This window comes from Sebastes fasciatus, chromosome 7 (genome assembly GCF_043250625.1).
Source record: "Sebastes fasciatus isolate fSebFas1 chromosome 7, fSebFas1.pri, whole genome shotgun sequence".
Classification (NCBI taxonomy): Eukaryota; Metazoa; Chordata; class Actinopteri; order Perciformes; family Sebastidae; genus Sebastes; species Sebastes fasciatus.
Genome location: NC_133801.1, coordinates 22,984,551 through 23,054,248, shown reverse-complemented (window position 1 = coordinate 23,054,248; position 69,698 = coordinate 22,984,551). Strand labels below are relative to the sequence as shown.

At 39.1% G+C, this 69,698-nt stretch overlaps 8 protein-coding genes and 1 long non-coding RNA gene across 9 annotated transcripts in view; 4 read left to right on the top strand and 5 right to left on the bottom strand.

The window, feature by feature from the left end:
- LOC141770961 (extracellular calcium-sensing receptor-like) overlaps nucleotides 1-988 on the top strand; it is a 3,626-nt gene extending 2,638 nt beyond the window's left edge. The window contains exons 10-11 of the mRNA XM_074640813.1: nucleotides 1-143; nucleotides 233-988. The exon at nucleotides 1-143 is cut by the window's left edge and continues 139 nt beyond it. Coding sequence (XP_074496914.1) covers nucleotides 1-143; nucleotides 233-655 — 566 coding nt within the window. The 3' untranslated portion in view covers nucleotides 656-988. The remainder of the gene's footprint in view (nucleotides 144-232) is intronic.
- A 2,531-nt stretch (nucleotides 989-3,519) lies between these two features.
- Nucleotides 3,520-8,252, top strand: LOC141770960 (extracellular calcium-sensing receptor-like). The gene is made up of 11 exons (XM_074640811.1): nucleotides 3,520-3,770; nucleotides 4,162-4,400; nucleotides 4,515-4,597; nucleotides 5,282-5,461; nucleotides 5,546-5,734; nucleotides 5,848-6,360; nucleotides 6,449-6,658; nucleotides 6,772-6,895; nucleotides 6,975-7,168; nucleotides 7,245-7,526; nucleotides 7,616-8,252. Exons 1-11 carry the CDS (start codon nucleotides 3,520-3,522, stop codon nucleotides 8,036-8,038), a joined length of 2,688 nt encoding a protein of 895 aa, XP_074496912.1. The 3' UTR covers nucleotides 8,039-8,252.
- A 6,873-nt stretch (nucleotides 8,253-15,125) lies between these two features.
- LOC141770873 (extracellular calcium-sensing receptor-like) lies at nucleotides 15,126-19,805 on the top strand. Its single transcript, XM_074640719.1, has 11 exons — nucleotides 15,126-15,391; nucleotides 15,645-15,886; nucleotides 16,044-16,126; nucleotides 16,674-16,853; nucleotides 16,960-17,148; nucleotides 17,259-17,690; nucleotides 17,817-18,026; nucleotides 18,129-18,252; nucleotides 18,329-18,522; nucleotides 18,708-18,995; nucleotides 19,085-19,805. Exons 1-11 carry the CDS (start codon nucleotides 15,126-15,128, stop codon nucleotides 19,505-19,507), a joined length of 2,631 nt encoding a protein of 876 aa, XP_074496820.1. The 3' UTR covers nucleotides 19,508-19,805.
- A 1,855-nt stretch (nucleotides 19,806-21,660) lies between these two features.
- Nucleotides 21,661-26,873, top strand: LOC141770872 (extracellular calcium-sensing receptor-like). The gene is made up of 12 exons (XM_074640718.1): nucleotides 21,661-21,926; nucleotides 22,063-22,304; nucleotides 22,425-22,507; nucleotides 23,539-23,718; nucleotides 23,839-24,027; nucleotides 24,129-24,395; nucleotides 24,468-24,680; nucleotides 24,850-25,059; nucleotides 25,155-25,278; nucleotides 25,403-25,596; nucleotides 25,815-26,096; nucleotides 26,180-26,873. The coding sequence occupies exons 1-12, from the start codon at nucleotides 21,661-21,663 to the stop codon at nucleotides 26,600-26,602; spliced, it is 2,673 nt and encodes an 890-aa protein (XP_074496819.1). The 3' UTR covers nucleotides 26,603-26,873.
- A 1,887-nt stretch (nucleotides 26,874-28,760) lies between these two features.
- Nucleotides 28,761-33,455, bottom strand: LOC141771726 (extracellular calcium-sensing receptor-like). The gene is made up of 9 exons (XM_074642282.1): nucleotides 33,265-33,455; nucleotides 32,678-32,972; nucleotides 32,465-32,551; nucleotides 31,927-32,196; nucleotides 31,561-31,767; nucleotides 30,589-30,864; nucleotides 29,969-30,193; nucleotides 29,750-29,873; nucleotides 28,761-29,671 (listed from the first exon to the last, which is right to left on the bottom strand). Exons 1-9 carry the CDS (start codon nucleotides 33,372-33,374, stop codon nucleotides 28,761-28,763), a joined length of 2,505 nt encoding a protein of 834 aa, XP_074498383.1. The 5' UTR covers nucleotides 33,375-33,455.
- Nucleotides 33,456-36,822: 3,367 nt separating this feature from the next.
- On the bottom strand, nucleotides 36,823-38,027 carry LOC141771727 (uncharacterized). Its single transcript, XR_012594759.1, has 3 exons — nucleotides 37,502-38,027; nucleotides 37,225-37,395; nucleotides 36,823-37,109 (listed from the first exon to the last, which is right to left on the bottom strand). It is a non-coding gene; the product is annotated as an uncharacterized LOC141771727 (long non-coding RNA).
- A 4,055-nt stretch (nucleotides 38,028-42,082) lies between these two features.
- Nucleotides 42,083-46,635, bottom strand: LOC141770810 (extracellular calcium-sensing receptor-like). Its single transcript, XM_074640656.1, has 9 exons — nucleotides 46,445-46,635; nucleotides 45,862-46,156; nucleotides 45,647-45,733; nucleotides 45,101-45,370; nucleotides 44,736-44,939; nucleotides 43,914-44,189; nucleotides 43,292-43,516; nucleotides 43,071-43,194; nucleotides 42,083-42,993 (listed from the first exon to the last, which is right to left on the bottom strand). Exons 1-9 carry the CDS (start codon nucleotides 46,552-46,554, stop codon nucleotides 42,083-42,085), a joined length of 2,502 nt encoding a protein of 833 aa, XP_074496757.1. The 5' UTR covers nucleotides 46,555-46,635.
- Nucleotides 46,636-49,154: 2,519 nt separating this feature from the next.
- LOC141770809 (extracellular calcium-sensing receptor-like) lies at nucleotides 49,155-57,410 on the bottom strand. Its single transcript, XM_074640654.1, has 9 exons — nucleotides 57,286-57,410; nucleotides 56,699-56,993; nucleotides 56,484-56,570; nucleotides 55,952-56,221; nucleotides 55,586-55,792; nucleotides 53,008-53,283; nucleotides 50,821-51,045; nucleotides 50,601-50,724; nucleotides 49,155-50,522 (listed from the first exon to the last, which is right to left on the bottom strand). The coding sequence occupies exons 1-9, from the start codon at nucleotides 57,393-57,395 to the stop codon at nucleotides 49,612-49,614; spliced, it is 2,505 nt and encodes an 834-aa protein (XP_074496755.1). The 5' UTR covers nucleotides 57,396-57,410; the 3' UTR covers nucleotides 49,155-49,611.
- A 3,964-nt stretch (nucleotides 57,411-61,374) lies between these two features.
- On the bottom strand, nucleotides 61,375-65,925 carry LOC141770808 (extracellular calcium-sensing receptor-like). Its single transcript, XM_074640653.1, has 9 exons — nucleotides 65,735-65,925; nucleotides 65,153-65,447; nucleotides 64,938-65,024; nucleotides 64,392-64,661; nucleotides 64,027-64,230; nucleotides 63,205-63,480; nucleotides 62,583-62,807; nucleotides 62,363-62,486; nucleotides 61,375-62,285 (listed from the first exon to the last, which is right to left on the bottom strand). Exons 1-9 carry the CDS (start codon nucleotides 65,842-65,844, stop codon nucleotides 61,375-61,377), a joined length of 2,502 nt encoding a protein of 833 aa, XP_074496754.1. The 5' UTR covers nucleotides 65,845-65,925.
- Nucleotides 65,926-69,698: the final 3,773 nt, after the last annotated feature.

The window sequence follows — 69,698 nt, the reverse complement described above, 5'->3', positions numbered from 1 at the left end:
TACTTTGTGTTTCCTGCCTCCTGGTCAAAACCCTGGTAGTTCTTGTTGTTTTCAGCTCAGCTCGGCCAGGTGCTAAAGCCCTGATGAAGTGGTTTGGTCCAGGCCAGCAGAGAGGAAGTGTCTGCCTCTTTACATCTATACAGGTGTTAATATTTTTTTTATTGTTTAAAAGTTAACAGCATTTCTTGATATAAAACAAAATAACACCTAAATGTTTTTACATTTCATACAGATTATCATCTGTGCCACATGGCTGTCCCTCAGCCCCCCTGTGCCTCAACGTGATCTTGGTTTTCAAGGTTCAAAGGTCACCCTGGAGTGTGCCATGGCCTCTGTTGTGGGCTTCTCTCTGGTTCTGGGTTACATTGGTCTGCTGGCCTGCACCTGCCTCCTCTTGGCCTTTCTTGCCCGGAAACTCCCCGACAATTTCAACGAGGCCAAACTGATCACCTTCAGCATGCTGATATTCTGTGCTGTCTGGGTGGCCTTTGTTCCTGCTTACGTTAGCTCTCCTGGGAAATATGTTGTCGCTGTGGAGATTTTTGCAATCCTGGCCTCTAGCTATGGTTTACTGCTCTGCATTTTTGCCCCCAAATGTTTCATCATTCTCTTGAGGCCTGAGAAAAACACTAAGAAACACCTGATGGCCAGGTAGTCTTTCTGGCTTGAACGTGAGCAGACTCTCTTCGTCTGCTTGAGACAATCTTGCCACGGCCCGATATCATGCAATGTGTATGTGTATATGTTATGTCAATTCCTTTCATATTAATAATGTTAATTGTTAACGTGCTTGTATAAAATCAACAAACGTCTTGCAGCCACACATAATCATGGCTTTCATTGGTAAATGGATATCTAAGATATTTTCTGCTGTTCTTAGACATCATTAAATGGTAATATAACACTATTAATCAACCGTTAAATACAAACACACATTTCAATGAAATACTTTTTGATGTATTTTGCATTAATGTGGTTGGTTGCTTGCTCTCTTTTCTGTGTTTTGAATAAATACTGAACCTCAGATGAATGAAACACTCCACCAGTTTCTTAGAAAACAACATTTTTGATGAACTATTACATTACAAAAGATGATGTAGCTTGTCTACCATATTGTGTTTTTTTGTTATACTCTTGCATTAATTCAAAGTAAATAATAGAAGTAAATACATTTATTACTTTCACAGGCCAATGCCATTATGTTCTTGGTTAGAGTTAAAATAAGTATAACTGCCATTTAAAAAATTGGGACTTCTGTATGCCTCATCACAATAGTTGATGCAGCTATCAAAATCATATTAGCAAGATAAATATTAAAATCTGCTACCCATTAATCTAACTGCAACACTAATCACTTTGAATGTGGAATGATATGTTGATGACAACATGGACATAATTGTTTTGGTACATGTACTGAACAACAACCACTAGATGGAAGTACTATACCACTAAATGATAATCTGATGTTTCTTTCCTCATCTCTCAACAAGGTTTTTTCCCTGTTGAAGTTTTCATGTACATCTGCAATTAGCTTGTGCAGCTGTGCAATATCTCGCTTTCACTTTTAATTGAAGCAGTTTTTTCTAAAAGTAATATACAGTAGGTCTAACTGCCCTAAAGTTCATATACAGTAACCTTGCAAATTCTTGATGATCTTTTTAGAATGAGGCAAAGTGCGTCCATGTGTTCAGATTAAACAATGTATACATAGGCATTATATACATTAATTATCCACCATGTAGTCATAGAAAAGAAAATGTTGAGAAAGTAATTATTTAGGACTTTGAGGGACAGGGGAATCACAGCATTATACAATAAAACAATTTGAATTTTATGTTCAAGGAAGCAAGAAAAACATACACATTCATCGTAAGTCACAAACAGCCTCATCTTTCCCCATATGCCACCTTAAACAGAATGGGGTGTAATTGCTCATGAAATTACAGTGTAATAGAGCTGACAAACAGCACACCTGTTGCTCTGGGCATACAATTCCCCATACTGGTTCCAACAGACTGCCAACTTTGTTAGGATCAGTGTGTAACAATTAGGGGGATCTATGTGCAGAAATGGAATATAATATTAAAAAGTATTTTACCTAGAAATAAAAATCATTGTGTTTTTGTTACCTTAGAATGAGATGTTTATATATGAAGCAGGTCCTCTCTTCACGGAGCCGGCCACCATGTTTCCACAGTAGCCCTGAACGTACAAACTACTGTTAACTTTTCCTGCTTGGGCCGGAGTGGATAACATCACTCGCTCAGGAGTTAACCAGTGTCACTCCACTCAGCTGCCGGGAAACAAGACACGGGACATCTCTGTTGGTCGGTTGGTCTTGAGCTCTAGATAGGGCCATTTGCATTTTCACGTCAGCCACCGTAGTTTTCCTACACGCTTGGCACATGGGAAAGGTTGCAATCTGCAACCTCACAGCGAGATGGCGAGATGTTACACACTGTACCTTAAAGTTGCATGGATCAATCACAGTACAATATTCCTTATAAATCAAAGAGGAAATGTCACATAAAGTTGGATGATTTCTTTCATGTTTGATCACTTTCAGCTCATTATGAAAAACGATGAACAGCTTCCCGAAAGTTTTCACTTGCTTATCCTGAGTATCTCAGTTATCTGGGGTCATTTGAATGACTTCATACAGTATTGTATCCACACACACGCACGCACGCACGCACGCACGCACACACACACACACACACACATACTTCTTTCTTTGTGAGTACACTCATTGACGTAATGCATTCCCTAGCCCCTTACCCTAACCTTAACCATCACAACTAAATGCCTGAGCCCAACCCTTAACCTAACCTTAACCTAACCTAAACCTAATTCTAACCTGGACCTTAAAACCAAGTTTGAACCCTCAAACAGGCCTTTGAAGGTCTGTGTGAAGGTGAGGACTGGCCAAAATGTCCTCACTTTCCAAATATGTCCTCACTCTGAAGGTGTAAAACTCAAATTGGTCCTCGCAAAGATAGCTGTACAAGAACACACACACACAAACACACACACAATTTACACTAATCCCTTGCAAGCATTCACTTGTTTTTCCACCATCACTCGAGAGAGAGGAATCATTTTGGCTCGTGTGTCATCAGTTTTACTTCCTTTCAAAAGGCTTTACACCTATTATAAATACTCACATCAACACTTCACTTGTGAAGAGTGGGGGGGGTCGTTATGTTTTAGTTAAGATACCATTTTCAAAGTTAACAATTTACCTTGTGATGAGAGCTTTTTAATCAAGTGAACCATGTTTCTGTTTATCGTGTCCTCTGTTTTTGCAGGCAACAGACACGAGGCTATGATGTTACATTTAGACATGTGGAATTTAATGTGATTTGTATTTGGTAACAGGAACTGTTGAACTCTATTGTCAGGTTCGGTGAAGGAGGTTTGATGTGACTTGTGTTTTACACAGATTGCATATATTGATGCATATTCTGTCATTCAGATAACAGCTATTATATGTGTTAAATGTTCAGAACAGCTGCATCTATGTCTTGGCTCTCCTGGTTCCACACTCGGTGGCCCTCCTCGGCCCTCTCCTTGCTGCTTCTCATTGTAGTGGGCAGACAGACGGAGCCGGAGGTGGCTCAGGCGATAGTGTGCTCCCGGTGGGGAGAACCGAGTGACAAGAGCCTCTCCCAGGATGGAGATGTGATTATCGGTGGACTTTTTAATCTGTATTACTCACCGGCTCTAGAGCAGGGGTTCACCAAGCTTCCTCACCATGAACCATGCACTGGGTAAAACTTCATCAGAAAATATAGTGTTGTTTAATGTCTGGTGGTTATCATGTTGTTCAGCACATTATATTTTATACACAAATATTCATATATTTTTGTCATGCTCATATGTTTCTGTTAAATATAGATGCAAATATTCTACAAAATGTTGAGCTAGAAAGTTATGTAATGTTTATAGTACACATACTGTTTTATGATAAGTCAAGTTAAAGTTGTATACATCTGAGATTATCATATTTTAATTATAGTATAATTATTTAAATAGATTTTGCTGTATTACATTTATGTTGGTATATATATGACATTTCTTACTATCTTTCACTGATATTCTACTTTATTTTATTCACTGTTCCTTCCTTCTTCTTTATTCACTGTTCTTCTTTGATCTCAGTTTAGATCTAGAGTCATTACAAAATTTATATACTATGACGTTTGCGGTGGATGAAATCAACCTTAACAGCACCCTGCTACCGGGAGTGAAGCTGGGCTACCGTACACTTGATAGCTGTTCCAGTTCCCGCTGGGCTCTGCAAGTTGCACTGTCGCTGGTTGGAGGAGACGCACACAGCTGCAACTTAACATCCTCTACGCCTCGTTCTACAACTGATGAACGACCTAGAGAGACAGCAGGTATGACTTGATGATTTAGTATGCAGTTAATATTTGATATATCCATGAAAACAGCAGCTGATATGATTATAACACAAAAAGTTTGTCCTCATGTAATTATATGTCTATCAGCAGGTGGTCAGCCTGTTCCTTTACTCATTGGTCCTGCCTCATCAACAATAACCATAATTCTGTCAAGGATCCTTGGGCCTCTCTCTGTGCCACTTGTGAGTTTCACTATCTCATAGGAAATAAACCTGATCTGTCGTGTGGTGAGTCTTTAGAGTGAACCCAAACGCAGAGTGACAGGCAGGACAGGTAGTTAGAAAATAAAGCGAGCTTTAATCGAGCTGAACACATCCAAAACACAAAAGGCAGGGAGGGGAACCAAGGACCAAACAACAATTAGAAACAAACAACAAAAACCAAACAGAAGATCAAAACCAAAAAATCACAAACCCGGGAAACACGAGGAACACCAGGATAGAGCAGGAGGAAACAAGGAAACATGGAGGACAAGGTAGACGGGGCTGGAGAGACAAACGAACCGACAAGGGCAGAGGGGAAACACACAGGCTTAAGTAATAGACAAGATTACACACAGGTGACACAAATCAGGGCGGGGCAAACAATCAACAAAAGGCGGGAAAACAAACAAAGGAGGGAAGTAAACCCAGACAAGACACAGGAGGAGTGAACTACCAAAATAAAACAGGAAACACCGGAAATATATACAAATAAACCAAATCACAAATCACAAAAGTAAATAATAATAAGCTGGCACAGCCAGAACATGACATGATCAACCTTATTTTATACAGCAAGAGGCTGATACTAAAAATAAAATGGTGTTATTGCTGTAAAGGCAGTGTCAAAATAATATTTTTGCATCTTTCTCTCAGATCAGCTACTTTGCAAGCTGCCCCTGTCTTAGTGACAGGCTTAAGTTTCCAAACGTCTTCAGAACAATCCCCAGTGATATTTACCAAGCCCGGGCCATGGCACGACTGGCCATACACTTCCGCTGGACATGGATGGGAGCTGTGATTAAAAACAATGATTATGGTCATTTTGCGATACAGGTGTATGTTTTTGTTATTTTACTGTAAATTGCCTGAAAAAACTCTCAAAACATGTTCGAACATATTTGTTGTTTTGACCTCCAGGCATTTCAGGAAGAGACTCAGGGGAAAGGGGTGTGTTTGGAATTCATAGAGACCGTCGACAGAGAAACTATTGTGAGTGATGCCAGACGTGCTGCCCTCACAATTCAAGCTTCGACTGCCAGGGTGATTTTGATCTTTTCTTGGCATACAGATGTAAGGAAATTATTTCTGGAACTGGCCAAAAGAAATGTGAGCAACTGGCATGGACATTTGTATAGACTAAGGTTTTCATCACTAAACAAAAACATATAGTTTGTCTGTTTTTCTTGTTGTAATTTATTTCAGTGTCGTCTAATCTGTAGGTGACTGACAGACAGTTTCTGGCCAGTGAGGTTTGGAGCACCAGTGGTGATATTCTCCAAGATCTCGCCATCTCTAAAGTGGCAAGTGGCGTTCTTGGTGTGGCCATTCGAAGTGCAACAATACCCGGATTTCAGAATTATCTCAGAAGTTTGCACCCAATTCGTCGTCCCGATGATGAATTCTTAGGAGAATTCTGGGAAAAGGAGTTTGGATGCAGTCCACATGCAGCACCTCTATCTTTATATTCATCTCCACTCAAAACAAGGTCTAACCATCAGTCAAATGTTTCTTCTTCATCTTCTGCTAAGGAGTCCTTTCAGAAAGCCTCTCTAGCACCCTGCAGCGGCACAGAGTCCCTGGAGGGAGTGCAGAATCCCTTCACTGACACTTCCCAGCTAAGAATGGCTTATAATGTCTACCTAGCTGTTTATGCTGCAGCCCACGCCCTTCACAGTCTTCTCTCCTGCAACAGATCCACCTGCTCCTCTCCAAAACACATCAAACCCATAGAGGTAAACACAATTATCCCTGAGTCATCTTATCCACAAGCGCCATATAGTTCTTAAAGTTTTGATGTCAACAGTCCCTTCAACATTTCAGCTGTTGCAGCACTTGAACAAAGTGAACGTCACCACACCACAGGGTGAAATGTTTTACTTCCAAGGTGCCGACATTCCAGCAAAGTACGACCTTGTCAACTGGCAGAACACCCCTGAGGGGTCACTCAAACTGGTTTTGATCGGCCGTGTGGACGGGTTTGACCTCCATCTTAATGAGTCAGCTATTCAGTGGAGCACAGGATCCACTCAGGTATATTCAGATCAACAAGTTGTCTCAAGGCTACCAACACATTTGCTGTTAAAATGAAGGCCTGTGTCTATTCACTTGATTATGTCATTGAGAATATTATTTTACTTGTTTAGGTGCCTGTTTCAGTGTGCAGTGAGAGCTGCCCCCCAGGCACCCGGAAGGCCAATAGGAAAGGAGAACCTCTCTGCTGCTTTGACTGTATCCCATGTGCTGAAGGGGAGATTAGCAATCAAACTGGTGAGGACATTACTCCTGAAATTTCCACCTTGTCTGTGTTTTATTATCCTTCCCTTTCTCCTCTTTTTTCCTCTCCCAGGTTCCCTTCACTGTGAGCTTTGTGCATCAGAGTTTTGGTCCAATGCTAAACGAACTGCCTGCATCCCTCGCCAGCTGGACTTCCTTTCCTTCAATGAAAACTTGGGCATCACCCTGACTGCAGTAGCTGTGTCTGGTGCCGCGGTGACAACAGCTGTGTTTGTGGTGTTTCTCTGCTACCGTCAAACACCTATGGTAAGAACTCAGAGTAGTATAACAGAGAGTTTGTTGTATGCATTTGAATGTCTTCCCCTTGTCTTTCTTGCTCAAGGTGCGAGCCAACAATTCAGAACTGAGCTTCCTGCTTCTCCTGTCACTGAAGCTCTGCTTCCTGTGCTCGCTGGTGTTCATCGGTCGTCCATCAGTCTGGGCTTGTCGGTTCCAGCAGGCAGCTTTTGGGATCAGCTTTGTACTTTGTGTTTCCTGCCTCCTGGTCAAAACCCTGGTAGTTCTTGTTGTTTTCCGCTCAGCTCGGCCAGGTGCTAAAGCCCTGATGAAGTGGTTTGGTCCAGGCCAGCAGAGAGGAAGTGTCTGCCTCTTTACATCTATACAGGTGTGAATATTTTTTTTATTGATTTAAAGTTAACAGCATTTCTTGATATAAAACAAAATAACACCTAAATGTGTTTACTTTTCATACAGATTATCATCTGTGCCACATGGCTGTCCCTCAGCCCCCCTGTGCCTCAACGTGATCTTGGTTTTCAAGGTTCAAAGGTCACCCTGGAGTGTGCCATGGCCTCTGTGGTGGGCTTCTCTCTGGTTCTGGGTTACATTGGTCTGCTGGCCTGCACCTGCCTCCTCTTGGCCTTTCTTGCCCGGAAACTCCCCGACAATTTCAACGAGGCCAAACTGATCACCTTCAGCATGCTGATATTCTGTGCTGTCTGGGTGGCCTTTGTCCCTGCTTACGTTAGCTCTCCTGGGAAATATGTTGTCGCTGTGGAGATTTTTGCAATCCTGGCCTCTAGCTATGGTTTACTGCTCTGCATTTTTGCCCCCAAATGTTTCATCATTCTCTTGAGGCCTGAGAAAAACACTAAGAAACACCTGATGGCCAGGTAGTCTTTCTGGCTTGAACGTGAGCAGACTCTCTTCGTCTGCTTGAGACAATCTTGCCACGGCCTGATATCATGCAATGTGTATGTGTATATGTTATGTCAATTCTTTTCATCTAAATAATGTTAATTGTTAACGTGCTTGTATAAAATCAACAAACGTCTTGTAGCCACACATAATCATGGCTTTCATTGGTAAATGGATATCTAAGATATTTTCTGCTGTTCTTAGACATCATTAAATGGTAATATAACACTATTAATCAACCATTAAACACAAACACACATTTCAATGAAATACTTTTTGATGTATTTTGCATTAATGTGGTTGGTTGCTTGCTCTCTTTTCTGTGTTTTGAATAAATACTGAACCTCAGATGAATGAAATACTCCACCAGTTTCTTAGAAAACAACATTTTTGATGAACTATTACATTACAAAAGACGATGTAGCCTGTCTACCATATTGTGTTTTTTTGTTATACTCTTGCATTAATTCAAAGTAAATAATAGAAGTAAATACATTTATTACTTTCACAGTGGGCCAATGCCATATGTTCTTGGTTATAGTTAAAATAAGTATAACTGCCATTTAAAAAATTGGGGCTTAAGTATGCCTCATCACAATAGTTGATGCAGCTATCAAAATCATATTAGCGAGAGAAATAATAAAATCTGCTACTCATTATTCTACCTGCAACACTAATCACTTTGAATGAGGAGTGATATGTTGATGAAAACATGGACATCATTTTTTAAATATACTCTTGCATTCATTCAAAGTAAATAATATTAGTAAATTGATTTATTACTTTCCCATTGGGCAAATGACAGATGTTCTGCCTTATAGTTAATATAAGCATAACTGCTGTTAAAAAACTGGGGATTCAGAATAACACGATGGTTGATGTAGCTATCAGCTAGACAAATATCAAAAATTGCTAACCATTATTCTAACTGCAGTTGATACACTAATCACTTTAAATGATGAATGATAAGGTGTTGAAAACATGGACGTCATTATTTTGCTGCATGTTCCAATAATGACAACTAGATGGAAGTATTATACCACTTAATGATTCTCTGATGCTTCTCTCCTCATCTCTCAATAAGGTTTCTTCCCTGTTGAAGTTTTCATGTACATCTGCAATTAGCCTTTGCTGCTCTGCAACATATTGTTCTATCTCCACTGTTAACTGAAGTATTTGCTCTAAAAGTAATATACAGTAGGCCTAACTGCTCTAAAGTTCATATACAGTAACCTTGCAAATTCTTGATGAACTTTTAGGAATGAGGCAAAGTGAGCCCATGTGTTAAGATTAAGCTATTTATATGCATAGGTCTATACAATAATTGTCCACCATGTAGTCACAGTAAAGAAAATGTGGAGAAAGTGAGTAGTTGGGACTTTGATGAACAGGGGAATTGCAACATTATACAATAAAACAATTTGAATTTCATGTTCAATGAAGCAACAAATACATTGTAAAAATATCTTTTCCTCATGACTATATATATATATAGTATTCAGCCCATGAATATAGCTACAGATAACACTTATAGGTCCAGTGTGTAGGATGTAGGGGGCTTTATTAGCAGAAATGGAATATACTATTAATTATTAATTATTAATTATTATGTTTTCATTAGTGTATAATCACCTGAATCTAAGAATAATTTTTTTTTCGTTAGCTTAGAATGAACCATTCATGTATACATAGAGATCGGGTCCTCTTCAAGGAGTCCGCCATATTGCACCGTCATGTTTCACACATGGTTTAGGAAAAGATCATGGTTTGGGTTAAAATAAACTGCTTTCTGGCAAAAAGCCCTGAAGGCAAATTTCTCCCATGTGCTCATATTTCAAACGTAGCCTGGAACGGACTAACCAAACACTGGCTCTAGAGAGAGCCTTTTGCCTTTTTACATTACCTGAAGGCCAGCATAGGTTATTCTATATGCTTGGAAAGGGAGGGGTGAGTTGGTTATTCAGTTGGCTGCAATTTGCAACCTCACTACAGGATGCCTCTAAATCCTACACACTGGTCCTTTAAGTGGTCTTGTCATTTTGCCCCTCAAATCCACTGCTGAGAACATAAATTGTACATGTTTCATCTTCTTAGCTAGGATATCAGTCCCAGAGTCACCGGGACTTTGTTCAGACAGAGTTCTACAGCTGTTTCCGTGGCCTACCCTAATGTATATTTTTCATGCTGTAGGGATTCTACTTAGTAGGTTTTGGTTATTAGCAAATTAATTAATAAATAATAATAGAATTATTAATATTAATAAAGATTATCAATAAACATCAATAATAAACGGGGCACCACCCTGGAATCAGGGACCAATGACCAAAACATTAATATAGTCTCATTATATATGCTAAACTATCAATTTGGAACGTTGATTAATAATTAAATTAATAACTATAACCAAAATAGATAGTAAAGGTTGAAGGATATCGGAATTCTTGACATAGCAGAGGTTGGCATTATTCACTCTTGTGCAACATTAAAGAGACCAGCATGTATATTCCACAAACATTTATTTACAAGATAATAAAGGTTCAAAACACAATATTAATCTAACTAAATAACTAAACTAAACAAACCAAACGCAGTGTGTGTGTGTGTGTGTGAGAGAGAGAGAGGGGGGGGAAACAAGATGGGTTCTTGTCTCAAAATGTCTGTATGGCCTACAAACAAAATGGCGAGCACTGTAAAACTACAAACATGGCGGAATCAAAGATGGCCGCCAACATGTCATCACGTGACCTCTTTGTTCTTCTGAGCACATGTGCTCAAGAAGGACAGAGAGGGGGGGGGGGGGGTGATGTGGGGTTAAGATTATCTGAAGCTGTATGTTTATGTTTAACTAATTCACAGTTTCTGTATGTGATCTTAATGTGTGTTAGATAATGCAGTGGGTTAGAAAAGATGGTTAGTTTGCATGCAAGACCTTGTCTATGTGAAGCATAAACTAAACACATCAGATGTGGCGAAGCCACCTACCCAAATATCAAATACAGATAAATCAACACAATCAAACTCAATGAATAACATTAAACCAAATCAATACAAGTACATTCTAGAAATCAAAGTTGAACAGTCTTGCTCAGCCGTGTGCGATTGCTAATGCTAAGGTAAGCCCAGTACGTTACCATGGAAGAACAGGGTTTGTGATTCCATGTGTTGAAGTTATGGTTCCAAATCAAAGATGTCGTCTTTGCTGTGCAGATTGGTTAGCTTGGTGCTAACTGTGAGAAGACAGGCGCTCGCGTCTTCTGCCTTTTGGTTCCTTGTGGCTAGGTCTGTTTCCTAACAGACCATAGATCAGAAGCAGAACTGCTTTGCAAGTTCTGGACTTGAGAGCCGCTCACCTCAAGCCGGTCAGGAGGTGAGGAGATGAAGAGCAGGAAGAGCGCAGCAGCTCACCTCTCGCATGTCAGGAGAGATGAGCAGATGAGTAAAAAGAAGAGTAACAAAGAAATTCCTCTGGTTTTGTTCTGTGTTAATTTCACACCTAGGTGTGAATGCTAGAGTGGCCAATGGAGAGTGAGCTTGGTCCACGGCCAATGGTAGCATACCAAAAGGATCCTGAGACAGTTCACTGTGCCTGCCACCCGAAATGGCAGGTCCCTACATTGCATATGTCACTACTGACTGAAGATGTGTCACTGTTGCTCAGGCATATGGCGTATATGTTATGTATTCGTGTCACTGTCTGATACCACCACCTAAGAGCCATTTAGAACTGATATCTGATGCCACTGTTCTATGTAAAGTGTGATACATGTCAAAAGATGTGCAGCAGAGGCCGAGGTATTCCTAATTTTAATCCTAACAGAGTAAGTTTAAAAAACATTGGGTTCTGTAATGCAATTTAATAGCGTCTCTAGTGACAGGCCCTGCCTGGTAAAGTCCAAGTCTTCCTATATATATTTATTGTCCCCAAACCCAACCAATGATACCCCTTATCACCTGTTTTTTTTTGGTAGACTTGACAAATTTCCCTCAGAGCTGCAGAAAAATTTTTTACAACAGTCTTCAATTAGTATAGGTACAGTTCTCCTCCATGTGTATTTAATAGGACTAGCGTGGGTACAATGCATCCATGCTAATCACATGCTAAACACCCATCCCACACCTATTCCCATCAGGGAGGCAGATGGTTGTTGGGAAGAGTTGTTTGCCTACTTCACCTGTGAATAATGCCAAACAGGGAGTGTTGAGTGTGGCCTTTACCTTATTACCATTACCAGTGTAGAGGGAGCCTAAAATGGCTGCTTGCTTTGTCATGAATTGTTCATGTGTCAGTTTTGGTTATGAAACCTACATGGCATTTTCATTCTAATTAGTTGCCATGAAATCCTCATGCATTGTATAAAGCCACACTCTCTGCATATATAGTAGTTGTGTCTCCTTTGCCACAAAGAGGAGGATCCACTTGAATAATGTATGTCTAGAAATCATGGATTGCAGTTTAATGTGTTAGCAAAGAAGGTAATTTCTACACAGCACTTTACATCCTTTGGAGGTTGGGCTGAAGTATGTTAATGTTATTATTTCCCTCAAAGCCTATGTCAGATCCAGTTGAAGCTGAATGACATTTATACAGCAACTAGTATAACAATGTAGATAGAAAACAATGGCAGTGTGTGAGCTATGATTTGCAAAACCATGAAAAACAACAAACATGCACACAGCCTCTTTTTTCACCCTCTGTGCCTCCTCTCTGTCATTGTAATAATGGGATGTAATTACTTGTAAAATGAACAATGATGGAGGTGAGCGATATTGCACACCTGTGGCTCATCAGTACCTCCTCAATCAACCCCCCTTAAATTAATTTGGATGTAACTTAGTCCCCTGAGACGAGATGACCTTTTGCTCTTTTGAACAAGGATTGCCCCAGGCTCAATGAACCCTGAGCAGAGTCAGCCTTGCTTCCCCAACCCATTTTCATTTTGTAAACTCCCGGCATGCAAATCCTTGTTTTTTACTGTATGTTGAGTCCTTTACTGATGACTGCCCTCTTGGTGGCATGTCGAAGCTCCTTAAAGTCGAAATATAGTTGCTTTTTACGGTACACGTACACGTCAAGAAGCAGCTACACAAGCGACATTGTTCACATGCTCGCCTGCATACGTTGTGTGGAGGATTAAAAAGTATAAATCTTCCTAAAAGCCTGATTTTGCACAACGTAAAACTAAACATGATGATCACACTTACTTGAGTGAACATTTTGAGATCATTGGCACAAAAAGTGAAAGCACCAACAAACTCTGTTTCTTTTCCAAACTTTCTGCCAATGTTCACATGCTTGAATGCATTTTGTTGACACATTGATTCATTTCTGGTGGAACAGTTCAGTCTTTTGTCAGTACCATCGTTTCCTGATTTGGAGGAGCTGGTGATTAAACACTAGGCCTATGTTAAACCATCTGTAGCCCAGCTGGTTAGGTTTAAAACAGCTAGCATGCATACATGGGTGGGAGACAATTGGCCGTGAACAACTGCCAGTGGTGTCATCTCATCCCAACTCGTCACATACTGATGCTTTGTCAGACCCCTGGGCGTCACATTTCCGTAGCACTAAATACGTGCTTAACAACCCCTTGGCGTCACTTTTCGGTCTCAGTAAACACATGCTTAATGTTGTGAATTAAATAAAAACACTTGTTTAGGATTAGGCAACTAAACCACTTAGTTTAAGAAAAACCAACATGTTTGGACTTAAAATTACCACATTTTTAAAGTGCAAATGTGACTTGAAGTTGTGAGCACGTGACACGAACAAACAGCTGATTGTAAAGTGAAAGTGAAACGTAACACATGGGACATGAACAGCGGTCTCCTGGATGAAAGCCTTGTGTTTGTTGGACCCATCCACCTCCCATCCCACCCGCACTGTGTGTCTCTTTTGCTCTTTATAGGACTTCACCAGGGACTGTCTTATAGCCTTGTATCAGCATCTAGCAAAAAAGTGATGAAGGAGGGCTTGTACTGAGATGTTGCAGGTTTCCTTGTTTATAGCTGAGCTAGAAAGGCATATGGTGGTGACTGGCAAAGCCATGGCCTCCTTCATCTATTTTTCCCAGTCACAGTTGCAGGGGTGGACCAGGTCCGTTTGCTTATGCTGTCTTTGCCATCTGCCAAGTTTGGGCTAGATGCAAGTGAGATGCTGCAGCGGGCCCTGCCACTCCTACTCCTGAGATGTTGCGGGTGCTTCGGAAACTGGCAGAGAGTTGTTGTGACCCCATTACTTACTTTCTCTATGACACTTAGACACCTGTTCATAGGACTCTGTGGAAAGTTTTTATGGGGAAAAAAAAATGTCCCCATAAAAACAGCCCATAGTGAGGTCTCAGAGACTGGGACACTTTCTCTAAAGAGATGCTGCTATTGATTTGATATCTCCAAATCTGGACAAATTAAATCATAAGTATCTTAATGACTAGATATCCAGAGGTATTATATATTTCACATTCTCTTTTTGCCTTTCCTTCCTAATATAAATAATCCAGTCTTTTAAAAGACATTTTCCAACAGGTCTTCATAATGTACCTTTACTGAAAAAACAACAAATGTGGTTAGGCAGGGCCCTAGTGTGACAGATGTGGCCCTGTTTTCATGAGTCACTATGGATTAATTTATCAACTACATGTGGAAGATGAAAATCTAACTCTTGGGATATCTGTGGTCACTATCCTCCAGGTAAATATTCTAGTTTCTGTACCACACAGCAGTAAGTTATTGTATTATTGTGTTGCTCTCACCTTTGAGAGAAGTGATTCGGTGCAGTGTCATCCTGTTTACTATCATTCCACCATGGGCTGTTATAAATACGCAGAACAACATCTATGTTGTGCAGAGCGGGAGGGGGGTATGTCAGTGCAAGTTGTATCTATACATTTTGTCATTGAAATTTATTTTCATTTACAGGTGGATGTCTTGAGGATGCATTAAGAGGGATTTAACAATTTTTTTCATTTTAGGAAATGTTAACTGTTTATTACACTTCTTATGTGTGTATGTTGTGCCAATGAGAAGCTACCTAACTGAGTATATTGTACATATTTAAAGTGTCCAGAACATGTCTTGGTTGTCCTGGCTTTTCACTCTGAGGCTGTGCTCAGCCCCGTCCCTGCTCCTTGTGGGGCTTGTGGGCAGACAGCTGGGGCTCAGGATGGGACTGCAGCTGGTTCAGACAGCGACTTGTTCTCGGTGGGGTACACCGAGCGATCAGGGTCTGTTCCAGGATGGAGATGTAGTTATCGGTGGGCTCTTTAGTCTTCATTACAAGCCTCCTTCTACAAACCACGACTTCACTCAGCTGCCGCACTACAAAGCTTGCACTGGGTAAAACTCTGAGCTGTACTATTTACTGTGAATACTGTGTAATATGCATATGTTTGACAAACGTAATAACTATTATTAGCTGTATCTTTTCTTTTCCATATACTATTGGTGGTTTATTTACGTGCATATTTTCATTTTATAGTTAAAATGTTATAATTACTTATTAAATGCTGACACAAAATTATTTTCTTTCTATTTATACTCCAACATTTTGACTGATATTTCTCTCATTCCTTCTCTCCTGTGGTCTCAGTTTGGGAAATCTCCCATTACAGTATCTGTATGCTATGGTGTTTGCGCTGGAGGAAATCAATCATAGTACAACCTTGCTGCCGGGTGTGAAGCTGGGCTATCATATTCGTGATAGTTGTGCCCTACCCCCTTGGGTTATACAGGCAATACTATTGCTGGTTGGAGGAGACAGCGCCAGCTGTTATTCAGCAGCCCCACCAGGCTATTCTGCTGGGGATGGAGAGGGAATTGGAGAAAGGAGAGGTACTAAATCAAGCTTCCCATAGAACTGATGTACATCCTTGTATATTAATAACTAGCGAATACAATGATGAAAGCATAACCACTGCAATGTTGTATTTAAAACAGAAGTAAGCCCTAACAAATTAATTCATTTAATTTTATCTTATAATAACATCAGGTGATCGGCCTGTTCCTGTGATCATTGGTGGTTCCTCATCTAAAACAGCCAAGATACTCTCCAGACTCCTGGGGCCACTCTCCGTACCTTTAGTGAGTTCCATTCAAATCTCAAAATGCATTGGTGTTTATTTTAAATATATATATATACATATATATATATATGTATATATATATGTATATATATAAATGAAAATTGGAATTAAAAAATGAAACCCATGAAACAAAAAGCCAAGTAAAAAATCTGATTTTTTAAATCTTCAAAAATGAAAAAAAGATTTTCATGCATGATGTAAAATTTGGTTTTCACTATGTGAAACATTCTTTGGTTTAACATTTACCACATTCAACATGATTCTTTATAGTTTTGTTTACCTACTTAGATGGACTTTGATGCATAGATAGTAGGTCATTTATGTTTTCTTACCTTCCTTCTGCTGCCCTCACAGCAAAATGGAACCTATTTACTGTAAACTGCAGTAAACACAGTATTTTCTTATAAAAACATAATCCCTGGGCGAAAATGGAAATGGAAATTATAACATTCTTTATGTGTATGAGAGTTCAGAATAACTATGTGAACTTGGAATATGTGTGTGTGTGTGTTTGTGTTTTTCTTCCTTTACTGTAGATGAGCTACACGGCTAGCTGCCCCTGTCTGAGTGACAGGCTCCAGTATCCTAACTTCTTCAGGACCATGCCCAGTGATATCTACCAAGCCCGGGCCATCGCCCAGCTAGCCATGCGCTTTAATTGGACCTGGATCGGGGCAGTGGTAGCAAACAATGATTATGGCCATATGGCAATAAAGGTGTTTGTATTTTTTGTAGGACACATGTTATGGCATCCATATAAATACAATATTTTAATACTTTTCATTCATCTATCTTTTTGCTCCTCTTCACTGTATATGCCAGGTATTTCAGGAGGAGACTCAGGGGGCAGGGGTGTGTCTGGCATTCGTAGAGACTCTCGAAAGAGAAAACATTGTGAGCGATGCCAGACGATCAGCCCTGACAATCCAGGCCTCGACTGCAAAAGTGATTCTGATCTTTACCTGGTACACAGATGTGAGGGAACTGTTCCTGCAACTCGTCAAGATGAATGTGAGCAATTGAAATACAATATGTAAATAATAACAGAACTGTTCTGATTTGAGAAAAATAATAGCTTTTTTTAAAATGATCTTTTGATTGTGTTTTGTTGCTATCACTAGGTCACTGACAGACAGTTTCTGGCCAGTGAGGCTTGGAGCACCAGTGGAGATCTTCTCCAAGATCCTGTCACTTCTGAAGTGGCAAAAGGTGTTCTTGGTGTGGCCATTCGAAGTTCAGCTATACCCGGATTTGAAAATTATATCAGAAGTTTGAACCCATCTCGTCGTCCTGACGATAAGTTCTTAAGAGAATTCTGGGAAAAGATGTTTGGTTGTAGTCCTGGGACCACACCACTGTCTACCACTTCTCTACCACTCTGCAGTGGGACAGAGTCCCTGGAGGGAGTGCAGAATCACTTCACTGACATCTCTCAGCTAAGGGTGACATATAATGTCTACCTGGCTGTTTATGCTACAGCCCAGGCCCTTCACAGCCTTCTCTCCTGCAACAGATCCACCTGCTCCTCCCCAAAACACATCAAACCCATAGAGGTAAACACAATTATAGCTATTTCAAAGCCACATGGGGACATTAACAGTACTAGTGCAGTTTTTAAATGCAGCTGCTTAATCTACTTTTAGATTTAGAAATATTTACTACAATTTTGATGCTTTCAGTTGTCGTACCACTTGAACAACGTGAATTTCACCACACCACAGGGTGAAATGTTCTACTTCCAAGGAGGCGACATCCCAGCAAAGTATGACCTCATCAACTGGCAGAACACCCCTGAGGGGTCACTCAAACTGGTTTTGATCGGCCGTGTGGATGGGTTTGACCTCTGCCTTGATGAGTCGGCTATTCGGTGGAGCACAGGATCCACTCAGGTGGTTAAAAAGGAACAATATTGATTCAGGCCAATACCAAAATGTCTATTGAACAAGATTTTTACTATGACTCACAAGACTTAGGTTTTACTTGTTGTTTAGGTGCCCGTTTCAGTGTGCAGTGAGAGCTGCCCCCCAGGCACCCGAAAGGCCAACAGGAAAGGAGAACCTCTCTGCTGCTTTGACTGTATCTCATGTGCTGAAGGGGAGATTAGCAATCAAACTGGTGAGGAAATTACTCCATAATTTTCCACTGTTGTGTTTTATTTTCCTTCACTTTCTCCTCTTTTTTCCTCTCCCAGGTTCCCTTCACTGTGAACGTTGTCCATCAGAGTTCTGGTCAAATGTTAAACGAACTGCCTGCATCCCTCGCCAGCTGGACTTCCTTTCCTTTCATGAAACCTTGGGCATCACCCTGACTACAGTAGCTGTGTCTGGTGCCGTGGTGACAACAGCTGTGTTTGTTGTTTTTCTGTACTACCGTCAAACACCTATGGTAAGAATCCAGAATATGTTTTTTACAACTCATTTTTGGTTTGCAGTTGTTTGGGTTAGTATATTTATGTATGTATATTACTGCATATTAAAATATGTGTTTAAAATAATTTGAACGACTCCTTCTTTGGTTGTTAATGTCCTTGTTTTTTTTAATATCAATTCAATCCCAATTCTCATTTTAAGGTGCGAGCCAACAATTCAGAACTGAGCTTCCTGCTTCTCCTGTCGCTGAAGTTCTGCTTCCTGTGCTCGCTGGTGTTCATCGGTCGTCCGTCAGTCTGGGCTTGTCGGTTCCAGCAGGCAGCTTTTGGGATCAGCTTTGTACTCTGTGTTTCCTGCCTCCAAGTCAAGACCATAGTTGTTCTAGCAGCTTTCCGCTCAGCACGGCCCGGTGCCGAAACCTTGATGAAGTGGTTTGGTCCGGGCCAACAGAGAGGAAGTGTCTGCCTCTTTTCATCTATACAGGTCAGAGTTGCAGAAGAGCTTTTTAAGAACAAAATCAATACTTACTATGTCATTTTGCTTACATTAACCTGATATTGTGCTTTCTTTTCATCAAGGTTTTCATCTGTATTATTTGGCTATCGCTCAGCCCCCCTGTGCCTCAAGCTGACCTGGATATCCCAGGGTTAAAGGTCACCCTGGAGTGTGCCATGGCCTCTGTGGTGGGCTTCTCTCTGGTTCTGGGTTACATTGGTCTGCTGGCCTGCACCAGTCTCCTCTTGGCCTTTCTTGCTCGGAAGCTCCCTGACAATTTCAACGAGGCCAAACTGATCACCTTCAGCATGCTGATATTCTGTGCTGTCTGGATAGCTTTTGTCCCTGCTTACGTTAGCTCTCCTGGAAAATATGCTGTTGCTGTAGAGATTTTTGCAATCCTGGCCTCTAGCTATGGTTTACTTTTCTGTATCTTTGCTCCAAAGTGTTTCATCATTCTGTTGAGGCCTGAGAAAAATACTAGGAAACACCTGATGGCCAGGTAGCAGAGAAAAATTAACAATGCACCTCTAAGTCATTAAGTCCTTATCAATCTGCCTGCATTTTTTTTTTTTTGTATATAGCACTGTGTCATAAAAAAAGCAGTAATATTTTCTTTCTGATTAGTAATTAACCTCTGATAATATCTGCTGGCTACTATTAGTTTTTTGACAAATTATGTCAGGTGTATACACACAGACAACTGAATAGTTTGTGCTATAGTTATAACATTTTTCAAAATAATCAAAATTGAAACTATAGCCCTTTTTTATGACTTCAATATTTTCAACTAATACTAATGAAACACAGCAACATTAATAAACACAAATAAAAACATTTCAAGGTTGTGTTTCTGTTTTTTTGTAGTGATGCAACTGTTTGCATCACAGGTTGTGCCATGAAAGTATATTTTCAGTTGAGAATGAAAGTGAGAGGGAGTTACATCAGATTGCACTTCACATGATCTACAGAATTTTTGAGGAGATCAGGTTAGGTCTTTAAAGTTATGGAAAGAAGGGGGAATAGGAGTAAATGTACCCATTGATCTTTATTAGTGAAAGTCTTGCTTAAAGGTAAGAATGACAAAAGGGCAACACTTAATAGTTTCAGAATAACCAACAGTCGTACGAAAGTACGTTAAATAGTTACACCATTTTATCTATTTGATTCATGTACATAAACACAAATTTCCTTTTCATTTTGTGACGCTCAGCACGACTTTCAACAACATATTTTTCTAGCGTTTTCCTATGAATGTCCAGCAACCCGAGACGCGTGGGTCAATTTCAGTCTTTTCAAAACAAAAGTACTTAGTTAGGTTTAGGAATAGATCTCCTTGGTTAGGCTTAGGCAGCAAATTACTTAGTTAGGCTTAGGAAAAGATTGACTTGGTTAGGTTTAGGCAACAAAACTACTTAGTTAGGTTTAGGAAAAGATTGTGGTTTGGGTTAAAATAACTCCGGAAGTGGCTTAACTTAATTACGGAAGTTATGTGACAAATAAATCAACTTTGACTTGTGGTTTCGAATGGAACACAAATACCAGTCTCCTGGGCAAAAGTCCTGTGTTTTTTGACCCACTATTAACACCAATTAATATATACAGATTTCGTGATTATATCACAAACTGCTGTGTGACTGGGCTGGAATAACTGACCTTGCTCCGGCCGGTGGGCGGAGCTTGGTTTTGGCTAGACTGTTTTCAACATGTTGGCCGGGTCACAAACGTTCTGATTTTACAGCTAACAGTACACTACAAGATGTTTCTGAAAACATTTGAGGTGAGGAATAGGCATCAGAATCTTAATTTGTATTTGATTAGAGCTGGCTAGTTTGACAGTTTGATTGGAGTTTGTCAGTTTCGCGAGCAGTGATTGACATCTGGGCTTAGAGACTCCTCGGCTCTGATTGGTTGTTTTCCTACAAGCATGTTGTAATCTTGCAAATGTCATTAGGAGCACTAAAAGGAGGCAAATGAACCTGATTTTCACAGATTATCTGTCTCTATGACATAGCAGTTATGCATAGGCCTACCGCTCAAAAAGGGGTATCTGTATGGTCTTTATAAGCTTTTGCTTGGAATGTGCATTTGTGCTACATGTTTTGTCTCACCAATAAAGCTAAGGAACATTTGTACACCAGGCCGGCTTATTTGAACCCAATATAAAAAAAAGAAATCCTGCATATAAGAAAAGAGTATTGATGAACTCAAATTAATAAAGGAAAACTAACACAGCCTGCACTTCTACCACCTGCCTACACAAACACTAATCATGCTGTTGTTGTTTTACTGTCACTCTTGAGAGGAGTGATTTGGGGTTGTGTGCCATCCTGTTTACTTGGTTGCAAAAAAGGCTTTACATCTATTATAAATACCCACATCAACAGTTCAACTGTTCTGAGGAGGAGGGGAGTATGTCACAGTTACAGTCACAGATACTGTGTCAGGTGCCAATGTAAGTTATATCTGGTGTATGAAAATACACGTTTTGAAATTCAAATTGTTTCGCTCCACAGGTGGAAGTCTTACGAAATATTAACTTTTTCCTACATTGGGAGGGATTTGATCTGTTTTGACTTTTTGATTGCACAACTGTTTATAGATATTGACTGTACTGCCTATGAGAAACCTAACCAAAGTGTCCAGAGCAACTGCATTCATGTCTTGGTTCTCCTGGCTTTTCACTCAATGGCCCTCCTCAGCCCCGTCCCTGCTCCTTGTGGGGCTTGTGGGCAGACAGCTTGGGCTCAGGGTGGGACTGCATCTGGTTCAGACAGCGACTTGTTCTCGGTGGGGCACCCCCAGCAACCAGGGTCTGTTCCAGGATGGAGACGTAGTTATCGGTGGGCTCTTTAGTCTTCATTACCGACTTCCAGCTATAGACAACGACTTCACTCAACTGCCGCACTACAAACCTTGCACCGGGTAAAACTGAACTGTACTATTTACTGTGAATACTGTATAATGACAATGATAGCATGAGAATAATTAGCATATTTGCATCTTATCTTTCTACATTTTGACTAATATTTCTCTCATTCTTTCTTTCCTGTGGTCTCAGTTTAGAAAATGTTCCATTGCAGTATATATATGCTATGGTGTTTGCAGTGGAGGAAATCAATCATAGTACAACACTGCTACCGGGTGTGAAGCTGGGCTACCATATTTTTGATAGCTGTGGCCGCCCGCCATGGGCTCTCCAGGCAGCGCTGTCATTGGTTGGAGGAGACAGTGCTAGCTGTAATTCAACAGACCCTCCAGACTATCCTGCTGGGTATGGAGAGGGAATCGGAGAAAGGAGAGGTAGCTTGTTGTGGATCTATATCACACTCTATCCAAAATGTAATTATGCTATTTTTGGTTCTGTAAACATTATTGTTCATGCAACAAACCCTTAATTTAATCTTTTAATGCTGTCAACAGGTGATTACCCCGTTCCCTTGATCATCGGTGCTGCTTCATCCGTAACAGGCCAGATACTCTCCAGAACCCTGGGGCCGCTCTCTGTACCTTTAGTGAGTTTTGAATACAGCATAAACACTGTACTGTAACTTGGTTCTCCTTATTTCAGGGAGCTGGTATATATTTTACTTCACTACCTTTTATCTGAGGCACTGTTTTTGCTTTGCTCTCTGGGAGAGGATGTCATTTTACGGAACATTTTCCTCTCAGGGCATGCTGTTATAGGCCTAGACTGCCGGGGGACTTCCTACGATACACTGAGCTCCTCTCACCTCCTCTCCCATCTCCATCTGTATGAATTAATTTCCCATTAATGCATGTAACTTGATTTCTTCCCCGGAGTCTTTGTGCTTTCTCGTCTTGCAGGTATCCATGGATCAGGGTTACACCTGGATCATGGTGCTGTGGCCCTGCTGGACACCCACTGCTACAGCCATATTTCAATTTTTATTACTGCTGTTATTATTATTAGTAGTAATTTTTCTATTATTATTACTGATATTATTATTATTAGCAGTCATATTTCTATTATTATTACTGCTGCTATTACTGCTATTATTATTATTAGCTGTCATATTTCTATTATTATTTCAGCTATTATCCCTGCTGTTACTATTATCACTCTATTATATCCAAGGCTATTTATTATTGTTATTAGTTCTATTTCTATTATTATTATAGCTGTGTGTCATTATTGTGGTTGCTGTGCATCTCTCTCTCTCAACCCAACCGGTTGAGGCAGATGGCCGCCCACTCAGAGCCTGGTTCTGCCCAAGGTTTTTACCCGTTAAAGGGAAGTTTTTTCTTGCCACTGTTGAGTGTTTGCTCATGGGGGATCTCTTGTTGGGTATCTAAATTATAGAGTACGGTCTAGACCTGCTCTATAAGAAAAGTGTCTTGAGATAATGTCTGTTATGATTTGACGCTATATGAATTGAAAATGACAACATTTGGGATAAAGACAAAAAGTCTGGATGGAATCAGTTTGAACACATCTGCTTCTTTTAAGAAAAAGAACATGTATATTTCAATGAAAATAACAAATTCTGGAACTTTTTTTCTTCTGACCTTTCAGATCAGCTACCTGTCGAGCTGCCCCTGTCTAAGTAACAGGCGGCAATTCCCCAACTTCTTCAGGACCATCCCAAGTGATATTTACCAAGCCCGGGCCATTGCCCAGCTGGCCATACGCTTCAATTGGACCTGGATTGGGGCAGTGGTGGCAAACAATAATTATGGCCACATGGCAGTAGAGGTGTTTTTATTTGTTATGTATAGGGAACATTTTATAGTGTACAAATATATACTCATAAATATAATATTTTAATTCTTTTCATTCATCTATTTTTTTGCTCCTCTCCACTGTATATGCCAGGTATTTCAGGAGGCGACTCAGGGGGCAGGGGTGTGTCTGGCATTCGTAGAGACTCTCCAAAGGGAAAACATTGTGAGTGATGCCAGACGTTCAGCCCTCACAATCCAGGCCTCGACTGCAAAAGTGATTCTGATTTTTAGCTGGTACACAGATGTGAGGGAACTGTTCCTGCAACTCGCCAAGATAAATGTGAGCAAGTGAAATAAGATTGTGCATTGAATATAGCAAATTATTTTATAGACATTAAAGCTTTTTAAAAATCATGGATCGTGATCTTATCTTCTCACTAGGTGACTGACAGACAGTTTCTGGCTAGTGAGGCTTGGAGCACCAGTGGAGATCTTCTCCAAAATGTTGTCTCAACCAAAGTGGCAAAAGGTGTTCTTGGTGTGGCCATCAGAAGTTCAGCTGTACCTGGATTTGAAAATTATATCAAAAGTTTGCACCCAACTCGTCGTCCTGAAGACGAGTTCTTAAGAGAATTCTGGGAAGCCAAATTTGGATGCAGTCCTGGAGCCACACCTCTATTTTCACATTCCTCTCCATCCTTTGAATCTGTAACCCGTCCACAAAGGTCTAGCCATCCATTAAATATTTCGACTTCATCTACTGCCGATAGATCTCTTCAGAAAGCTTCTCTACCACTCTGCAGCGGGGCAGAGTCCTTGGAGGGAGTACAGAATCACTTCACTGACACCTCCCAGCTAAGGGTGACATATAATGTCTACCTAGCTGTTTATGCTGCAGCCCACGCCCTTCACAGCCTTCTCTCCTGCCCTGATAGAGACAGCTCACCCAGAAACAACACCTGCTCCTCTCCAAAACACATCAAACCCATAGAGGTAAACATGACAATCAGCCTTTCCCTTAGAGGGAAATCTACCCTTTAAACTGCCTATGCTTTTAAAATTCAAGTGTCAAATTATCATACTCCAAAAATACATTTGTCACAAGCATTATTTTGCTCTATCAGTTACAATGTAAGCATTTTCAATATTTTGGTGCTTTCAGCTGCTGCAGCACCTGGACAACGTGAATTTTACCACACCACAGGGTGAAATGTTTTACTTCCAAGGTGCCGATATTCCAGCAAAGTACGACCTTGTCAACTGGCAGAACACCCCCGAGGGGTCACTCAAACTGGTTTTGATCGGCCGTGTGGATGGGTTTGACCTCCACCTTGAAGAGTCAGCTATTCAGTGGAGCACAGGATCCACTCAGGTATCAAATAATGTTGATTAACATCAATAAAAAAATATGTATTATCTTATATTATATATTTTATCCTTGAAAATATGTGCTGGTTTGTTCTTTAGGTGCCTGTTTCAGTGTGCAGTGACAGCTGCCCCCCAGGCACCCGAAAGGCCAACAGGAAAGGAGAACCTCTATGCTGCTTTGACTGTATCCCATGTGCTGAAGGGGAGATTAGCAATCAAACTGGTGAAGAAATTACAATCCAAACCATCAGAAATTCATGTCCCCTTGCTTCCAAAATGCAGTAACCCTGAATCTGTCTGCTTTAAGCTCATCTGCACTTTCCCCGCTACCCTTTTTTCCCCCGCAGGTTCCCTCCACTGTGAGCGTTGTCCATCAGAGTTCTGGTCCAATGCTAAACGAACTGCATGCATCCCTCGCCAGCTGGACTTCCTTTCCTTTCATGAAACCTTGGGCATCACCCTGACTACAGTAGCTGTGTCTGGCGCTGCGGTGACAACAGCTGTGTTTGTGGTGTTTCTCTGCTACCGTCAAACACCTATGGTAAGAATGTAGAATAATGTAAACTAAACTATACTGTACACGTTCAACAAATCCTCATTGTTTGCAGCTGTAGTATATAGTTAGCCTACCATGCCATTTTTTCTACAAGGTAAAATTGACTACTACAATAGTGAACAAAATATTAAGTTCACCTGAATCGTTCCCTGTTTGGCTGTTAATGTGCTTATCTCTATTTCTATATGACTTTTCATTTTAAGGTGCGAGCCAACAATTCAGAACTGAGCTTCCTGCTTCTCCTGTCACTGAAGCTCTGCTTCCTGTGCTCGCTGGTGTTCATCGGTCGTCCATCAGTCTGGTCTTGTCGGTTCCAGCAGGCAGCTTTTGGGATCAGCTTTGTACTTTGCGTTTCCTGCCTCCAAGTCAAGACCATAGTAGTTCTGGCAGCTTTCCGCTCAGCTCGGCCCGGTGCTGAAGCCTTGATTAGGTGGTTTGGTCCGGGCCAGCAGAGAGGAAGTGTCTGCCTTCTTACTTGTATACAGGTATACAGATGTGCTTTTCATTTTTTTTAAGTTTTGGTACACTATATTTTATGTCGATTTGATTATATTTTATTTTCTTCCAGATTATCATCTGTGCCACATGGCTGTCCATCAGCCCCCCTGTGCCTCGACGTGATCTTGGTTTCCAAGGTTCAAAGGTCACCCTGGAGTGTGCCATGGCCTCTGTGGTGGGCTTCTCTCTGGTTCTGGGTTACATTGGTCTGCTGGCCTGCACCTGCCTCCTCTTGGCCTTTCTTGCTCGAAAACTCCCCGACAATTTCAACGAGGCCAAACTGATCACCTTCAGCATGCTGATTTTTTGTGCTGTCTGGGTGGCCTTTGTTCCTGCTTACGTTAGCTCTCCTGGGAAATACACTGTCGCTGTGGAGATTTTTGCAATCCTGGCCTCTAGCTATGGTCTACTGCTCTGCATTTTTGCCCCCAAATGTTTCATCATTCTGTTGAGGCCTGAGAAAAACACTAAGAAATACCTGATGGCCAGATAAAACAGATACATGATGCACACATGTTAACTACACAGCCATTGTTTAGGTCCTCTTAGTTTTTCTTCCTTTTCAATTTGCATGCATTTACTACATTCATTCAGTATTGTATCATGGAAATAAAAAAAAGTTACTTTATAGTTTTGATTTTCCAAAAATAGGAAATAGCATATGATTTAGTAACTATTGTGGTAATAGTGTTTAGCACACTGTACATTGCCTGAAGGCTGTCTCTTTAATTACATAACATAACATTACATTACATATTATTAAACCTTTGACAGAATAAAAAAATATATTAAATTTTTGTCTGTGTTGTAGACTCTGTTAAAAGACCATTCAATTTTCAGATTGCACCATGGATGTAAATTCAAGGTTTTTTATCAATGAAAAGTATCAGTGTCTGTAACTGACGCCTGCATTGTTGTGAAACAACTGCGATCAATATCAGAAGGACAAATACTATTTAGTACATGGGGGTGGAGCCAATCCCAGCTGACATTGGGCGAAGGCGGATTACACCCTGAACAGGTCCAAATACAAAAACGCTCTGTAAAAATATAAATCATTAAATTAAGAGACTTTCCAGTTGGAAAACTGAGTTCCAGTGGACACTAAAGAGTAAAGAACAGGTATGGACGTGAGCTTTTGCCATATTTGTAGCTCATGGAGATACTTACTCCACGTATCCCACGCTCTCACTGTAAGTCATTAATTGTGTGTATTTTTTCAGTTTTTTTGACTTGGGACGCTAGTAAGACTAACAAAAGGTGTATAGGTATTTAATTCTCTTTTCCAATATGGCAAATCTATTCAGTTCAATTGAATTTATTTTCAAATAGCATCAAATCATAACAGAAGTTATCTCAAGGCGCTTTTCATATAGAGCAGGTCCTGGACCATACTCTATAATTTAGAGACCCAACAACTGAGCATGCACTAGGTGCGACACTGGCAAGAAAAAAACAGGTAGAAACCTGGGGCAACTAGGGCAAACCTGATACTGTTTTTAATTAAAAATCTTTTCCAGTTGACATGGTGCAGTAAAACACATTCCAGCAGCTCATTTGATGACATAATATTTTATTGAATTAAAAAAAATATTTCATTCAGTACCTTTCCTTCTACTTCTACACTTCATCAGTGGCAGTTCACATTAAAATTCAAATGCTGGTGGGAGGATATAAACCTGTATAAACGTTTGTTCTGTCATCCACAGCCACTTAACTTTATCTTGCCTGAGAATAATTGCATACATAGAGCTAGAGATAAAAAGCAGTCATAGAGTTATTTGAGAATAAAAACTACCTGGCTATTCATGGAAATAAAGGAATATTCGCCCAGAGTTGATCAAAAAATATGTCTCTTTTATGCATTTCAATAAGACGATTGTAAAGTTCTATGAAAATGGGTAATAAGCCTAATAACTGATATAAGACATACTATTGATCATTTTAAAAGATAAAATAACTAGCCTCATTTTTTATGCGTGTAGTGACACCAAAGTTGGTGTTAAATCGAGCAAAGTTTATACTTTACTTTACTCTTCTAACCTTGCAACAGTGCCATTCCTGAAGACGCTGACTTAGTGAAAGTTAAAGGCTCTGCAGAGAGAGAATATGCAAATGCTATCACAGTCAGTTTTCATCTAAAATGCTTGTATTCGGTAGGATCCTGTATAATTCTATCGATGCTGCCCGCATATCCTAACGGATTACTGCTTCTTTTAAAGACTGTTTTTATTTCTGTTGATATATTTTGAAACTCAGAAGAGCTTTTTGAATTTGGGGACAATATACAATCTGGTGAGGTTATCTTCATTACCTCAAGACAGGTAAAAAATAGATAATAATATCAGATGAACCCACATAGTCTGCCTAATTTATTCAGAGACAGTGATGTATAGTTTAACCGGGTTTAACATTAACTTAAAACCATGAAGTCACAAAGGCAATAACATCATTTGAAGTGCATGTGCTTTGTACTTAACTGCATCCTGGAAAAAATATAATATTTTTTTGTGCTTAAGTAATCTCATGTGATCCAAGTTGTCATCAGCCTGATTTCTCAATTACTAATAACATTGCTATTACTATCAACCTATTTTTCTGCCTTTATTTTTGTATTGTATAGATAAAATTATTATATCTGTCAGCATGTTTTATGACTCAATGCCCCGACCCATGATTGCTTTCTTTGTGTTCCTCTCTGGTCTTAGCAGGATTATATAACATTTGGGTCCAAACAGTGCCACCAAGAGACCAAAACTGGAAGCCAGGATGGCGAATACCTCCACTGCATCTGCATATTTGCCTGGTGAGCTGACATAAGCGGGGACAAAGGCCACCCACACAGCACAGAAGATCAGCATGCTGAAAGTGATGAGCTTGGCCTCATTGAAGTTGTTTGGAAGATTCCTCGCCAGAAACGCTAGCAGGAAGCTGAGGATAGCCAGTAAGCCAATGTAACCCAGTAACACTGCAAAACCAACTGTGGACCCGACTACACACTCATAAACTATCTTGTCATTGTGGTATTGAGTGTTTTTATGAGGAGCTGGTGAAGCTGAGACAAGCCAAGCAGTGCAGATTGCTGCCTGAATAGAAGTAAGAACCATAACTGTTCCTCTCTGCTGCAAAGCACCAAACCACTTGAGACTGGCTCCACCTCCTGGTTTGGAGGCCTTGAACACAGCCAGAACCACCATGGTTTTCACCAGGATGCATGAGACACAAAGTACAAAGCTGATCCCAAATGCTGCATGTCTCAGCTGGCATGTCCACATCCTGGGACGGCCAATAAACAACAGTGAGCAGAGGAAACATAATTTAAGTGACATCAATAGCTGGAAACTCAGTTCTGAATTATTGGCGCGTACTATAGGGGTTTTGTGATGATAGATGAAGATGCCCAGGACAACAGCACAGATAAAGGTTCCCACCAATGTGGTGGCTGTCAGGCAGATACCTAGAGGCTCTTGATAGGAGAGGAACTCTATTTTCTTAGGAATACAGTGGTCACGCTGGGGGCTGGACCAGAAGTCTTCTGGACAACTGGTGCACTCCATGGAGTCTAAGAAAACAGGGAAAGTGATAAGATTAATGCTTAAATTATTTCTCCAAACTGCAATATTTAAAACTGAATACCAACCAGTCTCATTGCTGATTTCCCCCTCGGAACAAGGGATACAGTCAAAACAGCACTCAGGTTGCCCCTTCTTTCTGGCCATGCGGGTACCTGGAGGACAGCTCTCACTGCACACTGACCGGGGTGGCTGTAGGGAAAAAAATACACATCTGTTATTGAGTCAAATAACTATAATGAGCCATGCATGGTACACAAAATAGGTTTCTGAAAAATTAAGGCAACCTCTTTGGATTCAAAATTCCAGAAGATTTTGTCTTCATCAAGTGTGAGTTCTTCACCTTTGGCTGACTCTTTAACCTTGCCCACATTCTCAACTTTAGTTCGTCCATCAGGGAGCCACAGCCAGTTCATGACATCATATATTGGTAAGGCATCACCATTCTCATCAAATGAAACTTGATCACCAAATGGTGTGGTGAAGTTGACCTTTTCCAAGTAATACACAAGCTAAGAACATCAGAATAACGGATAGAGGAAAATCAAAAAGGACAGATGAAAACTCAATTCTATATGACCATGGTGAACACAGTGGTATCTAATATTCAATAATCAACCTTTCTACTGCACCTATGAACATACGAAGATATTAACAATTTCAACAAAGCATTTCCATTAAAGTGAAGTCACTGATATTACTCTATACCCAGTGACAATACACTCTGACCTGATAATATTATCCACTGCTGTGACCTTGTGGTAGGAGGAAATGTTTCAGTTATCTGCTGTGCACTTTAAGATTAGTAATCTCATAGCATTGCATTTAATCCTATACCTGAAATATTACTCCAACAAATAGTATAGGATTTAGTCATGAACAGGTGGAGTGTAAACTGATATCCCACCTGCCATAGCTCCAGTCTTTGCAATCTGGCACAGCTGTGTCCACTGAAAGGCCCTTTCCCTGGCACACAGCGCAGCATGTCATCAAGAGCATACGCCAGAGCATACACAGCCTTGTACACGTTATACTCTGGCCTGAGGTTTGAAATGTCCAACAACTCAGTCTCCACACTCTCTAGATCTTCCTGTCCAGTGCACAGTTCTCCCCCAGCCTCTACCCAACCTGCTGGAGGTGGTGCAAATCTACACTGAAATGTGTATTCCCAAAACTGATTGACCTAAAATGTATTAAAAACCTTTTGTTATAAATTATGACAATATACTGTATTATTCTTACAAATACCAGATCAGATTGCAAGGTAAAGGTGAGACACTACATTCTAAAAAAATGTTTTTCATGAACTGGTCAGTTTTTTAATTTTAGGGCTATTTTGCTTCCATAACATGTCTTCTTTCAGACTAGTGTAAAGAAAACATCCAATTTACGTGTTTATTTTAATACACTTTTTCTATATGGGTCTGTAAATTTCTCCTAAATTCACCAAAAGTTACCATTAGATAATGCCTCATTTGCATATTTAAACATACCATTTCAGAAAACTTGTAATACGAAAAATAATTGTCTTAGTGTAAGTAATCAACTGGGGAAGTTTCATGGTGATATCTTAGATATTTAACCCAATTCACCAGGAGTGTCTTCAAAATGTATTGAATTTTACAAAACACGTCTTTAAAGGCCGTTTTCTCACATTGAGTTTTGTAAAAATCTTTGACTCTAATATGTCAACAAAATGAAGCAACAATTTTGAACTTAGCTTTATCCAATGTTCAGATTCAAACAATAAATTTCAAAAAACTTGTAATAAAAAAAATAATTGTCCTCATATAAGTAATCAAATAGGGAAGTTTCTTGGCAATGTATATTAGTTAAATGTTTTAACCTATACACCTGGGGTGTCTCCACTTAAACTCACCACGTTATTTCCATAGAGGTTGGTGTGTTGTATGTCAGGACGTATTCTTAACAGGAAGTCCCTGAGTCCTGTTATTTCTCCTCGACGGATGGCAATGCCCAGTGTTCCACTCAGGTACGGCATGAGGTGGGGGGTCTGGAGCACAGTAGCTGCAGTCCAGGCTTCACTGGCCATCCACTGCAGGCCTGTCACATTCTGCCTCACCACCTGTGCATTTCATTATATAAAATATATAAATTCATACTGTCATGACACGTTTGATGTCTTGTCTCATTCATGCATGTAAAACCCTTTTATTTCAGACAATCAAAACATTAAGTTGTAGAATTATATAAACTTATAAATAAGCTGTAATTCAAGCCCGACCTCTTCCATGAGGTTAATCATGTGACTCTGATGTGCAAAGACAATGACCACACGAGCTGTAGATTTCCTCATCAACTCGACAATTCTCCTTAATTCAGCTGCGTCTTTGCCCCAGGGCAAAACTTCTAAATAGGCCAGACAACCTCCACCAGACTGAGCCAGATCAGATTGGAAGGATCGTGCGGCGTGGAGTCCATAATCATCATTACTGACCAGCAGACCAGCCCAAGTCCAGCCAAAGCGCCTGAGAATCTGAATCATAGCACGCACCTAAGTAAATACAGAGTGGAGGGATTAATGCACAGGCCAGAATAATCTCTCAGTGGGGAACCTGCTAAACAGATTCCACAATTGACCATGTTGGTGCCTTTCAGCTTTGTTATCTGAGACCAAACGGCTCTATCAATGGCACAAACAATGTGACAAGTATTACAAAGACAACATAATTTTCATTGCAGTAAAGGGATGTTATTTCAAAGGAATGTTTCAGTGCACATGTTTTTTTTTATGCATTCTTATTTTGCCGATTAATGGTCACCTGGAAAGCATCACTTGGGATCGTCCTAAAGAAGGATGGAAACGTTTGCCGGTCACTCAGGCACGAACATGTGGCAAAATAACTCACCTGTGAAAGACAGACTGTATATCCTAAAAAGATTCAAATCATTCATCGGCTGATTAGTCCAATGTTTACATTTGACATTGCATTTCAAATTAAAATACTTTAAAAGAATCATGGTGGAAAACTTACCATAGGTAATCTGTACAAACCTAAGACAGTGGAGATGGCAATAGAACGTCTAGAGGAAGAATCTCCCACAATCCCAAGGACTGGAGGGGTTCCTACACAGGTCTTGTCCAATATAAACTGCTCGTCTTGACCACTGGCTAATGACAACGCTGCACGGAATCCAATTCCTAGGTTGACGCAGTTGTCATTAAGACTGTATCCAAGAGTCACATTAGGTAGCAGGTTGGAGTTTCTGTTGATCTCATCAATAGCAAAGGCCATGGTCTGGGCCTGTCTGAATCCTAGAATATCAAAACTAACAGAAAAATACCATTGTTGGAAAATTCAACATGATACAGTAACTGTACTGAAATGAACATTTTGCACAATTACAGATTTTGCAAAAAAAATAAACCAGTTGAATAGCAACAATTATTACAATACTTGATTAACAATAAATAAATAGAGGACACAAGTATTACGTCTAAAATGGCATAAATACACAATGTAATTCTGACCGGGTAATATCTTATCATATAAAATACATTTTACTAATGGGATTGGCTTCTTCCAGTTTCTGCATTTTGTTGTTTCCCTGACATACTGACCTGTGGCAGGTTGGCTGTTGTGGTTCTGAGGTAAAAGACAAGTCAGGAAAGACAGAAAAGAAATGGATCTGAAACAGCCCTCCCAGAACCACATCTCCAGCCTTGTGCATCCCATTTAAATGAAACTGTCCCTGTAACCGGCAGGAGGTGGAATGGAGAGGGGAGGGCAAAGCAGAAGAAAAGTAGGAATACAACAACACAGAGTACATGAGCAAGAGGAGGTTGATATCTAAAAATGCCCACATGGCTTTCCTCCTGTTTACTCCTTTTCTGACTCTATGTCAACCCCTTTTATTAACTTGTAGCATTGTTTAATCTTGCACACCACCCATAAGTGCATATGCAAAAGTAAAGGCAGGGCCTAATCCTGTATGTATTTCATTAGAGATTGATTTTGTATTGAGGTGGAATTTATTTTGTGCACTTTTAATAACATCTCACCAAGGCAATTTTATCAACCTTTCCAACCCAAATTGAAGTTGTGGATGACCGCTATGATTGATGTCTACAGAAATTTGTGTAATTTGTTGTGTGATATGCATACCGAATTAAACCCACCAAATGCTCAAATTAGCCCCAAGTCTGTCCACTAGATGGTAGCAGCATACCAAGACACTGAAATATTACATATTCCCTTGCTCTGTTTGTTTGACGGAGGGTTATTGTATGTGGCTGGCAACCAATCGTAACTTGGCAGGTACTAGATATGATCAGTTCTGCAGAAACATGTGGGCAGGAAAGATTTCCCTATTAGTCTGTCCAATTTGCAATTTTATAGATTTGGTAACTGTATTTCTACACTGTTAAGAATTTCCCAGTAAAATAACAGTAAAGAGCTGGAAGCAGGGTTGCCAGTATTCTACTGTAAAATTAACATTATTATACTGTCGCTGAAATTTACAGCTTTGTACTGTTAATGAAAAATACAGTATATACTGTTTTTTTTATTAATTTCACAGTATTTTACAGTTAATTTACTGTTTAAGGATACATTATATAGCTGTTTTTATCCCTTTCTTTTACATTATCTTACTGATTTGTTTCAATGCACTATTTAGGTTGTATTTTTACATACATTTTAATAAACATTATTTTTTGCCTAGATGAATAGACTTAGCAGGTTACAGACATAGGAATAGTCACACTAAATACAATTAAAGGCACTTGTTAAGAAAAAGGCTATAATTAAGGCTATAAGGCCCAAAATGTCTGTCTATAGCTGGCTACAAGCACAGAATGCAAACCATAACAACATGTGAGTGAAGAACAGAGCTAATTCACTGATTTTCCAATCATGTACAATGTGTGAGAAAAGAACATCTACAGCTTATCTTATTGCACTTTATTTTTTATTTTCATATGAAGTTCAACTCAGCGCCAACAAAAACCTGACACAGATAACAAACCAAATTTCAGAAGAAATAGCATTTCTGAAGACATCTGTCAATCTTACTTTGTGGAACAGTTACAGAGAGTTGAGCTATATCATAGAGTTAAAACAAAACTCTCAAATAATATTTTGCCTTATATCATGTGTAAGGGATTTACAAATGTGACAGGTTTGGTTATAAATAATATTCATAGAATTATTATTATTAGTAAGAATTATCAATAAACATTAATAATGAACGGGGCACCACCCTGGAATCAGGGACCAATAACCAAAACGTTAATCCAGTCTCATAAGGGGATTGTTCACTCCAAATGCCAGTATTTAATCACTACTTTACATTTAGGAGATGAACGGTGAAGGGTGAATCCGAGCACTAACTCTCATAACCAGCCGTTATTACAATATGAATGCACAATAAACACAGACAACTGCTATTTAAAATAAGACCATTTATTTAAATATAGTGAGCTCAATCAACAATAAACACTCTAACAACATTAATCTAAATCAATAGTTATTACAGCAGTAATTACTAATTAACGACACTTAATAAACAAATGGATGTTCTATAACGCAGCTCTAAGCACTAAACTAGAATTAAACAAAACACAAAAGCAAAAGAAAATGTGTGTGCGGGAGAGAGATGTGTGTGTAAGAGAGAGAGATGTGTGTGTGAATGCAAATGTGTATGTGTTTAGGTGTGAAGGAGGAGTGTCTATGTGTGTGTGTGGTGTGGGAGGAGCAAAGGACGCCCTAAGTGGACGTCACCACGTAAGTGGTTACGTCACGTAAGGGGGGGGGGTTGCTCGAACGTTACAGATCACGCCCAAATGGGATGTGAAAATCCCGCGTGATCAGTAAGGTGGGAACGTGAGGAGGCGTATCTACGTGTGTGCGTGTGTGGGAGGAGCAAGGGAAAGCTCAAGGTGGCGTCACCACGTAAGTGGTTACGTCACGTGAGGGAGGAGTTAGGGAAACCCAGAGGCGGCGTCACCACGTAAGTGGTTACGTCACGAGGGAGGAGTTACTCTGGTGGCGGAGGCGCCACGGAAATCACCGACTGCGTACGAACGGGAGGTTTAAGTCCCACGCGGTCGATGAAAGTGTTTGTTTGTGTGTAGTAGAAGTGGAGGAAAGAAAGGCGGGGGAGCGCCTTAAAACAGTATCACAGTCAAAACAGTAAACACCGCAGCAGCAGGAATCCTAACTGCCGCGCGAGAGATGTAATAGCTGGGTTATTATCACTCAGATGCTCGGCAGGCAAACTCACGTTTGTCAGCCGTGCACTGGTCTTTTAATAATAAACTACAGCTACAGATCTTCACGTTTAGCAGGAGCTAACACAAGGAGCACACAGTAATCAGACAGTCAGCAACAGTAAACAAAGCAAAATAAACAAGCAAAGCAAAGCAAAGCAAGTAAAATAAACAAAGCAAACAGACGGACTCGGCGGTCCGTACGTTTAGTATAAATCAACAATAGTTATCAACTTATTGGAATATACAATTTCACTAGTCTCTGCCCAGACACAAGCCTCTTACTTGAATCGCTTCTTCGGAGCGATAGTGGAGTATATCGTCGTTAATTGGTCCGGCAGCGTCGCAGGCTCGGACAATAACGGGCCGTTATGGTGCTCGTCAGCTGATGAACGGCAGGCTGGACCTCCGGGTGGCAGCGGAGGGGAAAGCAGCCAGAAATGAAGGAAAAGGCGGTGCGCTCGTTTCCTTTGATGAAGAACGGTTGTCCTCGGCTTCCTTGGTGAAGCCGGGCTGTATTCTTCCTTCTGCAGGGATGTGGATCAAAGTCTGATGGACACAACAATTTCTTAAACTCGTCCAGCGAGGTCAGGAAATTGTGGCTCGAGTCTTAAGGTGAACGCCGCAGCGTTGGGTACCTCCTGTAGCAACTGAAGTTGCAGTGGAAAGGGAATGAGATTCAGGTGAGCGTGCCTATATCTCCTGTGAGAATAGTGGGCGTTTCACCGGAAAGACCCCACATTTCCTGTTAGCCTCATCCAATGGGAGTCCTTGTTTTGGATTCAACATGAAATCTCGCATGTAGGTGAGAGATTTTCAGAGCCGGCCGTTGGGTCCCCTGCTGTGATCAGGCTTCTGGTTTCCCATGTAGGCCAAGGCTCTTTGTCTCGTGAGGTCCCTACACATGTAACATGTGAATATACTGAATATATTGCTGAGCCTTAAGGCATATCAGTGGTACAAATTTAAAAAAAAATTAACATTAAATAAAAAATAATTTGTCTATATACTAATGAGCACCGACACCACCAGACATGTGACATCATGTCCAAGTATGAATATTCAGGCTCTAACAAGGCACATGGATAAGTGTGGAAGTCCAAGTATTGGGCGATAATGGGGGAGTGAGTTAGTGAATGACTTATGGCCCACTCAAAGACACCAGTTCTCTCAATCCAGCCTTGGTAGCCCGCTGACTGTGTGAGAGAGAGATATATGAGTTCCAACATAACTTTCATTGTAACTTCTCACATACAAAATCAGCGTGTGTAGCCCTCATTTCCTCTTATCATGTATGTAATGTAAACTCACCATTTTAAATGAAGTCCCACTCAAGTCCATGAGTCCCATCAGCAGAGTGGATACATGTGGATATACGGTTGTAGTCTTGTCTTGTAGCTCGTGAATTTGCCAGTTTTCTTTGAGAAGACTTTGCCCTGTCCATCCTTGGTGCCTCTCTCAGGGTTTATTCCTATGGTGCACCTGAAAAATGATAGTGTTTCTTCAGGTACTGTGTAAAAATCAAGTTGTGTGAATCACTTAGATTAATGCCACAATAAAAATACAGGTTTTACTGAAAGTATCTAACCTTGAGATTAACTTGAGCGTGCAGGTGTAGAAGGTGGAAAATAATGCAGCAAGCCCCATCAAGAAGGTGGGCTGGATCCCCTCACATATGAAGTGGCCCTCAAGGCTGACCATCCAGCGCCAATAGCTTCCTGCTGTTTCACCTGAAACTTAGAAAGAATTTTCCTCAGTCAACTTCATGGATTTTTAGTCAATGTTTGAAATGAATTGTGTTGAGTGGTGTGCATTACTGGTTGAGAAACTGTTTTTTGATCAATTATTAATATTCTGACCATCTGATCTATAGAACATGTGGTTTTCATATATCATTCAAAAACACTAGTTAGCTAGTAAATAAACTTGCCTTCAATTTTGTATCTGCTCTGCTGAATTACCACCCAATAACCAACGTGCACTGAAGTCTTAATGTTACTTTAAATGTTGAAGGGACTTCCATAGACTGTAAAATGTATACACCGTCGTTATGCATGAATTCACTGGCAAAATACATGTGTCAGCACATTAACTTAGATATTAACTTGAATACATAGAAATTAAAATGAGCTCCTTGTGTTGTCCGATTAATGTGCAATCATCTGTGAAATTCTAGCTAGCTGTTGAATCCCTCTATCATGACATGCACATATTCTGTAATGCAAACTAACTGGAAACATCACTGATAAACTTTGCACAGATTTATTAATTAAATAAAATTACTACTCACCAAATAATCAGTAAGATGGGGATGGATGAATAAAAGAACGGATCCAGCATCACATGTGCAGATCAGGTGAAATTGCTCTTCCCAGAATTCAAAAAATACTGCATGAAACTGTTATTCATGATACTTTAGACAGTTGATCAGCAGTAAAGTGCTGTTTTTTAAGAATGCATTATAGTTCAGTTAAAAAACGGCCTATGAGCGTAATTTAACAGATTTCCTTTTGTATTAACAGTAAAGCACTGTTTTTAGCAATAACAGGTTAATACTGTTGAAATTCTGCTGTAAATTAACAGCAATTGTTTACAGTGTACGATTACAGACAGAAACCTGTTAACACATTAATAGTGAGTGCACGCACATACTTTTCCAGGCAGGATGACCTTACTCAACTCTATTCCCCCTAAAATGTAGCAGAATATTGCATCAATTAAAACACTGGCTTTGTCTGACTCAAACCCAAAAAAGCATCTTATCTAGGAGGCATTTAAGAAAAACATGCAGGAAATCCATGCAGGCTTAATTGCAGAAAATAATTATAAAACAGTGAATACAAAAACACAAAAAGTTACAATTCTTTTCTGTATAATGTTAGGCCATTGCATAGTAATGGCTTCAATAGGATTAGTTAATGATTATGTAATTAAAAAAAATGAATGAGTATCTAAATGCTAGTGAACTATTAGTTAATGAGTAACTCTCAATAAGAATATCTTGATAATTTTTTTGAAGGATATTCAACTTGATAATATTCAGGGATGTGGATTTTAATGTATATGTTGTCTGAATATGATGAATAAAACATCTGTTAAGAATTCTGCTGTCTCTGATTTTTTAAAGGAATCAATTGTAAAGATAATGATGAAGTAATGAGGGACTCTTCATTAACTATTCAGGATTATGTCTCACTTTACTCGGAGGGATACAAAAACAGTAAGTAATGTTTAAGTAATCAGTAAATAATGAGTCGTTACTAGTTTTGTGCTGCTCAGCAGCTGATTCAGAGTTAATCAGGAACAAGTCATGAAAGTGGTGAAGTCAAGTCAATTTCAATTTTATTTTTATAGACCAATAAATTAGTCAGAATGATCAAGTCAAAAATATTCACAAACTAATTTTTACTTAAAGGGACTGTTTGTAAGAATCAGAAATGCTTGTTAACAGCGACACCTGTGGTCGTTAAGTCAATGAAAGTCAGCGTCGGGCTCGCGCTTGCTCGCTCTAAATAGACATGAACGAGCATCGCTCAAAACAGTGAGGCGACACACATCAGCTAAAACCACAATATAACTCTATATTTCACCTGCTTGGCAGTAATGTTAGCTGACCAGACGGAGGTCTCTCCATGAATCAATACTGATCCTGGTGTTGGCTTTTCGTTATCGTCTCCGACCGGGTGCCGGTGTCTCCCTCCGGCGACGAGACGATAACGTTTCTCGCTGCGGTGCCCTGTCACTTCACAAGACACGGGAAACCTCTGTTGGTCTTGAGGAGCTGCAGCATTTATTTCTGCACAAACGTCCACTGTACATTCACTAGATATTCTCAGAGCTACTAACTCTTCTGCAGTGTGTAGTGTGCACTCATGCATGTCTATGGAGCGAGACAGCAAGAACGCACTCTGTGTGTGAGTGAAGGCAGGCAGAGGAGCAGAGACTCCGGCCACATGCGAGCGCGCAAATGCGAGCGCGCATTGGATCCCGACCCGGTAAATTTATACGTGTAAGAAGTTACAAACACTCCCTTTAATCATTCATTAATATAGGTTCTCCCTGTCTATTCTCTAGCAACTCATCATTATCTGCTATATAGTACTCCATTACGAATTATTAGAGAAGTACTCATTAGACCCTGGACAGGTCGCCAGACTATCATGGGGCTGACACACAGAAACAGACAACCATTTATACTCACATTCACACCTACAGGCAATTAAGGATTGGCTACATTCATTTTTAATATTTTTGCTACATTTAATGACATATTTATTTATTTATTTAGTCATTTATTTATTATTTTGGCAGGTTCCGTCCTCCACACACAGAGTCACGGTTCTGTGTTAGTTCAGTACAGCGGAAATAAAACAAATGCATCAGGATTTTTGTTTTCATGTATTCTGAACAGACCGTAGTTTGAGTATAAAGGCAGACATAATCCTCCTGCTGGGGACTGAGGGAACCTTTTGTTAACATTTCAAACACTTTTGTTTTACACTGTAGGAACACTGAACAAACACTTTCCCAGCCATTTAGAGTCAACAATTAACCTAACGTGCATGTCTTTGGACTGTGGGAGGAATTTAATGCAAAATAACATGAACTTGAATTGATGTGTTGTGCTTTGCACATGTTTAATAACAGGCAGTTTTGTTTAACATGTACATGTTTGGGACAAAAAGAAAACTGAAATTAGTAGGTGCCAGCAGAGACACAAGTCTGTCTCACACTTCTGTCCTCTCCCTGCCTTCTTTACAAAATTCACATTTGTGACTAAGTTTGTTTAGAACAATTTATCTAGTTCAGTCATTTTCAGTTTAGATAAATAAAATACTCAAAAACCTTCCCTTTATATTTATCACTTGATGAGATCCTGCTACATACATATTTTTATATTTTTACATGTGTATATTATACGTCCCAAGAAATCTTAAACAGAAATTCAGCTGCACACTTATGCTTCAGTTAATCTTATATCTGATATATATTTTAATCTAGTTGAAGAAATGGCACAGAGATGCTGCACCAGACAGAGAGAGATGGAGATGGAAACCGAGTTTGCATCAAGGTAACGTTGCAGCCGACCACATCCAAAGATGACCGAGGACGCCAAAGAGAGCCACTGAGGGAGAACAACGACTTAAGCCAAATTGCACCATTGGATCCAAAATATCTAAAATGACGTGTTCTACACAGAACCTGCGACCACTCCATACAGCACAATCCACCAATCTACCCATCAAAGGTGATATGTAAATACATTTTCAGAAGTGAACGTGTTTGATGATTAGACTAATAAACAAATGTATAGTCAATTATTAAATAAGGTAATTTTAAGAAATTGAGAATCAATATTAGATGCAAGAAGAATTAGGAAATCCATCAATAAATTCTAAACCTGAATTAGACCACGCCTAAATTTATAATATGAAACTGCTTCACAATCTCCCTCGATGGTTCTTAAATTATCTGCTGTTGAATGATGCATTAATACCAAACCAAAATGTAATTGATAGGCAAACGTCAAACAACAAATTCCAATAAGAGAGGTATTAGTCACTGAATTGACCTGGTCACATTTAATTTGTTTCTATCCATAAATGTTCAACATTGTATTCACTGTAATCCTTCAATTATCCTTTATTCAATTTATTCCTTTTTCCTTTTGTTTTATGATTTATTAAATTATCCTCTATTAGTAGTTTAGTCATGTAGTTAGTCAAATAAACATTTATTTTATAAAGAACTTTGTTATTTGATTTGTGTGTGTATATAAACAACTTGAATCACTGTTCACCATGCCCAAGAACTCCATAGCAAACCTGAGATTATGAGACTCAATTGATCTATACACAATTTAAACATTTTCCCTATTTTGATAAAATTGGGTGGCACATGGGTAAATTCTGATATTAAAACTAATTGTTTGTGATATTTGAAGCTAAGTTTCACCACTCTCCTCACATTTTACAATACACATATATATTGTGATATTAATTATTGATTGATGATTAATCTGCTATATGCAATAATGCTACATGATCCAAGTTATTTGTCATCAGCCTGCTTTGTCAATTACTAATAATATTGGTATTACTACCAACATATTTTTCTGCCTTTACATATGTATTGTATAGAGAAAAAGCATTAATTCTGTCTGAATGTTTTATGACTCAATGCCCCGAGCCATGATTGCTTTCTTTGTGTTCCTCTCTGGTCGCAGCAGGATTATGTAACATTTAGGTCCAAACAGTGCCACCAAGAGACCAAAACTGGAGGCCAGGATGGCGAATACCTCCACTGCATCTGCATATTTGCCTGGTGAGCTGACATAAGCGGGGACAAAGGCCACCCATACAGCACAGAAGATCAGCATGCTGAAAGTGATGAGCTTGGCCTCATTGAAACTATCTGGAAGATTCCTCGCCATGAATGCTAGTAGGAAGCTGAGGATGGCCAGTAAGCCAATGTAACCCAGTAACACTGCAAAACCAACTGTGGATCCGACTACACACTCATAAACTATCTTGTCATTGTGGTATTGAGTGTTTTTATGAGGAGCTGGTGAAGCAGAGACAAGCCAAGCAGTGCAGATTGCTGCCTGGATAGAAGTCAGAACCATAACTGTCCCTCTCTGCTGCAGAGCACCAAACCACTTGAGACTGGCTCCTCCTCCTGGTTTGGAGGCCTTGAACACAGCCAGAACCACCATGGTTTTCACCAGGATGCATGACACACAAAGTACAAAGCTGATCCCAAATGCTGCATGTCTCAGTTGGCATGTCCACATCCTGGGATGGCCGATAAACAACAGTGAGCAGAGGAAACATAATTTAAGTGATATCAATAGCTGGAAACTCAGTTCTGAATTGTTGGCGCGTGCTATAGGGGTGCTGCGATGATAGATGAAGATGCCCAGGACAACAGCACAGATGAATGTGCCCAACAATGTGGTGAGTGTCAGGAATATACCTAGAGGCTCTTGATAGGAGAGGAACTCTATTTTCTTAGGAACACAGTGGTCACGCTGGGGGCTGGACCAGAAGTCCTCTGGACAACTGGTGCACTCCATGGAGTCTAAGAAAACATTGATAGTGTTAAGATTAATGCTTAATTACATCCCTAAACTGCAATGTTTAAAACTGAATACCGACCAGTCTTATTGCTGATCTTTCCCTCAGAACAAGGGATGCAGTCAAAACAGCACTCAGGTTGCCCCTTCTTTCTGGCCATTCGGGCACCTGGAGGACAGCTCTCACTGCACACTGACCGGGGTGGCTTTAGGGAGAAAAATACACATCTGTTATTGAGTCAAATAACTATAATGAGCCATGCATGGTACACAAAAATAGGTGTCTAAAAAATCAGAAGCAACCTCTTTGGATTCAAAGTTCCAGAAGATTTTGTCTTCATCAAGTGTTAGTTCTTCACCTTTGGCTGACTCTTTGAACTCGCCCACACTCTCAACTTTAGTTCGTCCATCAGGGAGCCACAGCCAGTTCATGACATCATATATTGGTAATGCATCACCATTCTCATCAAATGATACTTGATCACCAAATGGTGCGGTGAAGTTGACCTTTTCCAAGTAATACACAAGCTAAGAATATCAGAATAACGGATAGAGGAAAATCAAAAAGGACAGATGAAAACTCAATTCTATATGACCATGGTGAACACAGTGGTATCTAATATTCAATAATCAACCTACCTACTGCACCTATGAACATATGAAGATATTAACAATTCCAACAAAGCATTTCCATTAAATTTAAGTCACTGATATTACTGTATACCCACTGACAATACACTCTGACCTGATAATATTATCCAATGCTGTCACTTTGTTGTAGGGGGAATCCTTTCAGCTATCTGCTATGCACTTTAAGATTAGTAATCTTATAGCTTTGTATTTAATCCTATACCTGAAATGTTACTCCACAAGATAGCATAGGATTTAGTCACATGAACAGGTGGAGTGTATACTGATATCCCACCTGCCATAGCTCCAGCCTTTGCAATCTGGCACAGCTGTGTCCGCTGAAAGGCCCTCTCCCTGGCACACAGCGCAGCATGTCTTCAAGAGCATACGCCAGAGCATACACAGCCTTGTACACGTTATACTCTGGCCTGAGGTTTGAAATGTCCAAGAACTCAGTCTCCACACTCTCTAGATCTTCCTGTCCAGTGCATAGTACTCCCCCAGCCTCCACCCAACCTGCTGGAGGTGGTGCAAATCTACACTGAAATGTGTATTCCCAAAACTGATTTACCTGAAATGTATTAAAACTTTGTGTTATACATGATGACATCATACTGTATTATTCTTACAAATACCAGACTACTACACTTTGTCTATATCTGTCTGTAGATTTCTGCTAAATTCACCAAACGTTATCATTAGATAATGCCTCATTTGCATATTTAAACATAACATTTCAGAATAAAAGTAATACAAAAAATAATTTTCTTAGTATAAGTAATCAACTGGGGAAGTTTCATGGTGATATCTTAGATTTTTAACCCAATTCAGCAGGAGTGTCTTCAAAATGTATTGAATTTTATAATACATATCCTTAAAGACCGTTTTCTCAAAATGAGTTATGTAAAAACCTTTGCCTCTAATATGTCAACAAAATGAAACAGCAATTTTGAACTTAGCATCATCCAATGTTCAGATTTAAACATAAAATTTCAGAAAACTTGTAATAAAAAAATAATTGTCCTAATATAAGTTATCAACTGGGGAAGTTTCCTGGCAATATATATTAGTTAAATGTTTTAAGCTATACACCTGGTGTGTCTCCACTTAAACTCACCACATTATTTCCGCGGCTGTTCTGTTGTATGTCAGGACGTATTCTTAACAGGAAGTCCCTGAGTCCTGGTATTTCTCCTCGACGGATGGCAATGCCCAGTGTTCCACTCAGGTGCGGCATGAAGTGGGGGGTCTGGAGCACAGTAGCTGCAGTCCAGGCTTCACTGGCCATCCACTGCAGGCCTGTCACATTCTGTCTCACCACCTATGCATTGCATTATATAAAATATATAAATTCATACTGTCATGATACGATTGATGTCTTGTCTCACTCAAACACATGTAAAACCCTTTTATTTCAGACAATCAAAACATTAAGTTGTAGAATTATATAAACATATAATTAAGCTATAATTGAAGCCACACCTCTTCCATGAGGTTAATCACGTGACTCTGAAGTGCAAAAACAATGACCACACGAGCTGTAGATTTCCTCATCAAATCCACAATTCTCCTTAGTTCAGCTGGGTCTTTGCCCCAGGGCAAAACTTCTAAATAGGCCAGACAACCTCCACCAGACTGAGCCAGATCAGATTGGAAGGATCGTGCAGCGTGGAGTCCATAATCATCATTACTGATCAGCAGACCAGCCCAAGTCCAGCCAAAGCGCCTGAGAATCTGAATCATAGCACGCACCTAAGTAAATACAGAGTTGAGGGATTAATGCACAGGCAAGAATAATCTCTCAGTGTGAAACCTGATAAACAGATTCCACAATTGACCATGTTTAATTGGTGCCTTTCAGCTTTGTTATCTGAGACCAAACGACTCCATCAATGGCACAAACAATCTGACAAGTTTTACACAAAAACAACATATTTTTCATTGCAGTAAAGGGATGTTATTTCAAAGGAATGTTTCAGTGCACATGCTTTTTTTTAATGCATTCTTATTTTGCCGATTGATGGTCACCTGGAAAGCATCACTTGGGATCGTCCTAAAGAAGGAAGGAAACTTTTGCCGGTCACTCAGGCACGAACATGTGGCAAAATAACTCACCTGTGAAAGACACAGACTGTACATCCTAAAAACATTCAAATCCTTCATTGGCTGATTAGTCCAATGTTAACAATTGACATTCCATTTCAAATTAAAATATTTTAAAAGAATCATGGTGGAAAACTTACCATAGGTAATCTGTACAAACCTAAGACAGCGGAGATGGCAATAGAACCACTAGAGAAAGTATCACCCACAATCCCAAGGACTGGAGGGGTTCCTACACAGGTCTTGTCCAATATAAACTGCTCCTCTGGACCACTGGCTAATGACAACGCTGCGCGGAATCCAATTCCTAGGTTGTTGCAGTTGTCATTAAGACTGTATCCAAGAGTCACATTAGATAGCAGGTTGGAGTTTCTGTTGATCTCATCAATAGCAAAGGCCATGGTCTGGGCCTGTCTGAATCCTAGAACATCAAAACTAACAGAAAAATACCATTGTTGGAAAATTCAACATGATACAGTAACCTGTGCTGACATTAACTTGTTGCACAGTTACAGATTTTGCAAACAATTAAGCACGTTGAATAGCAACAATTATTACAATACTTGGTTAAAAAAAAATAGAGGAGACAAGTGATATGTCTAAAATGGCATGAATACACAATGTAATTCTGACTGGGTAATATCTTATCATATAAAATACATTTTACTAATGGGATTAGCTTCTTCCAGTTTCTGCATTTTGTTGTTTCCCTGACATACTGACCTGTGGCAGGTTGGCTGTTGTGGCTCTGAGGTAAAAGACAGGTCAGGAAACACAGAAAAGAAGTTGATCTGAAACAGCCCTCCCAGAACCACATCACCAGCCTTGTGCATCCCATTTAGATGAAACTGTCCTTGTAACCGGCAGGAGGTGGAATGGAGAGGGGAGGGCAAAGCAGAAGAAAAGTAGGAATACAACAACACAGAGTACATGAGCAATAGGAGGTTGATATCTAAAAATGCCCACATGGCTTTCCTCCTGTTTACTCCTTTTCTGACTCAGTGTCAACCCCTTTTATTGACTTGCAGCATTGTTTAATCTTACACACCACCCATCAGCGCATACACAAAAGTAAGGGCAGGGCCTTATATGCATTTCATTAGAGACTGATTTTGTATTGAGGTGGAATTAATTTTGTGCACTTTTAATTACATCTCACCCAGGCAACTTTTGCAACCTTTCCAACCCAAATTGAAGTTGTGGATGACCGCTATGATTGATCTCTACTGAAACTTGCGTGTGATTTGTGGTGTGATAAGCATACCGAATTAAACTCACCAAATGCTCAAATTAGCCCCAAGTATGTCCACTAGATGGTAGCAGCATACCAAGACACTCAGTGAAATATTACATCTTCCCTTGCTCTGTGTTTGTTTGATGGAGGGTTATTGTATGTGGCTGGCAACCAATATTAACTTGGCAGGTATTAGATATGATCAGTTCTGCAGAAACATATGGGCAGGACAGATTTCCCCATCAGTCTGTCTAATTTGCAATTGTCTAGATCTGCTAACTGTATTTCTACGATTACAGGCAGAAACCTGTTAACAAATTGATAGTCAGTGCACGCACATACTTTTCCAGGCAGGATGACATAACTTAACTCTATTCCTCCTAAAATGTAGCAGAATATTGCATCAATTAAAACACTGGCTTTGTCTGACTCAAACACATAAAAGCATCTTATGTAGGACGCATTTAAGTAAAACATGCAGCAAATCCATGCAGGCGTAATGGCAGAAAATAATGATAACAGTAAACACAAAAACACAAAAAGTTACAATTCTATTCTGTATAATGTTAGGCCATTGCATAGTCATGGCTTCCAGAAGATTAGTTAATGATTACGTACTTAAAACATGAATGAGGATCTAAATGCCAGTGAACTACTAGTAAATGAGTAACTCTCAATCAAATTTGTGGGATATCTTTTTTTAATGATATTCAACTTGATAATATTCAGGGATGTGAATTTTAATGTATATTTTGCCTGAATATGATGAATAAAACATCTGTTAAGAATTCTGCTCTCTCTGATTTTTTAAAGGAATCAATTGTAAAGATAATGATGAAGTAATGAGGGACTCCTCATTAACTATTTAGTATTATGTCTCACTTTACTTTGGGGGGACACAAATAGGGTAAGTAATCATACGTTAATGATGAGGTAATGAGGAACTCCTCAGTAAGTACTCTGTATTATGTCTCACTTTATTGGAGGGACACAAAAACAATAACTTATGTTTAAGTAATCAGTAATTAATGAGTCGTTACTAGTTTTGTGCTGCTCAGCAGATGATACAGAGTTAATCTGGAACAAGTCATGAAAGTGGTGAAGTCAAGTCAATTTCAATTTTATTTGTATAGCCCAATGAATTAGTCAGAATTATCAATATGCTTAGAACATATAGAATTAAGTTCATGATAATTAACTCTGCTTACATTTCCTTTAGTTTCATGTTATGTTGGTAACTTTTATCTCATCAAAGCTCGCAGTCTCATAAACCCAGCAGCCTGTCTTTTTCAGAGCAACCGCTCTCTCTTCTCGGTTGCTCTCACCCACACTGGATGGCTGTTTGATATGCTCTGAAATTAATCTTATCCCTTCATTTACTGTGTAAAAAGCGCACATATTTATCAACATGTATAGGCCTTTCTCTGTAGTGTTTGTATAGCTACATGTTTTGATAACAAGGTTTATCTGTGTTGTGTAATTGGTTAATTCATTTTAATTCAATTGATCAAGTTTTATTCAGTGGTTTATATCCTAAAATGTTTAACATCTTTCTACTGCAGATGAAGACAAGATGTTAAATATGGAATAATTAATTATGTGAAACAAAAGAAATAACACAACCGGGGCACGGGCTGCTTGCCTGAAAGAACGACTTTAAATAAAGTACATTTTGATCTGAGAGACCCCTCAAGCCACTCCATACAGCACAATCCACCAATCTACTCATCAAAGGTGATATATAAATACATTTTCAGAAGTGAAAGTGTTTGATGATTAGACTAATAAACACATTTATAGTCATTTATTAAATAAGGTAATTTTAAGAAATTGATAGTTAATATTAGATGCAAGAAGAATTAGGAAATCCATCAATAAATTCTAAACCTGAATTAGACCACGCCTAAATTTATGATAGGAAACTGCTTCACAATCTCCCTCGATGGTTCTTATATTATCTGCTGCTGAATGATGCATTAATACCAAAACTAAATTGAATTGATGGGCAAACATCAAAAAACAAATTCCAATAAGAAAGATATCAGTCACTGAATTGACCTGGTAACTTTTAATTTGTTTCTATTCATAAATGTTCAACATTGTATTCACAGTAATCCTTCAATTATCCTTTATTCAATTTATTCATTTTTCCTTTTGTTTTATGATTTATTCAATTATCCTCTATTAGTAGTTTAGTCATGTAGTTAGTCAAATAAACATGTATTTTATAAAGAACTTTGTTATTTGATTTGTGTGTGTATATAAACAATTTGAATCACTGTTCACCATGCCCAAGAACGCCGTAGCAACCCTGAGATTATGAGACTCAATTGATTTGTATACAATTTTAGATTTTTCCCTATTTTTATAAAATGGGGTGGTACCTGTGTAAATTCTGATATTAAAACTCATTGTGTGTGACATCTGAAGCTGAGTGTCACCACTCTCCTTCACATTTTACGATACATATACATATTCTGATATAAATTATTGATTGATGATTAATCTGCTCTATGCAATAACGCTACATGATCCAAGTTATTTGTCATCAGCCTACTTTTTCAATTACTAATAACATTACTATTACTACCAACAAATCTTTCTGCCTTCATGTTTGTATTGTATAGAGTAAAAGTATTAATTCTGTCTGAATGTTTTATGACTCAATGACCCGGGCCATTATTGCTTTCTTTGTGTTCCTCTCGGGTCTCAGCAGGATTATGTAACATTTGGGTCCAAACAGTGCAACCAAGAGGCCAAAACTGGAGGCCAGGATGGCGAATACCTCCACTGCATCTGCATATTTGCCTGGTGAGCTAATATAAGCGGGGACAAAGGCCACCCACACAGCACAGAAGATCAGCATGCTGAAAGTGATGAGCTTGGCCTCATTGAAACTATCTGGAAGATTCCTTGCCATGAAAGCTAGCAGGAAGCTGAGTATAGCCAGTAAGCCAATGTAACCCAGTAACACTGCAAAACCAACTGTGGACCCGACCACACACTCATAAACTATTTTGTCATTGTGGTATTGAATGTTTTTATGAGGAGCTGGTGAAGCAGAGACAAGCCAAGCAGTGCAGATTGCTGCCTGAATAGAAGTAAGAACAATAACTGTCCCTCTCTGCTGCACAGTACCAAACCACTTGAGACTGGCTCCTCCTCCTGGCTTGGAGGCCTTGAACACAGCCAGAACCACCATGGTTTTCACCAGGATGCATGAGACACAGAGTACAAAGCTGATCCCAAACGCTGCATGTCTCAATTGGCATGTCCACATCCTGGGACGGCCGATAAACAATAGTGAGCAGAGGAAACATAATTTAAGTGATATCAATAGCTGGAAACTCAGTTCTGAATTGTTGGCGCGTACTATAGGGGTGCTGCGATGATAGATGGAGATGCCCAAGACAACAGCACAGATTAATGTGCCCAACAATGTGGTGGCTGTCAGGAAGATACCCAGAGGCTCCTGATAGGAGAGGAACTCTATTTTCTTAGGAACACAGTGGTCACGCTTGGGACTGGACCAGAAATCCTCTGGACAACTTGTGCACTCCATGGAGTCTAAGAAAACATTGATAGTGTTAAGATTAATGCTTAAATTATATCTTCAAACTGCAATATTTAAATCTGAATACCAACCAGTGTTATTGCTGATCTTTCCCTCAGAACAAGGGATGCAGTCAAAACAGCACTCAGGTTGCCCCTTCTTTCTGGCCATGCGGGTACCTGGAGGACAGCTCTCACTGCACACTGACCGGGGTGGCTGTAGGGAAAAAAATAGACATATGTTATTGAGTCAAATAGCTATAATGAGCCATGCATGGTACACAAAGTAGGTGTCTGAAAAAACAGAAGCAACCTTTTTGGATTCAAAGTTCCAGAAGATTTTGTCTTCATCAAGTGTGAGTTCTTCACCTTTGGCTGACTCTTTAACCTCGCCCACATACTCAACTTTAGTTCGTCCATCAGGGAGCCACAGCCAGTTCATGACATCATATATTGGTAATGCATCACCATTCTCATCAAATGACACTTGATCACCAAATGGTGTGGTGAAGTCGACCTTTTCCAAGTAATACACAAGCTAAGAATATCAGAATAATGGATAGAGGAAAATCAAAAAGGACAAATGAAAAATCAATTCCATACGACCATGGTGAACACAGTGGTATCTGGTATTCAATAATCATTCTGCCTACTGCACCTATGAACATATGAAGATATCAATAATTCCAACAAAGCATTTCCATTAAAGTGAAGTCACTGATATTACTTTATACCCAGTTTCAATACACTATTGGGACCCACCAATGTGACTGGTGGCAAGTGACCACATGAACTCAGTCACATGATCCTTGACCCATGGACTCAGCTCAGTAGCCATTGGCTACTGTAGCATTATTTCTCATTCACACATGCTTGTGAAATTCACCTGGGACAAAAGCAAAGGACATTTCTTTGTTCTTTTTTTTCTTCACCCCCTTCCCACCCCTGCTGACCTGCGGGAGGTGAGCTCTGCTCGCGAGTGCCTGCCTTTTTGACCAGCTTACTTCAAGAAATAAGAGTTAGGAAGTTAGCACCAAGCTACCAAGCTGCAGTAACAGGACTGAATCAGTTTCCCTCCAAACTGCACAACTGGATTCAAGCACAGCAAGGAGAAAGACTTTGACCCTGGAACCACTTTCTCCAGCCTGCTTCCTCCAACTCCTCCATCTTGGAATTGCAACCTTTTCCTCCATGGATTTGTAACGTGCTGGGCTTACCTTAGCATTAGCAATTGAACAAGGCTGAGCAACTTTGATTTCCGGAATGTACCTGTATTGATATGTTTAATGTTATTCATTAAGTTTGAGTGATGTGATATTATTTGTAGTTAAGATATTTGGGTAGCTGGCATTGACACATCTGATGTGGTTAGTTTATGCTTCACATAGACATGGTCTTGCATGCAAACTAACCATCTTTTCTAACCCACTGCATTATCTGACACACATTAAGATCGCATATATAAACTGTGAATTAATTTTAAACATAAACATACACATTCAGATAATCTCAACCCCCACATCAACGCCCCTCTTTGTCCTTCCTGAGCACATGTGCTCCGAACAACAAAGAGGCCATGTTGTAACATGTGTGCGGCCATCTTTGGTCCAGCCATCTTCGTAGTTTTACAGTGCTCGTCATATTGTCTGTAGGCACATGCAGACATCTTGAGACAAGTAGCCATCTTGTCTTTGTTTCTCACTCCCCCCCCGCCCCTCTCTCTCTCTCTCTCTCACACACACACACACACACACACACATGCTCACACACTGTGTTTGGTTTGTTTAGTTTAGTTATTTAGTTAGATTAATATTGTGCTTTACACCTTTATTATCTTGTAAATAAATGTTTGTGGATTATACATGCTGGTCTGCTTAATATTGTACAAGAGTGAATAATGCCAACCTCTGCTATGTCAAGAACTCCAATATCCTTCAACCTTTACTATCTATTTTGGTTATAGTTATTAATTTAATTATTAATCAAAGTTCAAAATGTATAGTTTATTATATTTAATGGCACTTATCTATGAGACTACATTAATGTGCTATCATTTTCTCTTTGTTTCAAAGAGTGGTGCCCCGAGAATGATTTAATATACATTAAATCATATTATTCAATATAATTAATAATTATTTTGATAATTATTATTGACTTTTGATAGCCATTTTAATGTCTTTTGAGCTTATGTACCAATGTAATTTGGTGCCCTGTTATTATTCGTATATTGTTAATATCAATTTTATTAATATTGATAATTATCTTTAATATTTTCTTATAACTAGACCAGCTCCTATCTGCGTCCCCAACAACATTCGGACCTGACAATATTATCCACTGCTGTCACCTTGTGGTAGGGGGAATTGTTTCAGCTATCTGCTATGTGCTTTAACATTTGTAATCTCATAGCTTTGTATTTAATCCTATACCTGAAATGTTACTCCACAGATAGCATAGGATTTAGTCACATGAACAGGTGGAGTGTAAACTGATATCCCACCTGCCATAGCTCCAGTCTTTGCAAACTGGCACAGCTGTATCCGCTGAAGGGCCCTCTCCCTGGCACACAGCGCAGCATGTCATCAAGAGCATACGCCAGAGCATACACAGCCTTGTACACGTTATACTCTGGCCTGAGGTTTGAAATGTCCAAGAACTCAGTCTCCACACTGTCTAGATCTTCCTGTCCAGTGCATAGTTCTCCCCCAGCCTCCACCCAACCTGCTGGAGGTGGTGCAAATCTACACTGAAATGTGTATTCCCAAAACAGATTTACCTAAAATGTATTAAAAACCTTGGGTTAAAAATTATGACAACATACTCTATTATTCTTACAAATATCAGATCAGATTTAAATTTTAAGGTGAGACACTACAGGCAAAAACATTGTTTTTCATGAACTGGTCAATTTTGAAATGTTAGGGCTATTTTGCTTCCATAACATGTCTCCTTTCAGACTAGTGGAAATAAAACATCCAATTAGGTGTTTATTTTACTACACTTTGTATATACACACGTGGACAAAATTGTTGGTACCCTTCCGTTAAAGAAAGAAAAACCCACAATGGTCACTGAAATAACTTGAAACTGACAAAAGTAATAATAAATAAAAATTCACTGAAAATTATCTATTGAAAATCAGACATTGCTTTTGAATTGTGGTTCAACAGAATCATTTTAAAAAACAAACAAATTAAACTGGCCTGGACAAAAATGATGGTACCCCTAGAAAAGATTGAACATAATTTGACCATAGGGACATGTTAAACTAAGGTGTGTCCTGTAAATAGCATCACAGGTGTCTTCAAACTTTTAATCAGTCAGTCTGCCTATTTAAAGGGTGAAAAGTAGTGACTGTGCTGTTTGGTATCATGGTGTGTACCACACTGAACATGGACCACAGAAAGCTAAGGAGAGAGTTGTCTCAGGAGATTAGAAAGACAATTATAGACAAGCATGTTAAAGGTAAAGGCTATAAGACCATCTCCAAGCAGCTTGATGTTCCTGTGACTTCAGTTGCACATATTATTCAGAAGTTTAAGGTCCACGGGACTGTAGCCTACCTCCCTGGACGTGGCCGCGAGAGGAAAATTGATGACAAATTGAAGAGACGGATAACACGAATGGCAACCAAAGTGCCCAGAACAACTTCCAAAGAGATTAGAGGTGAACTCCAAGGTCAAGGTAGATCAGTGCCAGATCGCACCGTCCGTCGCTGTTTGAGCCAAAGTGGACTTAATGGAAGACAACCGAGGAGGACGCAAATCATAAAAAAGCGAGACTGGAATTTGCCAAAATGCATATTGACAAGCCACAAAGCTTCTGGGAGAATGTCCTTTGGACAGATGAGACAAAACTGGAGCTTTTTGGCAAGTCCCATCAGCTCTATGTTCACAGATGCAAAAATGAAGCATACAAAGAAAAGAACACTGTATCTAATGTGAAACATGGAGGAGGCTGAGTTGTGTTATGGGGCTGCTTTACTGCATCTGGCACAGGGTGTCTTGAATCTGTGCAGGGTACAATGAAATCTCAAGACTATAAAGGCATTCTGGAGCGAAATGTGCTGCCCAGTGTCAGAAAGCTTGGTCTCAGTCGCAGGTCATGGGTCCTCCAACAGGATAATGACCAGAAACACAGCTAAAAACACCCAAGAATGGCTTAGAACAAAACATTGGACTATTCTGAAGTGGCCTTCTATGAGCCCTGATCTAAATCTTATTGAACATCTGTGGAAGGAGCTGAAACATGCATTCGGAGAAGGCACCCTTCAAACCCGAGACAGCTGGAGCAGTTTGCTCACGAGGAGTGGGCCAAAATACCTGTCGACAGGTGCAGAAGTCTCATTGAGAGTTACAGAAATCGCTTGATTGCATTAATTGTCTCAAAAGGTTGTGCAACAAAATATTAAATTAAGGGTACCATCATTTTTGTCCAGGCCAGTTTCATTAGTTTGTTTTTTAAAATGATTCTGTTGAACCACAATTCAAAAGTGATATCTAATTTTCATTAGTTAATTTTGAGTAAATTTTTATTTATTATTACTTTTGTCAGTTACAAGTTATTTCAGTGACCATTGTGGGTTTTTCTTTCTTTAACAGAAGGGTACCAACAATTTTTTCCACGTGTGTATGTGTCTGTAGATTTATCTTAAATTCACCAAATGTTATCATTAGATAATGCCTCATTTGCATATTTAAACATAACATTTCAGAAAACTTGTAATACAAAAAATAAGTGTCTTAGTTTAAGTAATCAACTGGGGAAGTTTCATGGTGAAATCCTAGATTTTAATCCAATTCACCAGGAGTGTCTTCAAAATGTAGTAAATTTTACAATATATCTTTGTAGGCCGTTTTCTTTGAAAAACCTTTGCCTCTAAAATGTCAACAAAATGAAACAACAATTTTGAACTAAGCTTTATACAATGTTCAGATTCAAACATACAATTTCAGAAAACTTGTAATAAAAAAACATAATTGTCCTAATATAAGTTATCAACTGGGGAAGTTTCCTGGCAATATATATTAGTTAAATATTTTAACCTATACACCTGGGGTATCTCCACTTAAACTCACCACGTTATTTCCATAGCGGTTGTTGTGTTGTATGTCAGGACGTATTCTTAACAGGAAGTCCCTGAATCCTGGTATTTCTCCTCGACGGATGGCAATGCCCAGTGTGCCACTCAGGTACGGCATGAGGTGGGGGGTCTGGAGCGGAGTACCTGCAGTCCAGGCTTCACTGGCCATCCACTGCAGGCCTGTCACATTCTGCCTCACCACCTGTGCATTACATGATATAAAATATATAAATTCATACTGTCATGACACGAATTATGTCTTGTCTCATTCATGCATGTAAAACCCTCTTATTTCAGACAATCAAAACATTAACTTGTAGAATTATATAAACTTATAATTAAGCTTTAATTCAAGTCCAACCTCTTCCATGAGGTTAATCATGTGACTCTGATGTGCAAAGACAATGACCACACGAGCTGTAGATTTCCTCATCAAATCCACAATTCTCCTTAATTCAGCTGCATCTTTGTCCCAGGGCAAAACTTCAAAATAGGCCAGACACCCTCCACCAGACTGAGCCAGATCAGATTGGAAGGATCTGGCCGCGTGTAGTCCATAATCATCATTACTGACCAGCAGACCAGCCCAAGTCCAGCCAAAGCGCCTGAGAATCTGAATCATAGCACGCACCTAAGTAAATACAGAGTGGAGGGATTAATGCACAGGCAAGAATAATCTCTCAGTGGGGAACCTGCTAAACAGATTCCACAATTGACCATGTTGGTGCCTTTCAGCTTTGTTATCTGAGACCAAACGGCTCTATCAATGGCACAAACAATGTGACAAGTATTACGAAGACAACATAATTTTCATTGCAGTAAAGGGATGTTATTTCGAAGCAATGTTTCAGTGCACATGCTTTTTTTTATGCATTTTGCCGATTAATGGTCACCTGGAAAGCATCACTTGGGATCGTCCTAAAGAAGGATGGAAACGTTTGCCGGTCACTCAGGCACGAACATGTGGCAAAATAACTCACCTGTGAAAGACACAGACTGTATATCCTAAAAACATTCAAATCATTCATCGGCTGATTAGTCCAATGTTTATAATTGACATTGCATTTCAAATTAAAATACTTTAAAAGAATCATGGCGGAAAACTTACCATAGGTAATCTGTACAAACCTAAGACAGTGGAGATGGCGATTGAACGTCTAGAGGAAGAATCTCCCACAATCCCAAGGACTGGAGGGGTTCCTACACAGGTCTTGTCCAATATAAACTGCTCGTCTTGACCACTGGCTAATGACAACGCTGCACGGAATCCAATTCCTAGGTTGACGCAGTTGTCATTAAGACTGTATCCAAGAGTCACATTAGGTAGCAGGTTGGAGTTTCTGTTGATCTCATCAATAGCAAAGGCCATGGTCTGGGCCTGTCTGAATCCTAGAATATCAAAACTAACACAAAAATACCATTGTTGGAAAATACAACATGATACAGTAACTGTGCTGACATGAATGTGTTGCACAATTACAGATTTTGCAAAAAAAATAAACCAGTTGAATAGCAACAATTATTACAATACTTGATTAACAATAAATAAATAGAGGACACAAGTAATACGTCTAAAATGGCATAAATACACAATGTAATTCTGACAGAGTAATATCTTATCATATAAAATACATTTTACTAATTGGATTAGCTTCTTCCAGTTTCTGCATTTTGTTGTTTCCCTGACATACTGACCTGTGGCAGGTTGGCTGTTGTGGCTCTGAGGTAAAAGACAGGTCAGGAAAGACAGAAAAGAAATGGATCGAAAACAGCCCTCCCAGAACCACATCTCCAGCCTTGTGCATCCCATTTAGAGGAAACTGTCCCTGTAACCAGCAGGAGGTGGAATGGAGAGTGTTCCCTCCAGCACAAGAAAAGTAGGAATACAACAACACAGAGTACATGAACAAGTGGAGGTTGATATCTAAAAATGCCCACATGGCTTTCCTCCTGTTTACTCCTTTTCTGACTCTGTGTCAACCCCTTTTATTAACTTGTAGCATTGTTTAAGCTTGCACACCACCCATCAGCGCATACACAAAAGTAAGGGCAGGGCTCAATATGTATTTCATTGGAGACTGGTTTTGTATCGAGGTGGAATTAATTTGTGCACTTTTAATAACATCTCACCAAGGCAATTTTAGCAACCTTTCCAACCCAAATTGAAGTTGTGGATGACCGCTATGATTGATGTCTACTGAAATTTGCGTGTGATTTGTGGTGTGATAAGCATACCGAATTAAACTCACCAAATGCTCAAATTAGACCCGAGTATGTCCACTAGATGGTAGCAGCATACCAAGACCCTCAGTGAAATATTACATCTTCCCTTGCTCTGTGTTTGTTTGATGGAGTTTTTGTATGTGGCTGGCAACCAATATTAACTTGGCAGGTATTAGATATGATTAGTTCTGCAGAAACATGCATGACAGATTTCCCCATTAGTATGTCCAAATTGCAGTTTTATAGATTTTGTAACTGTATTTCTACGATTACAGGTAGAAACCTGTTACTTATTTACATCAACATATTTATTGTGAGTGCATGCACATATTTTTGAGATTACTTAACTCTATTCCCCCTAAAATGAAGTAGAATATTGCATCAATTAAAACACTGGCTTTGTCTGACTCAAACACATAAAAGCATCTTATTTAGGATGCATTTAAGTAAAACATGCAGCAAATCCATGCAGGCGTAATGGCAGAAAATAATTATAACAGTAAATACAAAAACAAAAAAAGTTACAATTCTTTTCTGTATAATGTTAGGCCATTGCATAGTCATGGCTTCCAGAAGATTAGTTAATGATTACGTACTTAAAACATGAATGAGGATCTAAATGCTAGTGAACTATTAGTTAATGAGTAACTCTCAATCAAATTTTATGGATGTTTTTGTTTTAATGATATTCAACTTGATAATATTCAGGGATGTGAATTGTAATGTTTATGTTGTCTGAATATGATGAATAAAACATCTGTTAAGAATTCTGCTGTCTCCTATTCTTCAAAGGAATCAATTGTAATGATGATGAATTAATGAGGGACTCCTCATTAACTATTCAGTATTGTGTCTCACTTTACTGGGGGGGACACAAAAACAATAAGTAATGTTTAAGTAATCAGTAATTAATGAGTCGTTACTAGTTTTGTAATGACTTTTGATTCAGAGTTAATCAGGAACAAGTCATGAAAGTGGAGAAGTCAAGTCAATTTCAATTGTATTTTTATCGACCAATAAATTAGTCAGAATGATCAAGTCAAAAATATTCACAAACTAATCATTATTTAATGATTCATTAATATAGGTTCTCCCTGTCAGTTCTCTAGTAACTCATCATTATCTACGATATAATACTCCATTACAAATTATCAGTGAAGTACTCATTAGATCCTGGACAGGTCGCCAGACTATCACAGGGCTGACACGTAGAAACAGACAGCCATTCATACTCACATTCACACCTATAGACCATTTAGAGTCAACAATTAACCTAACCTGCATGTCTTTGGACTTTGGGAGGAAGCCGGAGATCCCGGAGAAAACCCACGCTAAAATGGGGAGAACATGCAAACTCCACAGACAATGGCCCCAAGCCGGGTTTGAACCTACGACTCTCTTGCTGTGAGGCAAAACATTGGAGCAACAAGTGAAGAAACAAAGGAGAATTTATGGCCTATTCCCTGGGTTTTAAGACTATCTACATTCCTTTGAGATGTTGGCTCACAGTCGCCCAAAGACACATGCAGCTGTGAATGAGACCAAAATGGAAATTACATTTAATGCAAATGAACATGTACTTTAATTGATGTGTTGTGCTTTGCTAACATATGTCTAATAACAGGAAGTTTTGTTTAACATATATATTTTTGGGACAAGACTAAAATTGAAAGTAGTAGGAACCAGCAGAGACACAAGTCTGTCTCACACGTCTGTCCTCTCCCTGCCTTCTTTTGGAAATCCACATTTGTGACTCAGTTGGTTTAGTTAAATTTTTCTAGTTTCACTCATTTTTAATTTAGATAACTCAAATATTCATGCTGATAAGTCGTTAATTATAAGCTGTAGATAAAACATTTCCTTTATGTTAATCACTTGATGAGATCCTGCTACATAAATATTTGTACGTGTGTATATTATACGTCCCCAGAGATCTTAAACAGAAATTCAGGTGCACACTAATGCTTCAGTTAATCTTATATCTGATATATATATTTTAATCTAGTTGAAATGTATTACAACTTTTAATGTTGATTGTGAACCATATATAAATTTACTCATTTTGTTAAATATGCTTAGAACATATAGAATTAAGTTCATGATAATTAACTCTGCTTACATTTCCTTTAGTTTCATGTTATGTTTGTAACTTTTATCTCATCAAAGCTCACAGTCTCATAAACCCAGCAGTCTGTCTTTTTCAGAGCAACCGCTCCCTCTTCTCGGTTGCTCTCACCCACACTGTATGGCTGTTTGATATGCTCTGAAATTAATCTTATCCCTTCATTTACTGTGTAATAAGCGGACATATTTATCAACATGTATAGGCCTTTCTCTGTAGTGTTTGTATAGCTACATATTTTGATAACAAGGTTTATCTGTGTTGTGTAATTGGTTAATTCATTTTAATTCAATTGATCAAGTTTTATTCAGTGGTTTATATCCTAAAATGTTTAACATCTTTCTACTGCAGATGAAGACAAGATGTTAAATATGGAATAATTAATTATGTGAAACAAAAGAAATAACACAACCGGGGACACGGGCTGCTTGCCTGAAAGAACGACTTTAAATAAAGGACATTTTGATCTGAGAGACCCCTCAAGCCACTCCATACAGCACAATCCACCAATCTACTCATCAAAGGTGATATATAAATACATTTTGAGAAGTGAAAGGGTTTGACGATTAGACTAATAAACACATTTATAGTCATTTATTAAATAAGGTAATTTTAAGAAATTGAGAGTTAATATAAGAAGAATTAGGAAATCCATCAATAAATTCTAAACGTAAATTAGACCAAGCTTAAATTTATAAAATGAAACTGCTTCACAATCTTCCTCGATGGTTCTGATATTATCTGCTGCTGAATGATGCATTGATACCAAAACTAAATTGAATTGATAGGCAAACATCAAACAACAAATTCCAATAAGAAAGATATCAGTCACTGAATTGACCTGGTAACATTGAATTTGCTTCTATCCATAAATGTTCAACATTGTATTCACAGTAATCCTTCAATTATCCTTTTTTCAATTTATTCCTTTTTCCTTTTGTTTTATGATTTATTCAATTATCCTCTATTAGTAGTTTAGTCATGTAGTTAGTCAAATAAACATGTATTTTATAAAGAACTTTGTTATTTGATTTGTGTGTGTATATAAACAATTTGAATCACTGTTCACCATGCCCAAGAACGCCGTAGCAACCCTGAGATTATGAGACTCAATTGATTTGTATACAATTTTAGATTTTTCCCTATTTTTATAAAATGGGGTGGTACCTGTGTAAATTCTGATATTAAAACTCATTGTGTGTGACATCTGAAGCTGAGTGTCACCACTCTCCTTGACATTTTACGATACATATACATATTCTGATATAAATTATTGATTGATGATTAATCTGCTCTATGCAATAACGCTACATGATCCAAGTTATTTGTCATCAGCCTACTTTTTCAATTACTAATAACATTACTATTACTACCAACAAATCTTTCTGCCTTCATTTTTGTATTGTATAGAGTAAAAGTGTTAATTCTGTCTGAATGTTTTATGACTCAATGACCCGAGCCATGATTGCTTTCTTTGTGTTCCTCTCGGGTCTCAGCAGGATTATGTAACATTTGGGTCCAAACAGTGCCACCAAGAGACCAAAACTGGAGGCCAGGATGGCGAATACCTCCACTGCATCTGCATATTTGCCTGGTGAGCTGACATAAGCGGGGACAAAGGCCACCCACACAGCACAGAAGATCAGCATGCTGAAAGTGATGAGCTTGGCCTCATTGAAACTATCTGGAAGATTCCTCGCCATGAATGCTAGTAGGAAGCTGAGGATGGCCAGTAAGCCAATGTAACCTAGTAACACTGCAAAACCAACTGTGGATCCGACTACACACTCATAAACTATCTTGTCATTGTAGTATTGAGTGTTTTTATGAGTAGCTGGTGAAGCAGAGACAAGCCAAGCAGTGCAGATTGCTGCCTGGATAGAAGTCAGAACCATAACTGTCCCTCTCTGCTGCAGAGCACCAAACCACTTGAGACTGGCTCCACCTCCTGGTTTGGAGGCCTTGAACACAGCCAGAACCACCATGGTTTTCACCAGGATGCATGAGACACAAAGTACAAAGCTGATCCCAAATGCTGCATGTCTCAGTTGGCATGTCCACATCCTGGGATGGCCGATAAACAACAGTGAGCAGAGGAAACATAATTTAAGTGATATCAATAGCTGGAAACTCAGTTCTGAATTGTTGGCGCGTACTATAGGGGTGCTGCGATGATAGATGGAGATGCCCAAGACAACAGCACAGATGAATGTGCCCAACAATGTGGTGGCTGTCAGGAAGATACCTAGAGGCTCTTGATAGGAGAGGAACTCTATTTTCTTAGGAACACAGTGGTCACGCTTGGGGCTGGACCAGAAGTCCTCTGGACAACTGGTACACTCCATGGAGTCTAAGAAAACATTGATAGTGTTAAGATTAATGCTTAATTATATCCCTAAACTGCAATGTTTAAAACTGAATACCAACCAGTCTTATTGCTGATCTTTCCCTCAGAACAAGGAATGCAGTCAAAACAGCACTCAGTTTGCCCCTTCTTTCTGGCCATTCGGGCACCTGGAGGACAGCTCTCACTGCACACTGACCGGGGTGGCTGTAGGGAGAAAAATACACATCTGTTATTGAGTCAAATAACTATAATGAGTCATGCATGGTACACAAAATAGTTGTCTAAAAAATCAGAAGCAACCTCTTTGGATTCAAAGTTCCAGAAGATTTTGTCTTCATCAAGTGTGAGTTCTTCACCTTTGGCTGACTCTTTGACCTCGCCCACACTCTCAACTTTAGTTCGTCCATCAGGGAGCCACAGCCAGTTCATGACATCATATATTGGTAAGGCATCACCATTCTCATCAAATGACACTTGATCACCAAATGGTGTGGTGAAGTTGACCTTTTCCAAGTAATACACAAGCTAAGAATATCAGAGTAACGGATAGAGGAAAATCAAAAAGGACAGATGAAAACTCAATTCTATATGACCACGGTGAAAACAGTGGTATCTAGTATTCAATAATCAACCTGTCTACTGCACCTATGAACATATGAAGATATTAATAATTCCAACAAAGCATTTCCATTAAAGTGAAGTCACTGATATTACTGTATACCCAGTGACAATATACTCTGACCTGATAATATTATCCAATGCTGTCACTTTGTTGTAGGGGGAATTGTTTCAGCTATCTGCTATGCACTTTAAGATTAGTAATCTCATAGCTTTGTATTTAATCCTATACCTGAAATGTTACTCCACAAGATAACATAGGATTTAGTCACATGAACAGGTGGAGTGTAAACTGATATCCCACCTGCCATAGCTCCAGTCTTTGCAATCTGGCACAGCTGTGTCTGCTGAAAGGCCCTCTCCCTGGCACACAGCGCAGCATGTCATCAAGAGCATACGCCAGAGCATACACAGCCTTGTACACGTTATACTCTGGCCTGAGGTTTGAAATGTCCAAGAACTCAGTCTCCACACTCTCTAGATCTTCCTGTCCAGTGCATAGTACTCCCCCAGCCTCCACCCAACCTGCTGGAGGTGGTGCAAATCTACACTGAAATGTGTATTCCCAAAACTGATTTACCTGAATGTATTAAAAACTTTGTGTTATACATGATGACATCATACTCTATTATTCTTACAAATACCAGATTACTACACTTTGTCTATATCTGTCTGTAGATTTCAGCTAAATTCACCAAACGTTATCATTAGATAATGCCTCATTTGCATATTTAAACATAACATTTCAGAAAACAAGTAATACAAAAAATAATTTTCTTAGCATAAGTTATCAACTGGGGAAGTTTCATGGTGTTATCTTAGATTTTTAACCCAATTCAGCAGGAGTGTCTTCAAAATGTATTGAATTTTATAATACATATCCTTAAAGACCGTTTTCTCAAAATGAGTTATGTAAAGACCTTTGCCTCTAATATGTCAACAAAATGAAACAACAATTTTGAACTTAGCATTATCCAATGTTCAGATTTAAACATAAAATTTCAGAAAACTTGTAATAAAAAAATAATTGTCCTAATATAAGTTATCAACTGGGGAAGTTTCCTGGCAATATATATTAGTTAAATGTTTTAACCTATACACCTGGGGTGCCTCCACTTAAACTCACCACATTATTTCCGCGGCTGTTCTGTTGTATGTCAGGACGTATTCTTAACAGGAAGTCCCTGAGTCCTGGTATTTCTCCTCGACGGATGGCAATGCCCAGTGTTCCACTCAGGTACGGCATGAGGTGGGGGGTCTGGAGTACAGTAGCTGCAGTCCAGGCTTCACTGGCCATCCACTGCAGGCCTGTCACATTCTGCCTCACCACCTATGCATTGCATTATATAAAATATATAAATTCATACTGTCATGACACGATTGATGTCTTGTCTCATTCAAACACATGTAAAACCCTTTTATTTCAGACAATCAAAACATTAAGTTGTAGAATTATATAAACATATAATTAAGCTATAATTGAAGCCACACCTCTTCCATGAGGTTAATCACGTGACTCTGATGTGCAAAAACAATGACCACACGAGCTGTAGATTTCCTCATCAAATCCACAATTCTCCCTAGTTCAGCTGGGTCTTTGTCCCAGGGCAAAACTTCTAAATAGGCCAGACAACCTCCACCAGACTGAGCCAGATCAGATTGGAAGGATCGTGCAGCGTGGAGTCCATAATCATCATTACTGATCAGCAGACCAGCCCAAGTCCAGCCAAAGCGCCTGAGAATCTGAATCATAGCACGCACCTAAGTAAATACAGAGTGGAGGGATTAATGCACAGGCAAGAATAATCTCTCAGTGGGAAACCTGATAAACAGATTCCACAATTGACCATGTTTAATTGGTGCCTTTCAGCTTTGTTATCTGAGACCAAACGACTCCATCAATGGCACAAACAATCTGACAAGTTTTACACAAAAACAACATATTTTTCATTGCAGTAAAGGGATGTTATTTCAAAGGAATGTTTCAGTGCACATGCTTTTTTTTAATGCATTCTTATTTTGCCGATTGATGGTCACCTGGAAAGCATCACTTGGGATCGTCCTAAAGAAGGATGGAAACTTTTGCCGGTCACTCAGGCACGAACATGTGGCAAAATAACTCACCTGTGAAAGACACAGACTGTACATCCTAAAAACATTCAAATCCTTCATTGGCTGATTAGTCCAATGTTAACAATTGACATTCCATTTAAAATTAAAATACTTTAAAAGAATCATGGTGGAAAACTTACCATAGGTAATCTGTACAAACCTAAGACAGCGGAGATGGCAATAGAACCTCTAGAGAAAGTATCACCCACAATACCAAGGACTGGAGGGGTTCCTACACAGGTCTTGTCCAATATAAACTGCTCCTCTGGACCACTGGCTAATGACAACGCTGCGCGGAATCCAATTCCTAGGTTGTTGCAGTTGTCATTAAGACTGTATCCAAGAGTAACATTAGGTAGCAGGTTGGAGTTTCTGTTGATCTCATCAATAGCAAAGGCCATGGTCTGGGCCTGTCTGAATCCTAGAACATCAAAACTAACAGAAAAATACCATTGTTGGAAAATTCAACATGATACAGTAACCTGTGCTGACATTAACGTGTTGCACAGTTATAGATTTTGCAAACAATTAAGCCCGTTGAATAGCAACAATTATTACAATACTTGGTTAAAAAAAATAGAGGAGACAAGTGATATGTCTAAAATGGCATGAATACACAATGTAATTCTGACTGGGTAATATCTTATCATATAAAATACATTTTACTAATGGGATTAGCTTCTTCCAGTTTCTGCATTTTGTTGTTTCCCTGACATACTGACCTGTGGCAGGTTGGCTGTTGTGGCTCTGAGGTAAAAGACAGGTCAGGAAAAACAGAAAAGAAGTTGATCTGAAACAGCCCTCCCAGAACCACATCACCAGCCTTGTGCATCCCATTTAGATGAAACTGTCCCTGTAACCGGCAGGAGGTGGAATGGAGAGGGGAGGGCAAAGCAGAAGAAAAGTAGGAATACAACAACACAGAGTACATGAGCAATAGGAGGTTGATATCTAAAAATGCCCACATGGCTTTCCTCCTGTTTACTCCTTTTCTGACTCAGTGTCAACCCCTTTTATTGACTTGCAGCATTGTTTAATCTTGCACACCACCCATCAGCGCATACACAAAAGTAAGGGCAGGGCCTTATATGCATTTCATTAGAGACTGATTTTGTATTGAGGTGGAATTAATTTTGTGCACTTTTAATTACATCTCACCAAAGCAACTTTTGAAACCTTTCCAACCCAAATTGAAGTTGTGGATGACCGCTATGATTGATCTATACTGAAACTTGCGTGTGATTTGTTGTGTGATAAGCATTCCGAATTAAACTCACCAAATGCTCAAATTAGCCCCAAGTATGTCCACTAGATGGTAGCAGCATACCAAGACACTCAGTGAAATATTACATCTTATGTGGCTGGCAACCAATAGTAACTTGGCAGGTATTAGATATGATCAGTTCTGCAGAAACATGTGGGCAGGACAGATTTCCCCATCAGTCTGTCTAATTTGCAATTGTATAGATCTGCTAACTGTAGTTCTACGATTACAGGCAGAAACCTGTTAACACATTGATAGTGGGTGCACGCACATACTTTTCCAGGCAGGATGACATAACTTAACTCTATTCCTCCTAAAATGTAGCAGAATATTGCATCAATTAAAACACTGGCTTTGTCTGACTCAAACACATAAAATCATCTTATTTAGGACGCATTTAAGTAAAACATGCAGCAAATCCATGCAGGCTTAATTGCAGAAAATAATTATAACAGTAAATACAAAAACACAAAAAGTTACAATTCTTTTCTGTTTAATGTTAGGCCATTGCATAGTCATGGCTTCCAGAAGATTAGTTAATGATTACGTACTTAAAACATGAATGAGGATCTAAATGCTAGTGAACTATTAGTTAATGAGTAACTCTCAATCAAATTGTATGTATGTTTTTGTTTTAATGATATTCAACTTGATAATATTCAGGGATGTGAATTGTAATGTTTATGTTGTCTGAATATGATGAATAAAACATCTGTTAAGAATTCTGCTGTCTCCTATTTTTTAAAGGAATCAATTGTAATGATGATGAATTAATGAGGGACTCCTCATTAACTATTCAGTATTGTCTCTCACTTTACTGGGGGGGACACAAAAACAATAAGTAATGTTTAAGTAATCAGTAATTAATGAGTCGTTACTAGTTTTGTAATGACTTTTGATTCAGAGTTAATCAGGAACAAGTCATGAAAGTGGTGAGGTCAAGTCAATTTCAATTGTATTTTTATAGACCAATGAATTAGTCAGAATGATCAAGTCAAAATTATTCACAAACTAATCATTATTTAATGATTCATTAATATAGGTTCTCCCTGTCAGTTCTCTAGTAACTCATCATTATCTACGATATAATACTCCATTACAAATTATTAGTGAAGTACTCATTAGACCCTGGACAGGTTGCCAGACGATCACAGGGCTGACACGTAGAAACAGACAGCCATTCATACTCACATTCACACCTATAGACCATTTAGAGTCAACAATTAACCTAACCTGCATGTCTTTGGACTTTGGGAGGAAGCCGGAGATCCCGGAGAAAACCCACGCTAAAATGGGGAGAACATGCAAACTCCACAGACAATGGCCCCAAGCCGGGTTTGAACCTGCGACTCTCTTGCTGTGAGGCAACACATTGGAGCAACAAGTGAAGAAACAAAGGAGAATTTATGGCTTAATCCCTGGGTTTTAAGACTATCTACATTCCTTTGAGATGTTGGCTCACAGTCACCCAAAGACACATGCAGCTGTGAATGAGACCAAAATGGAAATGACATTTAATGCAAATGAACATGTACTTTAATTGATGTGTTGTGCTTTGCTAACAAATGTTTAATAACAGGAAGTTTTGTTTATCATATATATCTTTGGGACAAGACTAAAATTGAAAGTTGTAGGAACCAGCAGAGACACAAGTCTGTCTCACACGTCTGTCGTCTCCCTGCCTTCTTTTGGAAATCCACATTTGTGACTTAGTTGGTTTAGTTAAATTGATCTAGTTTCACTCATTTTTAATTTAGATAACTCAAATACTCATGCTGATAAGTAGTTAATCATAAACTGTAGATAAAACATTTCCTTTATATTAATCACTTGATGAGATCCTGCTACATAAATATTTTTACGTGTCTATATTATACGTCCCCAGAGATCTTAAACAGAAATTCAGGTGCACACTAATGCTTCAGTTAATCTTATATCTGATATATATATTTTAATCTAGTTGAAATGTATTACACCTTTTAATGTTGATTGTGAACCATATATAAATTGACTCATTTTGTTAAATATGCTTAGAACATATAGAATTAAGTTCATGATAATTAACTCTGCTTACATTTCCTTTAGTTTCATGTTATGTTGGTTACTTTTATCTCATCAAAGCTCACAGTCTCATAAACCCAGCAGTCTGTCTTTTTCAGAGCAACCGCTCCCTCTTCTCGGTTGCTCTCACCCACACTGGATGGCTGTTTGATATGCTCTGAAATTAATCTTATCTCTTCATTTACTGTGTAAAAAGCGCACATATTTATCAACATGTATAGGCCTTTCTCTGTAGTGTTTGTATAGCTACATGTTTTGATAACAAGGTTTATCTGTGTTGTGTAATTGGTTAATTCCTTTTAATTCAATTGATCAAGTTTTATTCAGTGGTTTATATCCTAAAAATGTTTAACATCTTTCTACTGCAGATGAAGACAAGATGTTAAATATGGAATAATTAATTATGTGAAACAAAAGAAATAACACAACCGGGGCACGGGCTGCTTGCCTGAAAGAACGACTTTAAATAAAGGACATTTTGATCTGAGAGACCCCTCAAGCCACTCCATACAGCACAATCCACCAATCTACTCATCAAAGGTGATATATAAATACATTTTCAGAAGTGAAAGTGTTTGATGATTAGACTAATAAACACATTTATAGTCATTTATTAAATAAGGTAATTTTAAGAAATTGATAGTTAATATTAGATGCAAGAAGAATTAGGAAATCCATCAATAAATTCTAAACGTAAATTAGACCAAGCTTAAATTTATAAAATGAAACTGCTTCACAATTTTCCTCGATGGTTCTTAAATCATCTGCTGCTGAATGATGCATTAATACCAAAACTAAATTGAATTGATAGGCAAACATCAAACAACAAATTCCAATAAGAAAGATATCAGTCACTGAATTGACCTGGTAACATTTAATTTGTTTCTATTCATAAATGTTCAACATTGTATTCACTGTAATCCTTCAATTATCCTTTATTCAATGTATTCCTTTTTCCTTTTGTTTTATGATTTATTCAATTATCCTCTATTAGTAGTTTAGTCATGTAGTTAGTCAAATAAACATGTATTTTATAAAGAACTTTGTTATTTGATTTGTGTGTGTATATAAACAATTTGAATCACTGTTCACCATGCCCAAGAACGCCGTAGCAACCCTGAGATTATGAGACTCAATTGATTTGTATACAATTTTAGATTTTTCCCTATTTTTATAAAATGGGGTGGTACCTGTGTAAATTCTGATATTAAAACTCATTGTGTGTGACATCTGAAGCTGAGTGTCACCACTCTCTTTCACATTTTACGATACATATACATATTCTGATATAAATTATTGATTGATGATTAATCTGCTCTATGCAATAACGCTACATGATTCAAGTTATTTGTCATCAGCCT

Bases quoted from the DNA above. Each gene is read 5' to 3' on its own strand.
- LOC141770960 (XM_074640811.1), top strand. From the start codon at position 3,520: ATGTCTTGGCTCTCCTGGTTCCACACTCGGTGGCCCTCCTCGGCCCTC. The intron at 4,401-4,514 runs GTATGACTTGAT...GTCTATCAGCAG, and splicing joins ACGACCTAGAGAGACAGCAG to GTGGTCAGCCTGTTCCTTTA. The intron at 6,659-6,771 runs GTATATTCAGAT...TTACTTGTTTAG, and splicing joins GGAGCACAGGATCCACTCAG to GTGCCTGTTTCAGTGTGCAG.
- LOC141770873 (XM_074640719.1), top strand. From the start codon at position 15,126: ATGTCTTGGTTGTCCTGGCTTTTCACTCTGAGGCTGTGCTCAGCCCCG. The intron at 17,691-17,816 runs GTAAACACAATT...TGATGCTTTCAG, and splicing joins AACACATCAAACCCATAGAG to TTGTCGTACCACTTGAACAA. The intron at 18,523-18,707 runs GTAAGAATCCAG...TCTCATTTTAAG, and splicing joins ACTACCGTCAAACACCTATG to GTGCGAGCCAACAATTCAGA.
- LOC141770872 (XM_074640718.1), top strand. From the start codon at position 21,661: ATGTCTTGGTTCTCCTGGCTTTTCACTCAATGGCCCTCCTCAGCCCCG. The intron at 23,719-23,838 runs GTGTTTTTATTT...TGTATATGCCAG, and splicing joins ATGGCCACATGGCAGTAGAG to GTATTTCAGGAGGCGACTCA. The intron at 25,060-25,154 runs GTATCAAATAAT...TTTGTTCTTTAG, and splicing joins GGAGCACAGGATCCACTCAG to GTGCCTGTTTCAGTGTGCAG.
- LOC141771726 (XM_074642282.1), bottom strand. From the start codon at position 33,374: ATGCACAAGGCTGGAGATGTGGTTCTGGGAGGGCTGTTTCAGATCCAT. The intron at 31,768-31,926 runs GTCGGGCTTGAA...TGAAATGCACAG, and splicing joins TGATTAACCTCATGGAAGAG to GTGGTGAGGCAGAATGTGAC. The intron at 30,194-30,588 runs GTGGGATATCAG...TGATGTTCTTAG, and splicing joins AAAGACTGGAGCTATGGCAG to CTTGTGTATTACTTGGAAAA.
- LOC141770810 (XM_074640656.1), bottom strand. From the start codon at position 46,554: ATGCACAAGGCTGGTGATGTGGTTCTGGGAGGGCTGTTTCAGATCAAC. The intron at 44,190-44,735 runs GTGAGTTTAAGT...AATACATTTCAG, and splicing joins ACAGCCGCGGAAATAATGTG to GTAAATCAGTTTTGGGAATA. The intron at 43,195-43,291 runs GTTGCTTCTGAT...TTCTCCCTAAAG, and splicing joins GGAACTTTGAATCCAAAGAG to CCACCCCGGTCAGTGTGCAG.
- LOC141770809 (XM_074640654.1), bottom strand. From the start codon at position 57,395: ATGCACAAGGCTGGAGATGTGGTTCTGGGAGGGCTGTTTTCGATCCAT. The intron at 56,222-56,483 runs GTGACCATTAAT...GTATTTACTTAG, and splicing joins TCCCAAGTGATGCTTTCCAG to GTGCGTGCTATGATTCAGAT. The intron at 51,046-53,007 runs GTGGGATATCAG...TGATATTCTTAG, and splicing joins AAAGACTGGAGCTATGGCAG to CTTGTGTATTACTTGGAAAA.
- LOC141770808 (XM_074640653.1), bottom strand. From the start codon at position 65,844: ATGCACAAGGCTGGTGATGTGGTTCTGGGAGGGCTGTTTCAGATCAAC. The intron at 64,662-64,937 runs GTGACCATCAAT...GTATTTACTTAG, and splicing joins TCCCAAGTGATGCTTTCCAG to GTGCGTGCTATGATTCAGAT. The intron at 62,487-62,582 runs GTTGCTTCTGAT...TTCTCCCTACAG, and splicing joins GGAACTTTGAATCCAAAGAG to CCACCCCGGTCAGTGTGCAG.